General features: G+C 35.0%; 5 protein-coding genes across 7 annotated transcripts; 3 read left to right on the top strand and 2 right to left on the bottom strand.

The window, feature by feature from the left end:
- The first annotated feature begins 5,122 nt into the window (after window positions 1-5,122).
- Window positions 5,123-14,227, top strand: LOC7486675 (pentatricopeptide repeat-containing protein At1g10910, chloroplastic). 3 transcript variants are annotated; one of them, XM_002299631.4, is made up of 10 exons: window positions 5,123-5,490; window positions 6,101-6,185; window positions 7,782-8,045; window positions 8,728-9,030; window positions 9,722-9,826; window positions 10,034-10,133; window positions 10,760-11,079; window positions 11,373-11,549; window positions 11,629-11,757; window positions 13,742-14,227. In XM_002299631.4, exons 1-10 carry the CDS (start codon window positions 5,168-5,170, stop codon window positions 13,955-13,957), a joined length of 2,022 nt encoding a protein of 673 aa, XP_002299667.3. In that variant the 5' UTR covers window positions 5,123-5,167; the 3' UTR covers window positions 13,958-14,227. The 3 variants fall into 3 exon arrangements, with proteins under 3 accessions (XP_002299667.3, XP_052308079.1, XP_024450324.1); XM_052452119.1 differs by lacking the exons at window positions 5,123-5,490; window positions 6,101-6,185 and adding an exon at window positions 6,206-7,355; XM_024594556.2 differs by lacking the exons at window positions 5,123-5,490; window positions 6,101-6,185 and adding an exon at window positions 7,377-7,663.
- A 703-nt stretch (window positions 14,228-14,930) lies between these two features.
- Window positions 14,931-16,629, bottom strand: LOC7473005 (3-ketoacyl-CoA synthase 7). The gene has a single exon (XM_002298135.4). It carries the CDS (start codon window positions 16,551-16,553, stop codon window positions 15,210-15,212), a length of 1,344 nt encoding a protein of 447 aa, XP_002298171.1. The 5' UTR covers window positions 16,554-16,629; the 3' UTR covers window positions 14,931-15,209.
- Window positions 16,630-21,233: 4,604 nt separating this feature from the next.
- Window positions 21,234-22,723, top strand: LOC7486674 (probable 3-hydroxyisobutyrate dehydrogenase-like 3, mitochondrial). Its single transcript, XM_002299630.4, has one exon. The coding sequence runs from the start codon at window positions 21,471-21,473 to the stop codon at window positions 22,392-22,394; it is 924 nt and encodes a 307-aa protein (XP_002299666.1). The 5' UTR covers window positions 21,234-21,470; the 3' UTR covers window positions 22,395-22,723.
- Window positions 22,724-32,293: 9,570 nt separating this feature from the next.
- Window positions 32,294-35,834, bottom strand: LOC7486673 (uncharacterized). Its single transcript, XM_024602542.2, has 7 exons — window positions 35,615-35,834; window positions 35,424-35,523; window positions 35,220-35,340; window positions 35,006-35,127; window positions 34,790-34,911; window positions 34,527-34,686; window positions 32,294-32,503 (listed from the first exon to the last, which is right to left on the bottom strand). Exons 1-7 carry the CDS (start codon window positions 35,742-35,744, stop codon window positions 32,389-32,391), a joined length of 870 nt encoding a protein of 289 aa, XP_024458310.1. The 5' UTR covers window positions 35,745-35,834; the 3' UTR covers window positions 32,294-32,388.
- A 14,224-nt stretch (window positions 35,835-50,058) lies between these two features.
- LOC112328618 (uncharacterized) lies at window positions 50,059-58,168 on the top strand. Its single transcript, XM_052455026.1, has 7 exons — window positions 50,059-50,841; window positions 51,272-51,533; window positions 52,059-53,198; window positions 53,358-53,671; window positions 53,801-54,127; window positions 54,242-54,408; window positions 54,812-58,168. Exons 1-7 carry the CDS (start codon window positions 50,059-50,061, stop codon window positions 58,128-58,130), a joined length of 6,312 nt encoding a protein of 2,103 aa, XP_052310986.1. The 3' UTR covers window positions 58,131-58,168.
- The last annotated feature ends 5,369 nt before the right edge of the window (window positions 58,169-63,537 follow it).

Genomic DNA, 63,537 nt, shown 5'->3' on the forward strand with positions numbered 1-63,537 from the left:
GTTAAGTAAGTTAGTTTTATTTTTAATTAAACGATAAAAAATAGACAATGACATCAGAATGATCAAATAACAAAAAATGATCACAGTAACTTAGAAAAGATTTTTTTTTCCAAAAGGGACAAACAATGTAGTTCAATTCGCAACCCATTAAATACAGAAAGATGTGATTGGATAAAAAAAATTGGCTCGGGTCACCTCAAGTTATCCTTACAAACCTGTAACTCTTATAATTAGGGTTGAGCCAACCTAGGTTATACCACTAAACTCTGATCTAGGTCATGAAATCGAGATAACTTGATAAAAAACAAAGAAAGTATCAAAGCTCATTTTAAAAAATCAATGTTAAACGATGAAAGCAAAAAAGTAAAAAAAAAAACAATATCAATCTGTGTTAACTTTTTAAATTCGTGACTCGGGTCATTGGATCGAAAGCACCTTATTTGAAGAAAAAACATGAAGTCTAATTTTCAATCAATTAAATATTGAACGATGAGTTTGAAAAAAAAAAACAATTTTAATTGTATAAAAGGATTCAAAATAAAAAAAATAGCAATTAAAAAAAATAAGAATCAAAATTGAAATACAAAATAAAACTTATTTTTGATTAAAAGTTGAAATTGAAAAGAAAAATCAATTTAACAAAAAGATAAAAAAAAATCAAAATAATAAAAATAATAAGGATCAAAATTGAAATAAAAAATAAAAACAAAATTTTGATTGAAGGTTTCAATTGAAAAGAAAAATCAATTCAACAAAAAAAACAAAAAAAACCAATCAAATGAATGAGAACCAATTTGAAAAAAATAACATATCCAAAATTAGGATCGAAGGATAAAATTGAAAAAAAATAATTTTTTTATAAAATGGCAAAGAACAAAAATTAAAAAAAAAATAAGAACCTAAGTGGCACTATGAAAATTTATATGGCCAACTCAAATTTTAAGAGGAGGAGAAAGAAAAGAGAGGAAAAAAAGAAAGCTTCATGGGTGATTAACCGCGCCACCACAGACCATACACACCACCTAAAAAAAAAGGGAATTTTTGCCATCAGGATGCACCACCTAAAAGGCACAGGAGTCTCCGACATGCATCATCCATCTTTTTTATATATTTTTATTCAAATATTATTTTCCCCTCAACTAACTCTATAATAATGAAAACAACATTGTAAAAATACAAGAAAGTCCATTAACACTAGTTTTAAATTTTTGCTTTTAATAGTTATTCTTTTTCGATCAATATTTTAATAACTAATAGGCATTGTGAAAAACCCTAAATACCCCTAATATCTAATTTTAAGTTTTTTGATGGAAAAGACAAAATCATAAATTCACAGTCAACTTTCCCCTTCCTGATTTAGCTTTTACTAGCTATTTGACCTGCGCTATGCTGCGGGTCAGATATTGTTTTCTCATAAAAAATTGTATATGTAGTCTTTTTCGACACATTTTTGTAGTTAAAAAATTATAAGTGTAAATAAAAAAGTTTACGCATATATGTAAGAAAATAAATTGAGAACTATGCGTGTTAATAAATAAATAAAAAAGTCATCAATGATAACTAAAAATAAATCTGAAAAAATTGAGAGACAGATATATAAATCAAGATATTTAATCTCGCAAAACGGAACATTTATCCTATTATGTTTGCTAAATTTTATTAATTCAAATATTTTTTTATTTAATTAAATTGTAATAGAAATGGACACATATATTAAATTAATTGAATAAAATAAAATAAAACAAATTATGCAAAGCTGTATATATCAGAAATATTATTTGGAAAAAAATATCATTTTTTTAAAAAGTAAGTTCATCTATACAAAGTAGAAAAAAAATAGATAAACAAAAAAAATCTCTTTAAAAATTCAATACACACAAAATACTTTTAAGAAAATCTCTATCCAAAAAAGGATAAATAAAAAAATAAAAAAATAAAAAAATCACAGATGAACGACATCAATTGAAACATAAATTTAAAAATTATTTTACAAAAAGACATCAAAAAAGATATCAATGAAAAAAAAGATAAATAAGAAAAGAAGAATAATTGCTTGAATGTTGTGGCTTATCTTGTCAAACCCGTGATTTAAGTCATAGGCTCAATCCGGTAAAATATTTTTTTATCTTAAATTTATACCCCCCCCACACACACACACATATATTAAAAAAAACAAAAGAGGGCAAAAAAACCAGCCAAGGTATGTTGGCCCATAGACCTGAACGCATGGGTGGGCTTTTAAGCCCAGACCCGTGTGTTTAGACTTCTTTTTATTTATTTTTTGATATTTTAAAGGGACATATGACCTTATCCTAAAAAAATACACAAACAACACGTTGCCTGCCAAGACAAACAACGTGTCGTTTGTAAGCTTAGATTTCGGTTACCATTGTGGTGGCTAAAAATCAGGGCATCAACTTTTTTTCTCCAAAATTCCTAATTTCCAAGCCATTTAAATTAAAAAAACACCTCACTAACATTATTGAAACACCCACAAATCAATTTATCAACTCCAAATATCAAAAAAATAGTTCAAAAACTAACCGAGTTAGACTTATCTTCCTCGGCTATAGCCCGTGGACACCAAAAACATTTATTTTGGTGGTCGGAAATGACTTGAATGACAACTTTTTCTTTCATCATTGAAATTCAACTAATCTTCTCTCTTTTCTTTCTAACAAGAAACTAAAAAATAATAAAAATAAACTTTGAAACCAAAACTGATTTTATTTAAATTTTAAGGGACCTAAATTATATAATTTGCATTATTTTTAAAGTTTGAGAACTTAAGTGTATTTTTATATAATCTCTGGCATGACACCAATGTTTGGAGCCTTTTTAATTTTAGTTTTTATTCTTCCAATTCTACCATTGCTTGAGAAATCCAAATCAATTAATCTTCAATTATGATTAAATTGCTCAAAATAAAACTTTAAATATCAAAATAAATTATCAAAAAACACATAGTATCATCGGCAATGTTTTGTATACGTGTGAACAATGCCGACTGTACAGTACTCAGCCCACACATTTTAGATTTTTTATCTAATCAATCAATGTCAAGTAGCTCATAAAATCAACCCACCATATTTCTAAGTTCTCGGGGATATTAATATGAGAAATCTTAATCGTAAGTGGCTACTTGGTATCATTTTCAAAAGCATCAATGTAACACCCCACCTCACTAGCAAGATATTGTCCGCTTTTGGCCTCCCAGTCCACCCAAATCCAGGGCTTCCACCCAGGTCCCCCTCACGGTTTTGTTCTTGGCAGCCACGCATGACCCCAAAACGCGTCTTTTAGAGTAGCGCGACACACACACTGACCCTGTCAGATACTGTCCCCTTTGAGCCTCCCAGTCCACCCATTACCAGGGCTTCTACCCAGGTCCCCCTCAGGGTTTTAAACGCGTCTTACTAGTCAAGGTGAGCATGTACTTATAAGGCCCTGACTCTAGACGCTCGTTTCCGATATGGGATCTTACAATCAAGTTCCAGCGTCATATCCATATTTACCAAAAATAAAAATACTCAGGCCATGTTTGTTTCCTGGAAAGTAGTTTCCGGAAAATCACTTTCCAAACTTTCCTGTGTTTGTTTGCCATTAGGAAAGTTGGTCAACGAAAAACACTTTCCGGTCAAAGAAAAATTTGGTTTGGTTTCCAGGAAAGTGTTTTCCCTTTTGGCTGTGTTTGTTTTTCGGAAAGTGGTTTCCGGGAAACCACTTTTCAAACTTTCCTGTGTTTGTTTGCCATTAGAAAAGTTGGTCAACGGAAAACACTTTCCAGTCAAAGAAAAATTTGGCTTGGTTTTCAGAAAAGTGTTTTTTTGGAAAATTTGGGCGGAAAATACTTTCCGGAAGTTGTGAAAAATTTAGAAATGTCATTATTTGCTGATTATATCAAATTTGATCCTCAAACTTTTGATTGCTATATATAATTTGTTTTAAATATTTATTTTTCAATTTCATCTCTTAAAATTTAATTTTTATATTAATTTTGATCTTTATTTTTATAATTATTATTTGCTTTTTCCTTATCATTTTTTTATTGAAATTTTTTATCTATCAAATTTGGTCCTCATTCTTTTGATTGTTACTTATTTTATTTGAAATAATTTATGAAATGTTAATTATTATTATTTTAATTTCTTCATCTTTCATTTTTTTTTTAATTTTTTAGATTTGATCTCTATTATTTTGATTATTATTTATTTTATTTGAGATAATTTATGAAATTATATTTTTTTTCAATTTCATTCTCATTCAACTTTTTAATTTGTAAGATTTTTTCCTTATTATTTTAATAAACTTGAGAAAAATAATCATTAATAAGTTATTTTTCAGCTCATTTTTCATGACATAACCAAACACTGGAAAGTGTTTTCCAACTTTATTTTCCATTACACTACCAAATATCGGAAAATACTTTCTCGAAATTCACTTTTCAAAAGAAAATTACTTTCCAGCAAACAAATGAGGCCTTAATGAACATGCGTAAATCGGATGAAATATTTAATTATCACTAATATTAGTTGGATTTATGAAACCATTATAAAAATAAATAAAAAAACTTATTTTTCCTGACCTGACGAACAAGTCTAATATATATATTTTAAAACAATGTTAAGCCATGATCCAAACAGAGAAATTAATGAAATTAATATTTAATATTCGTTAAATTAATTCAAAAAATATCATGTGATGGTTAAAAAGAAAACAAACAAAGAAAATAGAATTTTCTTTTTTAAATTTAACAAATAAAATAATCTTATTATTAAAACATTGTTTTGAAGGATAAATTTTCTCACAGGAGCACTAAATTCAAAGGTCAAAATCAAGTAAAATATTTTTATGAATGTTTGGGATGCTATTAAAATTATAATTTTTTAAAAATTATTTTAATATGTTATATCAAAAATAATTTTTAAAAAATAAAAAATATTATTTTAATATATTTTTAAATAAAAAATATTTTAAACTACAATAATTACTACATTTACAAACCCCACTTAGAAAAGAAAAATCAACTAATTGAAAAGGTAAAAAGAATTTGGGTACCAACTATGCAATTTTCCCTTCCTTTTAATGTACGGATATTTTATAATTACATCGAGAAAAGAAAAATAAATAAATAAAAAATTCCTTTGCTGCCTCGGGCGAATCCAGAATGGAGTTATCAACTGTCACCACCTGCACAGGGTTTCACCATAACCTCACCCGCTCAAAAGCCTTATCTTTTCCATTAATTCCCAGCGTATCCACCACCAGCAGCTGCCAACGCACTTCTGCTGCTGCTGCAGCAGCAGCAGCAACAACATCACTTGTCAATGAACCTTGTAATGATGACTCACAACCGGCAACAACTACAAGAAGAAGACCAAAAGGTGGCGCAGTTGATGCTCAAAGGCGTCAGTCTAAGTCATACATGTCTAGAAAAGCTGCCATTCTTGAAGTTCAACAATCCCCTCATTTGGATTCTGCTCTTCAAAGGTCCTTCCTTTATCACTTCTCGTCTTCTTCAATGATACGTAGTGCAGTCCTGGACTTGAATTTGGTTTGAGTCTTTTCACTAGTGCCAAGTCTTTACTTTCTTATGCTTTTGTTTGTGTTTCCCTATGAGTTATAGGGTAGTTGAGTGAAAATGTGACCTGGGTTTTAATTTTTCTTCTTTTTAATGTCTTTACAAAGATTGGGATCCCTGGTTGTGATCAATGCCTGACCTGTTTATTACCTCATATAGCATTTTAGATTTTTTTTCCTGCAATCAGGTACATTAGTAGTCACACTCAGATAGTAATCTTGCCCTTCTGTAATATACCATGGTTCACATAGGGGACACTAATCTCATTGTTATTGATAAAGCGGTCTCTCTTTTTTGTTGGAGGTATGGTGGGGTGTGGAAATGTAAAGGGCCTTACATTAGATTAATGGGAGATTTGGGCAGCCAAAACATCAAAATGAGGACTCAAAGAAATCTGGTTGTGTTTACTCGAATGCTTTTCTGATTATTTTCATCTTAAAGTATTGTTTTTATTTCTTTGATTAGTTAATTAAGTTGTTTGATGTAAATGAAACAGTCTGTCTATTACTGATTATACAGATTAGGAGGGATGTTGAAGGTGCAAGACTTGAATATCATTTTGCGGAATTTTGGGGAGCAATGCAGATGGCAGGATCTTTCTCAGGTTCTGCTGTTTCTTTATTCTGACGCTCATGTTTCTTAAATGCATTTACATAACTAACTTCCTGATGCTTTCAGCACGTCATCTCTTTGTTTCTTGGTTTAGTATTTTTTGTGTGCTCATTATCATACAGTCTTTCACAGGTGCTGCTCCTCTCATGGTGAAATACATTTTATTTTTTCCTCTTTTTCATATTCTTAGATTTGATTCTTCCATGATGTGATTTTAATACCAAGTCAAGTCCCTGGAATACTGGTCCCAGATTAGAAGAAAATTGTCTTTTACTTTAACTGTAGATTTATTATTCTATCATTGAGACTATTTGGTACATTTATATTTTTTCCAGTGGTGTCAGCACCTATTTTAGACTTGTTACTATATTTTAGAGACACAGAAAGATGATGAAATTGCGGTGTCCAATAACAAGAAACACAATTGACACTATGCATTATCTTTATCATCATGAATTCACATCCTATTGCAACTTTTTCCCTCCTAATAAACGGGTAATTTTTCATTCAACATGATATGTGAAGAGTTGCATGTATAGGGGCAGAGTTAAGGCTTACATGGAATCAGACTAAGTGGGGCATAATAATCATCAACAATTCAATTTGCTCTAAATTTTTGTTGCAGTTTCTCATTATTTTGACTCGTAGCCAGTTGGCATACAGGGCTGAGTGCCACCACAGCTTAAACTTTCTAAAGTTTTGTCAGTCAAGAACAACTTTAAGAAAGCCGTAATGAGAGGAACTATAGTTTATCCAACTTCATATCTTTCAATTGCATATAATTTAATTGAATACTTAAAGGTAAATGACCAAAGAAGTACTTTTAAGGTAAAAACACAGTAATTAATAGGCTCACATCTCCAATTCATTAAAACTGAGTAAGGGATCTAGACAATCCAATTTTAAATGATTCACAATTTTGCTCCATAGAGTCTTCCTATTTTTATTTTTATTTATTTTTTGATATTTTGGGTGTGGGTAGAATCAGTAACTCAAGAAGAGACAGACTTTGGTTCTTGGTAAGAGTAGATCACTAATAAGTGCTTGTCATTACATCGATCAAATTTATGGTTTTGTGAAGTTATCTGTTGAGAGTTCATGGGATCATATGATTAATGTGTCCATCTTGCATTTGAATGCAGCGGAATGCTTTAGTTGTCAGGTATCAAAATGCTTTCCTTCTTTTTCATGATACCTGCATTCATGTATAGCATCAACCCTTTAAGCATCATCAGAAAAGGATATCCACATCTATGTTTTTTCTATTTTGATCAATCATTTTTATCTTCACCACAAAAGGATTTTTTGCTAGAATTATAGGTTGATTGTTTTTACAGCTCTTCTTCTCTAATTTCTACTCATTTTGTGCTGAGAACTTTCCATTCAGAATTCACTTCATCTGCCAAAAGGACTTTTGTGTTATTGTAACCCCCACTCTTCTCGGTGTGCATGCATGCCTGCCAAATTGAGGTTTTTTTTTTTTTTTTTTTTTTTTTTTTGTCTCAACATAATCTGTAACTTCAGTTGTTTTTCTTTCCCTGTAGTTGAGATTATTCTTGTTTCATCTTTACTTTTGTGACTATTGCAGCTCTTTGATTGGATGCAACGGCACAACAAAATCAGTGCTTCATCTTATAGCAGTTATATAAAGTTCATGGGGACAAGTCTTAACCCGGCAAAGGCACTAGAAATATACCACAGCATTCCTGATGAATCAAAAAAAACTAATGTCTTCATATGTAATTCACTTCTTAGATGCCTGGTCAGGAATACCAAGTTCGATAGCAGCATGAAATTCTTTCATAAGATGAAGAACAATGGTCTAACACCAGATGCTATTACATATAGTACGGTATGTAAAATTTGAAAGTGCCATTTAGTCATTTAAATTTGCAACTACAGCTAGAGAAATGAGGATGGAATTCAATCTTTGGTAGACATTATCACACTAGTCGTATTGACATTTGCTTTATTGTTGCTTCTTGTCTAACAAGTATCGTAAAAACATGCATCCATAATATGGGTCTAAGAATGGAAACAGTAGCTGATGGTGTCTGAATGCAGTGCCCTACATCATTATTGCGCATGGGTCTTTACATGGCTCCTATTTAATGTTTTAGATGTTAAGTTAGGAACATGCCTCTCCACGTCTTCAAGCTTTGATTGTTTTTTCTCTGGTGCCATACAACAAACCCATATATAGTAATGTCTTTATGCGTACATGGGAATGTGTTAAGTTATATAGAACTTTATATATGTGTGTGTATGTATGATTTAGACCAAAACTGCATCTGTTAAGATTTCATACTGATTCCATTTTATTTTGTTTTAAGTTGGTTGACCTGGCACCCAAACCTGCTGCAGAAAGAGAGAATGTGTTCATTCATAATTGATATAGTCATATATTTACTCTATATAGAATCAGCTACATGCCTGCTTTTTAATCTACTGGGGAACAGAAGATTTTCTTGCATTCTAATTTTTCTGATTTCTTTCATTCACCATCATAACTAATATTTTTTTTGGTATCTTAGCTGCTTGCTGGGTGCATGAAAATCAAAGATGGGTATTCTAAGGCATTGGATCTGGTTCAGGAACTGAATTATAATGGACTGCAGATGGACAGCATAATGTATGGGACACTTTTGGCAGTTTGTGCTTCAAATAATCGGTGTGAAGAAGCACAAAGCTACTTTAACCAGATGAAGGATGAGGGTCATTCGCCTAATATATTTCATTATAGCTCGTTACTCAATGCATACTCTTCTGATGGAAACTACAAGAAGGCTGAAGAGTTGGTGCAGGACATGAAATCTTCAGGGTTAGTACCAAATAAGGTTTGTTTCATGTTTTTCTTGCCATGGGTTTTTAGTGGTGTAAAATCTTTGTTTCCATTACAATAAATATAATAGAATTCTGTATTCATTGTCCCTATTGCTAGTGTCTATTTCTATCCTCTTATTACCAAGCTCCAAACTGACTTGGTTTCAGTGGCTCTGAATTGATGTTGGTTCAAATAATAACAATAATTGTGGGAAAAAAAAGTAAACTATAGCCCTTCCTAAATAGATCATAAAAAAAATAACCCATTTTTTAGATTTAATTCCACTGCTAGACTTCAATGGCTTATTCTTGTGGAAACAGTTAAGGTCAAACACTTTGTTCCTTATCATGATGCCTTTTGTTGTAGTTATGAGGAAATTTGACCATAAAATATGTAATTGAGGTCAATGGTATTCTTGTTGCAGAACATTACTTTATAGCTTCTTTCATTTTCTTCTTGTTGCAGATTCAATTTTTTCTTGATCTCTATTTGGTATATTGTGCTGCTTAGACCTTTTGATTTGATATATTTTCATTTATTTGTCAGATAATAGATGAACATCGAGACCTTTTCTTAGCCTTATTTGCTGCTTTTTTGTCTCTTGGACTGTTTTTCTTACACTGTTTTCTTTTATTTGTCAACAAATAAATTAATCATTAAATCCTTGGCATCAGTGTTTTTTAATTTCATTCTAATGCTTGCAGGTAATATTGACAACTCTGTTAAAGGTATATGTAAGAGGAGGCTTGTTTGAAAAATCCAGAGACCTTCTGGTAGAACTGGATACCTTGGGCTTTGCAAAAAATGAGGTAAATGAAGCTCAAACTGACATATTTATGTCTGATCAAAGCTGTATTTTCTATCTCTTATGTTTTTGGATGGAAATTGAGACTGAGGAAATTATGTCAACAAATTGGGTCCAGGTTCAATATTTTCTGGAATCTACAGCCATCCTTCTTTTTTTTCTTTCCTTTTTCTATGCTCCTGTAGCTCATTACATGTAAATCAATTTGTAGATGCCCTATTGTTTATTGATGGATGGCCTTGCTAAGAATGGGCTCTTAGATGAAGCAAGATCAGTTTTCAATGAAATGAAGGAAAAACGTGTTAAATCTGGTATGTAATCTATGACATGTTGGCATTTTACAATTCTCATCTGATACTTATCTAAAACATCTGTGACTATGGATTTGGTAACCTGCTTGTGTTAGTGTGAATAAGAAGCTTAAATGCCGTTTAGTTACCCATAGAGTTAATCTCTAAGGGTTTGTCTTAAATTAAGTGGAAGCATATTTAACTTAATATATATGATCTTCATCAAGTGTGCTATTTTCCATGTTGATCCTCTGTAATCAATTTTGGGGATTGAAATTATTTGGCAATGGATTCAGGATAAGTTTTTCTTTTTGGTTTTGGATTTGATTTTATACTATCCGCCAGTTTCTAATGTCCTGCTTTGTTCGGAGATTGGAACCATTATTACTACACGCAGTTCACTACAATATGATGTTTGATGGATGGCTTATATGAACCTGTATCACTGTTAATGTGTGAATATTGACTTTGTTTGACCATTTTGTTTGTTTATAAGCTGTCTGAACTGCATTTGTTCATGACTACATTTTGTCACATTCTCAGATTGCTAGAATATTTTGTGCATGCTTCTACAATCTATACACTGTTGTTTTCTTTCAAGAGAAAACCTACATTTTGTGAACATAAATCCCTTTTCCTGCCTTCAGGTGGCTATTCGTACAGTATCATGATTTCATCATTTTGCCGAGGTGGCCTTTTTGAAGAGGCAAAGGAGTTGGCGGAGGAGTTTGAAGCCAAGTATGATAAATATGACGTAGTTATATTGAATACAATTCTTTGTGCCTACTGTAGAACAGGTGAAAAAGAGAGTGTGATGCGAACAATGAGGAAAATGGATGAATTGGCGATCAGTCCTGACTACAATACTTTCCATATTCTTATCAAGTATTTTTGTAAGGAGAAGTTATATATGCTTGCTTACCAGACCATGGAAGACATGCATAGGAAAGGCCATCAACCTATGGAGGTATGCTCGCTTTTTATTTATACCTAACTTCTTGCTAAGAGACTTCTGAGAATGCCCCTTTGATTTATTTATCCATTCGGTTTATTTCCAATACAGTTTGAAGTCTTTTAATCTTATTGGCTATTGAATTCAGACATGATCATGCAAAAGCATGATAAAGACCCAGAAATTAAGATACTGATCCAGTACTTTCTAGTAACCTTTGAAAATGGGCTGCAATCTGTAATTTAGAATAAATAAATTAACTGAAAGATTGTGACTGTGAAGCTTTTTACATCTATTCTTTTTTCCAGGAGCTTTGTTCCTCATTGATTCTTCATCTTGGTAAAATTAAAGCCCATGCAGAAGCCTTTTCTGTTTACAGTATGTTGAAGTCTAGCAAAAGGACAATGTCTAAAGCCTTTCATGAGGATATTTTACACATTCTTATTGCTGGAAGGCTTCTCAAAGATGCTTATGTAGTAGTTAAGGTATGCTGTACTCTCTTGAAGATTATTGGATATATTATCTGTTCTTGCATTGATTGTTTTCTTTAAACATTTTTGTCAGGATAATGCAGAATTGATCTCTCCAGCTGCAATTAAGAAGTTTGCAAGCTCATTTGTGAAGCTTGGTGACATCAATTTGATAAATGATGTTATGAAGGTTATTCATGGTTCTGGATACAAGATTGATCAGGTAATGACAATGGACTTGTATGAAATTATATTTGGTGATATTTTGCTTGTTTTTGTTTGACGGAGAAACTTGCAGTTCAGTCTTTACTTCTAGTTCATATTACCATGCCAAACTCATGATGCATGTTAGGTTGTGGGGACTCTATTATAAAGATGAATGCGTGCTGGGAATTGTAAACTAGTTCATATTACCATGCCAAACTCATGATACATGTTAGGTTGTGGGGACTCTATTATAAAGATGAATGCATGCTGGGAATTGTAAACGCTAGAGGCATCAGGATTTGATGATTTCCTGTATCATATTGAAAAAAGTTCTGCAGCATTTTTTCCTTAGTCTTAGATGGCATCAGAATACCAGATGGTCTCCAGTTGAGATAAGAAGAACTAAGGGTAAAATTCATTATTCCCCTAAAGTATATAGGTTCTATCAATTACCCCCTGACATCTATCAATTTATCAATAAAGTCTTTTGTCTATCTATGTTAGCAAAACTAATGGAAATGCCCTTTTATTTTGCAAACTTCAATTTACTCTGAGAAGTATGGATAGTTTATCAATTAGCTACTTAAACAAATTTTAACATGAGTCAGTTTAAGGATAAAATTGGATTTTGAAAACAAAGCAAATTCACTTGAAAAAAAGGGCATGGAAAATATAACCTATGCAATTCAATCAATAAAGGAAAGGTACAAAACAAAGTTCATCTAAGATTTTTTTTAAAAAACTAGACCAATAAAAACATAAAATATAAAGCCACATTCACTTTAGATTTATATATATATATATAATAGTTCATTTTGAAAAAGAAAAACACAGTCAACATGATATATTTTTCAAGAAAAGTTAAGGTGGGAGTTGATATAAAAAGGGGCACTGAGTGTTGTAGCTTTGTGGAGATTTCTACTATTAGTTTTCATAAGGTTGGATGAGGTGGCTTCTCGTGTGTAATGATGTTGAGCTAGTGAAAATACATTAAGAAAGAGAAGTGGAGAAGGCAAAATAATAGATCAAAGAAAATACATGTGAAATTGATTTTGAAACTAAATTAGTTTCCACTTTTTTTCATTCTATAAAAGTTTACATATTTAGCAAGTTGAACTTGTGTCTAAATCATACACTTGAAAGTGCTTCAATTTCCCCCCCCCTCTAAACTAACTATAAGTATAAAAATCTTCTATTAATCGAATTTTAAGGGAGTTTGCCTTTGTATTTTTCACTGTCTTATACTTTTATTTTATTTTATTGATTTTTTTTTTTATAAATATTAGTGAATTTGGCTACGCATTTTCATTTTTGATCAGATTGTACATTTATCAGATTATTATTTTTTTAAACAAAATTGGGTTTTCTAAACAAAAACAAAATTCTTAAACTTTTATCAACTCCCCTAGATGATGCAGCAGGAGCAAGGAAGGCTTTCTGAAAACAGCTAAGAAATTGGGTTTTCTCGAACTTTAAAGGCAATGAAATCAGAGGATTTAATACCAACTGATGTAGAACAAGACAGATGAAATTCAAGGAAGTTTTCAATCCACTAGGCAGCCCTTAATCCCTCAAGAAGTGTTTCCTGAATCCACAAGAGAGGGGTTTTTAAATCCACAAAAAAACGAAGAAAATAATCATGAAGTTCTAAATATACCTTCCTAATCCAATGTATAAATGTGATAAATTAGGAAATAAAATCCTAATAAATAATAAAATAATCACAAGGAGGAAACTTGCAAAAGAATGAAGCCCAATAAAATTAATAAAACTACAATTATCTTGAAAATTATTCTTCTTGTACCGCATCAGTTGGGCACGCCCACACATTAGAACTTGCACTTTCCCTACACCAGCAATTTGCATCAACTCTTGAGGAATATGACTTCTGAGTAGTTGATAGATAAATGCACGGCATGCAACTTCAGAGTCCAATTTCCCTCCCTGACCCTAAAATCTAAGTCATTTTTCAGCATAATGAGCTGTCTTCTTTTTCACAGGAACTATTTCTGATGGCTGTGTCACGTTACATTGCTGAACCTGAAAAGAAGGACTTGCTTATACAATTGCTACAATGGATGCCAGGCCAAGGTTATGTTGTTGATTCCTCAACAAGAAACCTGATCCTTAAGAACTCACACTTATTTGGCCGCCAGCTCATTGCTGAGATCCTGTCCAAGCAGCACATGACGTCAAAAGCCTTGAAAGCTCAGTAGACGAAGGAAAACTAGTCTAGAACGAAAGGAGGTTTAGGGTAACCCAACTTTTGGAGTTTATCCTTTTCTAGCATTTTTAACCAAGTGGGTTCCGTTTTCCCTCTCCATCTTTTGTGTAGAACTGTTCTTACTCCATGGATATCTTATAGATCTGACTATACATGCATGTGACCAGATTTAGAAATTTTCCTGTTTTAATGTAGCGAGTAATCATCACCATCAAAAGAAAAAAAGAAGAAGGTAATTAGTGATCCTGATTCTATTTGACAACACTACTTTTTTTTTTAAGCATTGATGCTGCCTAACTTTGGGATACTTGTAAAAAAAAAAAAACTTTTAAATTGCGATTACCCGTTATAGTTTATATATCCAATGTTAATAGTAGTTTTTAAATCTGATGAATCGAACTATAACATCCACGTAGATATTAGATACAAAAAATCAAACAAGAGCACAATTTCCCTCTCTTTTCAAAAATTTGGTAATTAATTATAGATCTCAAAGAAAACAAAAGGTTGTGATGAAGCTGGAATTACAAACTATGGTGGCAGAACTGCTTGATGATTTCACAGAGGATGAAGTTAGGCCTTGAGACGAACCCCTAATTAGTTGGAGTCTATGCCTTCGAAAAAGCAAGGATTATTGCACAACAATCTTCAGTCCCAGAGATTGATTTTTGCCTAGTTAAATTTGATTAGCCAGTTAGATTTATGCATTCGGTGTGGTTCTTCTTGAGCTTTTGACGGGGCGTAGATCGGTAGACTTGAACCAGCTGGGACCAAGTGATCATAGGATAGGCCGTCGATATATTTCACAGCAAAGAACTGGGGATTTTTCCAGCTAACGCGAAATTGGGTGAAAGGGCCTGTAATCTATCAAAAGCCGAAGGGAATGTCTCGCTTCAGATGGTACAGATATGCCGTCGATAAAATGGCAGGACCGTCAAAGGTATGTTGTTTTGCTGCACTAGTCCTTTATAAAATCAAGAGTATTGTTAAATATATTCGTTTCCATTTGTTTTCAAGGACATGAAGTGCTATATTGCTATATTTCCCAGTTCACAGGAATTTGGGATGTGCCTGCTCTAGTCTTGGAATGCCAAAGGGATGAACAAGTGAAATTAGGACATGTTCACGACTAAACGGCATGTTTCTCAGATCCAGGGCTCATGACAAATGTATCTAGACTCGTGCAAGAGAACGTGTAGGAATACTTCGAAAGGTCATTGCAGCATCAACATGACAGTGAAGAGTCATGGCGCAATCGGTGTCTGTACAGGATACAAATGAATCCTATCTGACCAAGCATTTCTTTCCTCTGGATTGGGAACAGAAATGGATTTCCAAACTGCACTGTTACACTTAAAACCACTTCCAAATGCAATTTGCCAAATCCTGTCTCCCTTCTTCACCGCTCCCTTGGCTTCCAGATAGCAGAGTTCATACCAGACCGAAGAAGACGACGTGTTACCAAATCTATAAAGCATCATCCTTGAAGCTTCTCCATCTTCCTTTTGCAGCTTCAGATTACTCTCCACAGCATCAATTATGGCCCTCCCCCCAGCATGTATGCAGAAATGCTCGAAAGCCTTCTTAAAATTTGGCACGTATGTCTCTCTTTTCCCCGCTGTAACCCAAAGTTTCTGATGCACAACTCCCCACCCGTATCGAAGCTGTTCAAGATACGGCAGCACAAGGGGGCCAAGCTCTGATATATTGGTTCTTAACGCGTTGCCTGCGACATGTAAAAGTGACCTTGATAGTGACACTCCTACAAACCCATCTTCATCATCTTGTTGAATGACAGAAGTGTATGATCGGTCATCGGATCCCATGTGGGTACGGACAAGGTGCAGGAGCTTGTACTTTGCTCTCTGCTCATCGTGCTTCTTGTTTGACAGCAAAACAGCAGCTCCACCCATACGAAATATAGTGTTGGTTACAAGCATCGACTTGATTTTACCGTGATAACCATTCGAACTAATAGCTTCCATGCTCAGAACTAAAGCCAACGAATTCTTGTGAACTTTCAAAAGGTCTTTAGCCAAACTTATCGACAAGAGTCCGGCACTGCACCCCATCCCGCTTAGGCTGAAGCTCTTTATGTTGCTCCGGAACCCGAACTTGTTTGTGATCATTGCAGTAATGGATGGAGCAGGACAGAAAAGGCTACAGTTGGATATTAAAATATCAATGCTCTTAGGGCTGATGTTGTGCTTGGACAGAAGATCTTCAACGATCGGGAAGAGAACTTGTTCAACCTCTTCAAGAGATGCTTTAAATGAAGCTTCAGTAGGCAGCTCATGCAATGCAATAGGCATGCAAGCTTCATCTCCTATGCCCGATCTTTCCACAACTCTTTCTTGGAACTCACTGCAGTCTGTGTTGAAGGTACCGCCGAGGTGCACATGTTCTATGAAATTAGAGATTGTGACTCGCAAGTTATCCGCTGGAAGATAGCAAGTGAAGTCAATGAGATAGACAGAATTGGATCTGAGAGCAAAGTAGAGAAAGCAGGTTATCAAAGTGATTACAAGGAAGAAAGGGGTAAAGGAGAAAGGAGCTTCAAGGAAATGTGTTAGTATTTCGGTTCCCATTGATGAAAACTCGAAATTGCTTTCTTTTCCTTGGTTTAATCACTCCCACTTGCAATGGCCCTTAGGATATGAACATGGAGCTCTTTTATGCTGTTGCCATTGAAAGAAGTTTTAAGAAGCAACTTGTTATAGATAACCACATGAAACGAATGGGGTGGACAATCGAAGCTACCGTTTCCTAAATGCAATGGTCCTGAATAAATTGTTCATGAAAATTAGCTGAAAATATTGCTTGACATACAAGCCAAGCAAAAACTTAAAATCTCTAATTAGTGCAGCTCCTGTGCATTCAAGCAGGAAAGGCAACCTAGCTCCTTTCTGTAGTCACTGCATATGCATGCGCAAATAAATTATTATTATTATTATTACCATCCCTTTTATACTGGTTGCATTTGGGCAGATTTGGACGATCAAGATCAGATTAGGAAAGCTAAACTAAAATTAGTTGGCAATTAAGAGATCAAGCTGTGCACTGAGGCTTTCAGATTTCTGACGCAACCCCTTGGTTATTCTCAAGTGTATAGTCACTAGAAAGGAATTCCTAGGCCAGGAGAAGGAGAAGAAGCCATGCCAAACTCTCTTTTCTTCCAAATATTGGATCCCTTATTGCAACTCAGAATCCGCCATTTTAGATCACGCAAGACTATAGTACTGACATGGAAAATATATAATTATCAGACTGCGAAATTAAGGGAAAACTGTGGAAAGCAAAAGTCTCTTTGCCTTTCGTTTTGGTGTCTGTTCTTGTTGCTGTTTATTCAGAATTCAGATAGGAATATGATCCAAGGCACGAGAACTAGACTTTGTGTGAATCTCTTTGGACACAGGAAGCAATTCTTGGAGAATTTTTCTTCATTAGAAGATGCTTGAGCGTAATAATCAACCGGAGGATTTTCCCAGCACATCATTTCTGAATTATGCGTATTCAACAACACTTTACATAGCAAGCTAGTCACCTCGAATCATAGCTATGATTTACGTCAAAACTGGGTTTAAAATAAAATCTGATTTTTACTTAGATTTTAAGTTGGTGGGAGATTTTATATTGTAAAAGAGACTTCATATATAAAAACTTCAAATAATAATAGAAAGTTCAGGAGGTTGTTCTTTTGTTGGTTTTGAACAACAAGGCTTCACTTACAATGACTGAAATATATCTTTAATAGAGAGATAATAGTTATAAAACCTGATATTCGATTTGATTAGTAGTGTATTAACCAACTAACTTAATTTTTTCATAATTATAATAATATTTTTTTGAGTTTTTTAAAATGATGTTAAAAAAAAGTTGAAATAATATGTTTTAATTAAAAATAATTGATTTAGAATGAAACCAATCACGACTAGGTTTTGAGTCGACAAATTACTGAATTGATGGATAATAACTTTAAGTGTATATTTAGTAATATTGTGCATAATATTTTTATAAAAGTATATTTTAATTAAAAATATATTAAAATAATTTTTTTATATTAATATTAGCACATTAAGATAGTTAAAAAACACCTAATTTTCAAGAAAATTTAATTTAAAAAACATTTTGAAAAGCAGGGCAGAAAGTTTAAAAAATAAAAAAAAGGAAAGATAAAAGAACAAATTCATGGGCAAATCTTGATTTTTCTTCCTCGTCCTCGATTCCTTTCTCATAAATAATGAGCAACAAGCTTCACTCCCAATGGCTGAAATCGGGATTTAGCATGGATGCCGTAGTTATAATTCCTGAACTTGGACTTGAGTTGCAGATTCATGGATGAAATCAATTTGTTTTTTTTGTTATTTATTTATTATATATATATAAACTAAAACAATATTATTTTGGAAAAATTAAAATAAAAAATTGATATTACTAGATTTCAAGTTTTTTAAATTATGAAATTAACCTATATATCTGATCAAATTAACTTTTATATTATGAAGGATGTTTCATATATAATAACTTCAAATAATAGTAGAAAGTTAGGGATGTTAAAATCATTTGAATTTATTTTTTGTTTAGATTACGGGTTGATGAATTGATTTAATTTAATTTTATATAACTAAAACGATATCTTTTTGAGTTTTATTTTTGAACTATATATGTTACTTGCGTGTTACTGCGAGCTGAATAATTTTTTTTAATGTAAAAGAAATGATAAGTTAAAAACAATTTAAGCCCCAAATCATTGGTTAAATTGACAATTTAAATATTTACAAGAAAACAAAAACCAACAATAGTAAATAATAATAAAAAAAAGCAACGACAGAAAAAAAGAATCATACCGGAGCCTATTCGGATTATCAAATAACCCAATGCTAATCTAACTAGAGGAAAATCGGGGAAAAAAGAGTCAAATTTAAAAAAAATAAATAGAAAACACCAGCTTTAAAAAAGAGAAAAAAATAAGCAAGTCTAAGTGAACCTCCTAAACCTAGTCTAATCTAAAAAATTGCAACTTATTAAATCATAGACCCGAGTTCAATTAAGAAGCTTGAATGTCATCCAATTTAATTTTAAAGGATGAAATCATTAAAAAAAAACCATTAATAAAAAAACTTGTAAAAGAAAAAAAACAAAAAATAGGGTTAAAATCTGATAGAAAAAAACCCAATGAGGATAAAATAAAAAAATATTGCAAACAAAAAAAATTACAATTAAAAGAATTAGGACCAAACTTGAAAAATTAAAAAATTATTTGTAGTATGATAAATTATTTATAGATTAAAAAATGATGGGGTGAAATAGAAAAAAATATTGAGAGCTAACCCATTAGAATCAAACCGAAAAAAATAAGACAACAAAAGTTAAAAAAAGAGAATTGTATTGAAAAAAAATAACAAAACAAAAGTTAAAAAAAAGGATAAAAAATAAGACAACATCAATTTAGAAAAAGAAAAACAAAATAGGGCAAACCTTTTAAACCCGATTTAATCTCTAAAAGTTGCATCCAATAAATTTTTTTATCCATATTCAGTCAAAAAGTATAATTCTCAACCAATTTAATTTTGAAGGATGAGACCGATAGAAAGTATTAATAAAAAAACTTGCAAAAAAAAAAAAGAAGATTAAATTTGATAGGAAAAATACAAGGAGGATGCAATTTAATGAAAAAAGTAAAAAATAATCCTAAATAAAATAAATATTAATTAAAAGAATAAGGACCAAATTTTAAAGACTAACAAAAATTATAGGGGGTGAAATTGAAAATATCTGTAAAATTCAAGCAATCTATGAAACCCTAGATCCGGGTCTTATAATTTTTTTTATTACAAGCCAATTTAAAAATATAAATTAAAAAAATTTGTCAAAGCAAAAAAAAAAAAAATAACAAAAAAGCCTCGAGCGAACTCGACAACCAACCCGAGTCAATAAATCAAACACATGACTTGCAACATGAAATTGGGATGTCTTTGTAAATAGGAAAGCAAAACTAGCAAAAAAGTATTAGAAAGAATGTTTTAAAATAATACAGAAGTTGATTCAGGCTAATCTTTGAAATCTATTACATAAAGTCCTGATAATGGGTTGACACCATTAAAGATAATAATAAAAAAAAACAAAGAAACAAGATTCTTAATCAAACAAACATTGAGAGATATATTGAGAAAAAAAATCAATAAAAAAATGCAAAATAAAAAATAATAATTAAAAGAATTAGGATTTAATTCGACATAAAAATTAAATAAAACTAAATGCTCAGGGAAAAATCAAATGAAATTAAATGTTCAGAGATGAAATTGCACAAAAAAAATTCATTAAGAAAATTATTAGAAAAATAACAATTAAAATAATTAAGACTAAATTTGACATAAAAATTAAATGAAAATAAATGTCTAGAGATGAAATTGAAAAAAAAAAACAAATCAATCATGAAAATGACTCAAAACAAAATAAATAAAAATTAAAAGAATGATGATCAAATTTGAAAATAAATTAAAAAACATCAAATGATCAGGGATGAAATAAAAAATAAAATCTAATTAGAAATAATCAATGTAAATAAAACAATTGCAAATGAGAGAAGAGGGACTGAATCAAAAGAAAAAATAAATTGAAAGGCTGGTATGAATTTTTGCATGGCCAACATGCAATCTGAGGAAGAAAGAGAAGAAAAAAAAAGAAAGAAAAAAAAAACAATTTCGGGTCAAACCACGTCGAACCACCATACATGCCACCCATAGCGTAAGAGAACGTCGAGACGAATTAAATGATTCGGCAGAATCATGGTTAAATTGTCGGAGCCAGCTGCACGCATCGCTAGAAGACAGCGGAGTGATTGACGTGTGCAGCTTTTTTTTGTTTTTTTGATGAAAAACAGAAAATGGTCTTAGGACTAAATAATATTAACAAATAAATCATGGTAAAATTAGAACCAAGCTCTTGGAGTTAAGCCTAAAAAACTTAAATTATAAAGGTAATGTAGTAATTCAACTGTTTTATAAAATTTAAAAATATAAAAATGTTCTTATATAGAAGACATTATATTATTTTATTAAAGGTTTCATTAATAATTTATAAAATTTAATTATCAAAATAATCTCGTAAAACCCTGAAAAAGATATTTATTCGAACCCGGCCGCCCGTGATGGGGCTTTTATTCTTATTTACGATGCCATCGGCGCTTTTCCCTCTGCTTTCCGTTTGGTCAACTCACGTACTAACTCGATCATAACATAAGAAATAGGCCCCACATAGTTTTGATGATATGCCACAGGAATCTCCCAAAATAATAGACAAGGCCGAGGACCAATGGCACCAGCAGATAGCAAGACCTGCTCGTCAATTCATGGATAATGCGTTAGAAAGGTAGAAAGTCAAGTAATTTAACAGGAAGAAAGAACAAATTAATTGGAAAATCTTGTTTTTTCTTCCTCGTCCTCAATTCCTCTTTCATACATAAACATCTCCCAATCGCTAACGAGGTTTTGCTTGGCACAACAATGGAGACTCCATACCCAGAATCCATCTCTCCAGGCAAAACACGCATAGGCTGGATAGGCATAGGCGTGATGGGAGCTGCCATGGCTTCTCGCCTTCTCTCTGCTGGCTACTTTATCACCATCTATGCTCGCTCTCCGTCTAAAGCCCTTCCCTTACAATCCGAAGGAGCCCAGCTCGTCGATTCCCCTTACAAGGTCGCCAAATGCAGCGACGTTGTTTTCACCATGGTGGGACACCCATCAGATGTTCGATCAGTTGTCCTTGACACTAATCATGGCATTCTTGCAGGCCTTAATCCCGGTGGCGTCATAGTGGATTCCACCACCAGTTCGCCTGCTCAAGCACGTGAAATCTTCCAAGCTGCCAAAGCCAAAGGTTGCCATTCTATTGATTCTCCGGTTTCCGGTGGTGATATTGGTGCTAGAGATGGTAAGTTGGCCATATTTGCTGGTGGTGATCAAGTTGTTGTGAATTGGTTATCTCCTTTGTATGAGGTTTTGGGTAAAGTTACTTACATGGGTCAAGCAGGGTGTGGTCAAAGTTGCAAGATAGCAAACCAGATTGTAGTGGGTGCTAATTTGTTGGGTTTGAGTGAAGGGCTGGTTTTCGCAGATAAAGCTGGTTTGGATGCGAGGAAGTTTTTGGATGCAGTGAGGACTGGGGCCGCGGGGTCTATGGTGATGGAGTTGTTTGGGGGGAGAATGATTGATAGGGACTTTAAGGCTGGTGGTTTTGCTGAATATATGGTGAAAGATATGGGAATGGGCGTGGATGTTGTGGAGGAAAGTGAGGATGAGAGGGTGCCTGTCTTGCCTGGTGCTGCTTTGGGTAAGCAGTTGTTTGCTGGGATGGTAGCAAATGGAGATGGGAATCTTGGCACTCAAGCTCTTATAACTGTCATAGAGAGGCTGAATGGCAAGTAAGACTTTCTTATTTCTCATTCTGGTTTATGAGCTATCAACTATGTGCTTGAATTAATCCATTTAGCTTGAATACACCTATGAGCACTAAGATGTTCCATGAAAAAGATGTTGCACAATAACCTATCTCAAGGATCATGTACACTAAAATGCTTCCATTTGTGTTGAATATGGATTGCATTTAGATGGAAAATAACGGTTGTTAAACCAGGGATTGATTAAGGTATATGGTAAGTATCTTGATATCCCCTTTGTTTGGTTTTCACATGTAAACAACAATGTGGCTATTGCATATTAGTATTGATGGCTGGCACTATTGCTGCCTTTTCTCATCTGTAACTACGCAACTTTCTGCATTTAGTTTTACAAAAACGTCAAAATGTATTGTGCTTAGATTAACCAAGCATGGAAATCAATTTGTCCAGTTTATGTATGAAGACCAAATCAACTATGTTGGGACCCAAATAATTAGATATGAACGAGAAAAATTGATAGTTTACACTGTAGTTGGTTACTATTGAGGTTTCTTTTTCATTTTATCATTGAAGAATTTCGTGTTTTAAATAATAAAGTTTGAGAGATTATTTCAATAGGTTTTTATCCTATGTCGGAAAGATACTATCTCCTTCTTTTAAGTTAAAGTATTTAAACCAAAAGGGTCTCTTACCCTACATTGGAAAAACACAACTTTCTTCTTGTGAACATAGAATATATATACTAATGGGCTTCCAATCCTACATTGAAAAAAATAAGACCTTCTAATGTTTATATAGTGATCTTTGACATGAGATGGTAACCAATAAGAAAAGAGTAGTAGGCTCGTGCGTGTAACAGGGGTGTTCACGGTCCGATTCGGTCTGGTTTTAACCAAAAAATTCAACTGAACAGGAAAATAATATTCCTTGTTAATATAATCGGACCAAACCGAGAACCGGTTCAAATCGAACTGGTTTTGTTCGGTTCGGGTCGGTTTTTAACATTAAAAACCAGAAAAATCGAAAACTAATGAATGGCTGGAAACACTCGCACGATGGGTTGTTTGGTGTTCATGGATGGCTGCACGACGTGGAGGGATGTCCTTCTTGTCATTCAGCTGCCCGTCTAGTGTTAGGTAATCAATGCTCCACATCGATGGTCATGAACAATACAACCATTTGCAAAACATTAACTCCAGATGCTATTGAGAGCTTGGGAAAAGGCCATGTTATTATCCTAGAGGACCTAGAAGACTTGTTGTTGTAGCTTTGCCTTAATGTCTTGAAAAACTTTAAGACATCCGCCACAACATGAAGACTTGGCTGTGAGACAGGGCTGTAGGAATTTGAGTAGAGGGTCAAGATAAGACACCTCTTGGAAGTACTGGTTGGTTGCTTCCACTAATTTAAGGGCTATTTATTTCAAAATCGAGAAGGTCGATGTTGTCACTATTATTGCTGGTATTGGGTGAAGTCCTCGCATCATTTTTATACCATATGAGAGAAAATGAGAGAGAAGAGCACATAGGAGAGGGAGAGGGAGAGGGAGAGGGAGCGGGAGGGAGGGAGGGAGGGGTGGGGCGGCTGGAAAGGGGGATAGGGAAGGGGAAGGGGAAGGAGTGACTGGAAATGGGGAAAGTGATAAAATGATTTAGGGTTAGGAATGTTTTTTTTTATATCTTTTTTTAAGTTATTTAGATTTAATTAAACCGGTTCGATTTGGTTCGGTTCAATCAGTTTAAGCTTTTTTAAACCAGAACCGAATTGAATCAGGATAAAATGATTTAGGGTTAGGGGGATGGGGGACTGGAAAGGGGGAAAGGGATACAATGATTTAGGGTTAGAGATGTTTCTTTTTATACCTTTTTTAAAGTTATTTAGATTTAATTAAACCGGTTCGGTTTGGTCCGGTTCCATCTGTTTAAGCTTTTTTAAACCGGAACCGAATCGGACCGGGTGGTTTTTTTTATTTTTTAATTGGTTTATTCGGTTTTTTTATCGGTTTGGTTTTTTCGATTAATTTTTTTTCGGTTTTTTCGGTTTAATCGATTGGTTGGTTTTTTTGAACACCCTTAGCGTGTAAGGTTGGGCCGAGCAAGATGAAAACTAGTTATTACCCTCCCTGCGTGTGAGGCAACGCCTATACTTCTTGAACCTTTTGTCTTCAGTAATAGTTTGTTTTTGGCCTTTAAACTGAAACCACAATTTTTAAACACATGAAATTAATTTTCTAAAGTGGAGAGAACTTTAGAAGGTGTCAAGAGAGGATTTGGGGTGTCCTTGACATGTATGGTGTTGCTTGGGTTCTTATTGATCCCAAGACCAGTGACAATGCAGAAGCATGGACACATGAGAACATGGTTTGTAGGCACTTCATTTTAAGCACTATTCAATGAGTTATTTGATGTATATTGTAGATACAAGGAAGCGAATGAGATATGGAGCAATATGGTGACAAAGTATACTATTAAAGATGTGGGAAATAAAAAACTTGTCATTGGAAAGTTTTATCAATGAGAAATGGTGGATGATAAAGACATCAAAACTCAAACTAACGAATAACATAGGCTTTTAGAAGATGTAAAAGCTGAAAATATCAATCTTTCATAAGGATTTGTTGCTGAAATGTTGGATGATAAAGACATCAAAACTCAAATTAACGAATAACATAGGCTGCTAGAAGATATAAAAGCTGAAAATATCAACTTTTCATAAGGATTTATTGCTGGAATGTTGATAAAAAAACTTTTCAAATCATGGAGCAACTATAAGCAAGAACTAAAGCACAAACATAGACAATTGTCTTTGATTGATCTCATTACTCACATCATCATTGAAGACACAATAGAAAGGAGTTGCAAGCTACTAGAAAGAAAGAGATGACCACTAAATCAAACATAGTGGAAGGGAGTTCACATAAAAAAGGTATGAAAATAAATTTAAAAATATTAATAATAAGTCAAATGGTAACCATTCTAATATGTTCAAATCCAAATCTAATAATTTTAAGAAAAAGAGAAACTGTTTTGTATATGACAATCCTGACCACTATGTATCTCAATGCCGAAAAAGAGTGAGAAACAACAATCCTCTTAAAACTAAGATTAACATAAAGGTGAAGATATCATTGTTGCAGTTGTTTCTTAAGTCAATATGGTGACCAATGAGAAAATTAGGCGGTAGACTTTAGTGCTACTAGGCATATATATGCAAATAAAGAATTCTTTTTCATTTATACACCTTTTAAGGATGAAGAAGAAGTGGTCTACATTGAAGACTCAAGAACTCTTAGTAAAGGCAACTGAAATTGACTTTGGACAAGACACTAACTTTGAATGAGGTTTTGTGTGTCCCTAATATAAGAGAAAATTTGATCTTTGTGGCTTTGTTGAGAGAATTTAGGATCAAAGTGTCATTTGAATCTGACAAGATTGTAATGACCATGAATAATGTATATGTTGGGAAATGTTATTGTAACCATGGACTTTTTGTACTCAATGTTGCTAATGAAATGAATGAAAATGCATTCTTTTCTACTTAGATTTATGACATGCTAGATTATGACATGTTAGCTTATCTTAAGAAAACGAATTATTTTAGTTTAATTTCTTGCTTGAATTCTTTATATATGAATAAATATGAAATATGTGTTGAAGCTAAAATTACTAAGAAAACATGTGCATTTGTTAAAAGAAAAACTGAATTACTTAGCTTAATACACATAAATTTAGGAGATTTAAAACAAGCTATGATTAAAGAAGATAAAAAATATTATGTGACTCTCATATATGATTTTTCAAGATATACAAAACTTTATCTGCTTAGAAGTAAAGATGAAGCTTATAATATGTTCAGTTGAAGTAGAAAATCAACTAAAAAAAAATTAAATGAGTTAAATATGATAGAGGAGGTGAGTATGTTATAATATGTTCTGATGAATATGTGATCATTAATTTATATGTACATAATATGCTTGTTTTTGGTACTAGCAAGCACTAAATGTTTCTTAGCCTTTAAATTTGATATGAAAGATATGAGTAAAGCTAGTGTAATATTTAGTATTAAAATTATATGAAGAGACAATAGTATAATGTTAACACAAAAACAACTTGAAAAAAAAATTTTAATATGTTATTTTCCAACTTATTTTTCATGATATAGCCAAATACAAGAAAATGTTTTTCAACTTATTTTTCAGGACACTATCAAACATCAAAAAATAATTCACTTTTAGGAATTCAATTTAAAAAAAAAACTACTTTCAAGCAAACAAACGTGATGTGCTGTTGTGAATGATTCGAAAATCGGCAACAATAAATCTGACGAAAATGGATGGAATTAGAAAGGCAGAATTGATGAAGAAACTACATCAGCAGGTTCGATTACATATTGAGGAGAAAACAACAAAGTATGCTAAACAAGCTAACAAGGGGCGGAAAATGGTTAGGTTTGAACCTGGAGATCTTGTTTGGATTCATATTAGCAAGGGCAGATTTCCAAGCAAACGTAAGTCCAAGTTGATGCCAATAGTTGATGGTCCATTTCTGATTATAGAGAAGGTGAATGACAATGCATATAAGGTAGATCTTCCTGGTGATTACAACGTATCAGCTACTTTTAATGTGAAAGACTTGACTCCATACTTGGATGATATTGACGATACTGATTTGAGGACAAATCATTCTCAACCCGGGGCTGATGATGTGCATCATGGGGATTATAATCCATCTCGTAAAGCTGAACTTAATCTACAAGAAGATTCAGATGACCCAATAACAAGAGCGAGAGCGAAACAACTGCAAAGGGCCTTGACGAGTCAAATTGGAATGATTGAAGCTGCTTCGAAGTTAAAATCTAGCAATCTGTTTAGAATTGGTTCAAAGGTTCTTATTTGTCTACAATTGAAACTTAGACATGGGAAAAGCCCTTAATGGTTCTTTTGATGTTGGGCTACTTGAGTTTGGATTGATAATGCAAATAAGTGAAGAAATTGATGCTGTTTACGATCAGAATAGTAGATGAATTTGAACCCGATTTTGAAGTCATCCATTGCATGTGAAGACAAGACTAATCTACGTGGATTTCAAGTTCAAAACGTGATCTTTCTAAATTGTCCAACCATGATTGCATTCGACTTTTGTGCAAGAAGTTATAGCCGTTTTAAATTTGGTCTGTTTATGTTTCAATTAAGATCAGAAAACGTGTGCTAGTTAAATTTGTCTAGTTACTTTGTCAAAGTCTAATTTTTAGGCTTGACTTCTGTCATGTTGAATTTTCCTAACTATGAAGGGATGTTCCAATTATAAATATAATATCAGAATATGTAAAACACTTTGGCCAAGATTTGAAACTTAATTCAAAGAATTAAGAGTTGTTCTTCCAAATTGATTTTGTGAAGAATCCTACCTGACTTATCACTCTTCAATCACAAAGAGTGTGGCGTCGAAATCCTAGATTGATCTTCGTGGTGTCTAGATCGACTTATCAAAGTATCATTCTAGTCTATCCTCCATCTTATTTACCTTAAAATCACTATAATCCAGCCTAAACACCAAAAGAAAGACAACCAACCAGACCCATCCTTCATCCATTTTTGTCAGATTCATTGTTGTCGATTTTCGAATCTTTCACGGCACATCATGGGGATTATAATCCATTATTGGGCCATTAGAATCCACTTTCTAAAAAAAATTACTTTCAAGCAAATAAACGGGTCTTAAAAAATCAATTTAAAAAAGGGATCCAAATAATAATAACAAAAAAATAAAAAAAATAAGGATGAAATTAGACATGAGAATTAAATGAAATAAAATGATGTAAAAGCCTTGAGTCATTTCAAGTTAGCACGATAAACCCGTGACAAGGGTTGTAAGGCCAAACTATCCTCATAAAAAACAAAACAAAAAAATATATTAAGAAGTTGAATATTCAATAAATTTAGTGTTGAAGGATAAAAAAAACGGTGTAAAAAAATTGAATTAAGAAAAAGATATAAAAAAATATTAATCAAAAGAATGATAACCATATTTGATAGAAAAATAAAACCAATTTAAAAAAGGATCCATAGAATAACTAAATAAAAGAATAAAGACTAAATATGACACAAGTGGGAGGACAACCTTTTATTTTGGCTTGCCGACACAAATTCCTAGGTGAGAGAAGAGAAAAAAACTTCACCACCATTGACAACGCCACACACGCCATCCTATTGGATGCGCCGCCACTTAATCTTCTAAATGACACGACGGTTGGATGTTTTTGACTGCATGAGGAGGCCGCAAAGTTATAGGTGACCCCTACTCGCTGGTGTATGTCTGTCACGTACAATCAGATAGACGCCATCCATCTTTTTTTTAAAAAAATATTTATATTTCTTAAAATACTAAATGTCCCTCAAGTCAACATGATTATAATAAAAAGTCAACATGATTATAATAAAAAAAACTTTATTGAAAAGTCTAAAAAGTCTCTTGATATTAGTTTAATAATTTTGTAATTCTAAAGGTAATTAAGTAATTTTACTATGGTTAAAATAGAAAAAAAACTAAAAAACTTTTAAAGGGTAGTTTTTTTTTTGTTTTTAAGGATAAATAAGTTATTTTATTGTGCAAAAAAAATATGAAGACTATTATATCTCCAATCAATTTGATAATGATCAATGAACCATGAGGAAAAAACTGTATTATTTTTAAAGCAAGTTAATAGATTTTGTTTTAGAATGATAAAATAATAATAATTTTACTATACAAATCCACAATAAATTCTGATAGAGATAACAAATTTGTCATCCAAGATGAGTGGCCAAAAGCTTTTATCTTCGAGAGAAAATATATATTTGTGGTTTTATTGCATGGTTTTCTCCAATATTTAGTTAAAGCATTTGTAGTTATTGTTCCAATTGGATTGCCACCATAATAAACAACAGAAGCACGAAGTAAATCCCATGATTCTTTCTCTATTCTATATCGGAATAGAATAAATTTAAACCTTTGAAAGATGGATCAAAATGGTATAAATAATACTCGTAAAAACTACCTATGGAGTAGCCATTTTGCCTAGGAAGAATTATGTCTTGCTCATTGATTCCTTCAACCAAATATCCGATCATAGAAAAAACATAAAAAATAACAAATTGAACTCCCTATATCATAGAAAAATCAAGATTTAAAGAAATTGTAAGTTTAATTTATGATATCATGGAGTTAATACAAAAAAAATTCATAAATTTGAACTAAATAAATAACTGCAACATCGTTTTTTAATTTTTTAAAAATTTAGGCCCTGTTTGTTTTTATGTTTTAAAAACGCTTTTGAAAAAATTTGAAATTTTTTTATTTTTTTCTTTGCTTCAAATTAATATTTTTTGGTGTTTTTAAATCATTTTGATGTGCTAATAACAAAAATAATTTTTAAAAAATAATAAAAAAATTATTTTGATACATTTCTGAGTGAAAAGTACTTTGAAAAACAACCACAACCAAACTCTCAAAATGTTGATTGGAAAAAGAAAAGAAAAGGATAAATAAATCTAATTTGTGCAAGAAATGAAAGTGAAAAGAGAAAAGAGTACCCAATAATCCCCCTACTTGAAGATTCCTTTCTAAACTCTTTTGATCTTAGAATAATATGTTCATTAAAAACCCAGTCCTATAAATAACCAAAGAGAAGAAATATAAATTGTGTAAATAACCAAAGAGAAGAAATATAAATTGTGTTTTTAATTGAAAAGTTGAAAGATGAATGGAAAATTGTTTTTACTATTGGAAAAATACAATCTTTGGAGAACATGAAAAAGAAAATCTTAAATATGAACAAGAAAACTCTGTTTTCTATTTTTCTTTTCTTCTCTTTTGAAAAATTGGAGTGTATTTCCAATACTAAACAACCCTATGATGTTTAACATCTCAAGAAGAGAAGGTTATGGAGTTGTTTTATGCATAGTTATTAAACCTAATGATTTATAGCCTAAACTAAGTTAAGTTTTAATTTAAAAATAAAAAGATATTGACTTGGCCAAACTCAGTTGATTTATAATTTTATTAACTTGGTTAAACCTGATCCAAATCTAATTGATTACATCTAGGATTTTTTCTTTAAAAACAAAACAATATCATTTAAAAAAATAATAATTAATTCGGTTGACCCAACAACTGAATAACTTGTGCTCTTTCATGTCAAATTGACAATTATGGTTTTGCACCCAAGATTGATAATAGTTTTTGCTTATATTTGCTTGTTTGGCATGTGTTCATAAATTAGATCACTCATGGAAGATCCTTTATCTGGTTATTCAAGAGTTATATAATTAACCAGTATGAAGTATGAAAATATAGGGGATTGTTTGGAGAACAGAAATTGTTACACTAAAGCCAACATGAATGGAAAGGATGGATGGCTAATGAGTTATGGTGCTTAAACTTTTTATTTTAATTAACGTGGGTGTTCGAGCCAGCTTGCGCGTATTTTAACTAATTTTATAGGCTCTAAAATTAATGATAATCTAAGCTTCCAGTAATCATCATATTAGCAACTAATAACTTGAACCTGAAAACATACGTGAGATAATACTTAAACTTTGCCAACGTTGGTGGGAGGGAAGAAAACGAGGACATGGTCATTTAGTTGGAAGAAAAGGACCTCCATGTTTTAATTGGAAAAAAAGGACATGGTCACAGTGGAGTTTTTATTGCTGTAATTTTTGGAAGGGAAAAAAAAAAGAAATTTATTCCAAGAAAAAAATTTCAAATCTCACCATTAGTTTGGATTGCGCGAGAAAAAAATAAAATGTTAGGGAGTTAAATTATTAAAATATTTATTATATATTAAATCATTTTCATTCAATTTCATTTCATTTAATTTGGATTCTATGTTTTAGATTTACCAAACATGAAAAGATCCATAAATAATACTATTTAGAAGAAAACTTTCCATGAAATTGTTCAGAAACCAAAATATTACTTCAATTTAAAAACAATTAAAATAAAAAAAGAAAAACTTGAAAGTTCTGTTCAGGTGCAAATTTCTTCATTTAAAATAAAAACTGGAAAAATAGTTTTCAATTATTTAAATTCATACTGAATTTAAAAAACACAATATAAAAGTTTTTCAGAGGTTACATTTAAAAGATTTTCATTTTTTTTCCAAATAAGAAATATAATATGAAAATATAATATAAATATTTTCTTTCTTTAGTTAACAATTCATGATAATTTTTAATTTGAATAAAACAAAATTTATATTCTTTAATTAGATTATAAAAAAACAAAATATTAAAATAATAATCATAAATTATGGTTTTGATTTTTTTTTTAAAAATAGTTATAATCTTAAAGTATTTTTTAAATTTATTTAGTGAAAAAATTTGTAATCGTTCTAAAAAAAAATGAACATGTTTTTCTAATTTTTTATTGTAAAGGCAAAACCGAAGGAGTACAGAGGAAAACTGGAAATAGTAAAGAAAAATAGTTTTATAGGTGAACATACCCCACCCCTCCCTTTGCATTCCTTTACTTTCTGCTATGAAAAAAAAAAAAAAAAAAAAAAACAGAGAATTTTCATTATTTTTGCAATTAACTTCCCTTCCATTTTTTCTCCTCTAAAAAACAAAAAGGCTAGGTTAGGCTTTATCAACATAAATGATTACATATTATACCTCTAATCAGATATCTTATCGGTTTATGATTCTTATAGAAAATCGATATTTTTACAAAATAAATCAACAATAAAAGGAAAGACATGTATATAGATAGTTATAGTTCTATCCGCGAATGCTTAATAAAGCTTTCTTACGCGCTTCAACAAACTCTATTAAAATAAAAAAATAGATAAAAAAAAATCTCCTGTTCGGTGCGAATCCTTTTTTTTTTTCTTCCATATAATTGGTTTTTACTCAGGAGCTTCCAAAGAAATTAAATATGACCATGACAATTAGATTAAACAAAGGCTATGACATTTCAGAGGGAACTTATTGCTTTTGATCTGAATACAAATGTACATGTTTCTATCAAAAGTCATAAACGCAATTAAGGTGTTTCTACAACTGGAACACTCGTGTAAGTAGAAGAGTAGTTCTCTACCTCTGAATCATTCTTTCTGATCCTGGTCCAGGAAATCTTCCACGTCTGGAAAAGACTTATCCTACATGCAAATATTCATTTTAATAACAGTTAAGTGGCATTGAAATGCTTTGACAAAAAACGAGATTAAAAAAATATAGAAGCAACAAACAAGGGTTATTAATCATCTTTGCTAGGGAAAGAAAGGTGGAAGGGGCAGATTTAACAAACATATTTCTTTCCCTAGTTGGAGGACATTTGGAAAAGGAATGCTGTAAACGCAGATTTCGGTTAAGTGGGGCGTTTTATGATCCTATCACCCAAAATACAAATGGTATGTACGATGTTAACAATTTCTGGGATTCTTAAAAATTCACAATAATTTTCTAAGAATGCACTTGTATATAAAACATTCAGTAAATGAAATATGAAATTGATATAAACACTGGGTAGTCAAACTATGGCCAACAACAGAGGAGAAACGTTAAAAAGAAACGGTGCAGAAGAAACAATAAAAACTAGGAAAAAACAGTATTCATCAATTTTAGATCTTTGCTTCACAACCCCTGCTGACCTCCTCAACCTTCCTTCTCTCTTCATGACTGATGACTTGAAGTCAAGAGTAGAATAAATATAACTTCAAGTTAATTAGATTTTGTTGATTTCTGTCTAACATTTTATTGGCTTGAAATGTTCTTTAATATAAAACGAGATTTAGAAAGAGACGTGCAGTTCAGTCCGCTAGAAAGTGGCACTGTCAGCATTTTCTGATCAAATTAGTGGCTCACCTGAAAAGTTTCCAAACTAGTATTACAAAAATTGCATTCTGCTTTCATATTTTCAAAGTTTGATATGAAATTGGGTTTTTGGCAAATCCCGATCCATCCTAAAGATCGTTACAAAACTGCATTCACAGTCCCATTTGGTTAGTATGAATGGAACATTATGCCATTTGGTTTAAAAAATGCACCATCTGAGTTTCAAAGAATAATGAATGACATATTTAATGCATATGAAAACAAGTCGACAAGAAGAAAGACAGCAGGAAATTCACTCCCCAATAAAACAAAAACAATCATCCTGAGATAATCCAAAATGGTCCTCTCTTGACATAACATGTTCTAGTATCATTTGAAATATGGCATATTTATTCACTTGAAAAGTTTCCAAACTAGTATATGAAAACAAGTCGACAAGAAGAAAGACAGCAGGAAATTCACTCCCCAATAAAACAAAAACAATAATCCTGAAATAATCCAAAATGGTCCTCTCTTGACATAACATGTTGTAGTATCATTTGAAATATGGCATATTTATTCACTTGAAAAGTTTCCAAACTAGTATATGAAAACAAGTCGACAAGAAGAAAGACAGCAGGAAATTCACTCCCCAATAAAACAAAAACAATCATCCTGAAATAATCCAAAATGGTCCTCTCTTGACATAACATGTTCTAGTATCATTTGAAAAATGGCATATTTATTCACCTGAAAAGTTCCAAACTAGTATATGAAAACAAGTCGACAAGAAGAAAGACAGCAGGAAATTCACTCCCCAATAAAACAAAAACGAAGGGGGTAGGTTGGGTGGTGCTACTGTGTATTCCATATTTTAGCATGTGGTTTACACGCTAAATGAGTTCCACACCATCCACAAACTGATATTTTAATTGTAGATAATGAGAATCTCTGGAAATTTATCAGCACTGTAACAGATGGTATGGACAATCAAGTCCAACAACATATACTGGAATCATTATAACAGTGTGCACAATTCAATTTCCAGGCAGTATGATCACAGGAATGGTTGGGAAAATGAGACACCAAGAGAAAAACCTCTACAGGGGGCAGTAGATACAAAGGTAAACATTGGCGGAGATTATAAATTCCCCAATAAAACAAAAATTTGTATTAAGTGAAAAGTCTCTTTGATTACTAATCTCATCGGCTTTTGAAGTTACTAACCAGAGGTTACTTGCGGTATGCAACAAGGAAAAAGACAGTAGATGGAAGAATGTGAAATGGAGCACTTAACAACCTTCGACAAACTCATTCATACATCTAAGAGAAATAACTGCATAAAGGGAAAAGAAGTGAGAAGAAAACCTTTCTATTTCAATACTTCTCTTTGCCAGCATAAGTGTCAAGAAAACAGGAACCATTGCAGCACATAAATGCTTCAGAGTGTGTCCACTAACTATATGGTGAGTCCACTTGTATATGGGTTTATCTGCAGCTTCTTCCACCTTAGCTAAAAGATAAAACCCTGAAGGCATGGGCATAGATCAACATCAGCAAGCAAATACCACAGAAGAAGTTTCATTTTGGGAATATAACTGGAAAGTAGCAATGGAAAAGGAAACACAAACCTGCTGCCCAAAGCCAATACAAGGAATGAGTGTACATTGGAGGCAACAAAATAGCCATTAGCGGAATGGCAATACAAGGAACAAACTGAACTAGAGCATACGGACGGAGGTCATCAAAAAATCTGCATTGCAAATCAACAATGCCACAGAGATCATATCAAAATTAAAAAAAGAAAAGAAAAGAAGCAATACACTTTACCGTGTGTGGGCTCTTACCTCCAATAAGCAATGCTAATAACACCAGCCAAAAGCAGAGGGATAATGGAAACAGTTCCCTTTCGCTCATCAATCCTTTCAAGGATAAAAATGGCAACAATTGAAGTGAAAGCAACAGTCATCTGCAGAAAACATTACATGCCATACCATAGCATAAATGAACAGCAATTATCACAAGTAAAACATTCAAAAAGAAGGGGGTAAAGTGACTAACAGGCAAGCGATCCCAGACAAGACGATCATCATCAGGCTTAAGATGGTAATAGCCAGAGCCAAAAGCAACAGCAGCCACACCTACGAAAAAACATGTCCAGCCCCATACCTCACCTGGCAACCTTTTCATTTTTATTTTAAAAACAATTATCATAAAAAAACGCAAAATAATAAATTAGAAAAGAAAAAGGCAGGAAACCCTAACCTGAGTTGAAAATAATTGCGATAATGACAGAGAACAAGGCCAATCACACCAATTACAAGGAATGGGAAATTCGAAACCACATTAAGTGTATTCGGTATCCCTGAATTCAATTTTAATCACAAAATCATACACTTTTATTATTAATAATAAATAATAATAATTAAAATTAAAATTAAAATTATTAGAATTACCGAAGAACAAATCACGCTGATCAGCAAAGTTGTGGTATTCTTGAGATTGAGGAATGGCTGGAGTCACCACCATGAGTATTATGAAGCACAAAATCGCTACTACCCATCCGCAAACGCTGCGTTTATTCATTTCTTCTTCTCCAATCTCTCTCTCTCTCTCTCTCTCTCTCTCTCTCTATCTCTCCCTCTGTGCTCAAAGTCAGAGCCGGGCTTTACAGAGGATTTGATTTTACTACTTTTTATTAATGTGTTCAACGACGACTCTTTTCTATTTTAACCCAACGACTAGTCGTCTGTCTCTTCAATATATTTACCACTCGCATCATCACACAAACAATCAAATACGTGTACAAGTGGCCTGGTATCCAACCCACTTTGAAAAGCCAGGACTGACCCGGTGGGTGAATCACTACCTGGTCGAGCGATCCAAAAAAATAAAAATAAAAAAATATATAAATATTTTAGTTAAAAATTAAAATTAATCCAATAAAACTCGGTCACTTAATTTATTAACTTAAAAAAACATTTACAAAACGATATTATTTTAACTTTTTCGTTTTAAAAAAATTAGAAATTCACATGTGTTGACATCCCTACTGAATTAGATTTTTCAACTTAATGCATCAAATTAATTTATTTTCTGCAATGTTGGTTTTGTAATTAAATATCTTTAAAATTCATGTATTTGTACAATATCAAAATTAAATATAGGATTCTAAAATTTACTATATTTTTTGCATTGTTTTGATGATATTGAATTTTAATCTAAAATTGAAAGTTATTTCTCATAAATAATTTAAGGTAAAAGTAAGTTATATAACTTATTTGAAGTAATTCAAACCAAACATATGTAGTTAATGATTTGAAAAATTAAGAAAAAAATATTTGAAAAAAAGAAATACAATTATAAAGACCTAAAGCAATTATATTCATTGATATGTTGGGAATTTAATATGAAAGAAAAATAGTCTAGGGATTTGAACAAGAATGCCATTTTTTTTTTTAACTATGATTGAATTATTAACTATTATACTTGTATATATAACCATTTCCATCCGTAATAATAGTTACTTGTTAACATTTTTTTTCTAGGCGATAGAAAATATAGAACTATGAATTCAAAATCTAATGTAAAAGTTTAACACAAAAATTAAAGATTATAAACACACAAAAATGCTGAAAAGAGATTCTACTACAAGCCAAATACTAAGTACTGAAATTGAGAGACATGCATGAATAATGATATCTAATCCAAAGATGGGTTGGATAACTGGTTAAAACTTGGCTTGATTTTAAAAAATTTCAAGATGTCATTTTATTAATATTGAGACGATGAAATCTCGAAGCTATGTGGTTCAACTTAGATTAATTTGCCAAACCCGTTACCTGGTTTATAGATCTAATTGGATTTAATAAATTTTATAAGATTTTTTTTTATTTAATAAAAAAAAATGACTACAGGTTGTACAAAAAGAATGGTTTCAATTTTTTTTTACAAGATTTATATGATCTTATTCGAAAACATAGTAAAAATCAAACAATATCAAATAAAACAATATCTAAATATATTTCTAATTAGTTTAAGAATTTAATAAAATAAATTACAAAAAATATTTTTATTTAATTTAAAAATGACATGTGAATTTTGTAGCAAAAAGAGAAAAATTAGGTAAGACGCATTGGTCGGGTGGCCTAATGCTTCAACCTTTAAAAATAAGCCAAGAAGTACAAGCACAGTAGCTTAGGACCACACATATGAGCCTTTTTTTATTTCTAGAATAGATGGACGATGCATAGTTCACTGTTTTTTTTTTTTTTTCAAAAAGAGTATGATGATGCATTGTGTCCTATGGTAAATGACTCCTAAAAATACTTAAAAACACTATAGAGGCCTTAAAAAAAATCAATTTATGGTCTTAAACATGGAAAAAATAGATTCTAGAATGCAACCTGATTTTAAAAATCTTCTCGAAGCCCGAGGCTAAAAAACACCTCAATGAACTCCTCATATTGAAATGAATGCATTGACATAAAGAACAACTTTTTTGTAGCTGGAAAAGGGGTTAATCCATAACTTTGTCTCTCCATCATTTTTCGACAACTCTCTCTCTTGTCTCTCAAACTAATGACCAATATATGAACAAAATAAAGTATTGGACTAAAATGTTTGGTCCCAAAACTAAAAGGACCATAAAGAGATTTTGACAAAACCACAAAGCAAATTTTAGCAAAAAAACATACGGGGCAATTTATTTGATAATGGTGCTACCTTTTTTCTTCTTTTTCAATCACGGTCCCTAAACTTTCAATCCTATACAAATAATAAAATCAAATAGATTTTTGCAAAATTGATATTATGATAGTCTATAAAAAGCTAAAAGAAACAAATTACAAAGACTAATTCCTAATAAATGCGATATTTAAAGACTAAATTAAAAAAAAAACAAAAGAAATGAAGGAAAATAGAAGAAGACAAAGCCTTGTTTTAGTGCCATGGTAAAAAATGGTGGGACATTTTGCATATTTGTTATGTAGATTGCTTATATGATACGATTCATTCATACAGGGTTAAACAATCAAATTTGAATTTTAGTGTAATGCTACTTACTGTCCAGTTCTACATTATTGAACATAACTCTCAATCTGAGTGTTAGATAAAGCTAAAAGTTTACCAATAGTTTCCAGACTTATTATTCTATATTGGGTTAAAATTTCAATTCAATCTGATTTCAAGAAGGTCTTATGATATAAGTCAAAAGACATAATACAATTTTTTTATTATTATTTGTTGTCTTTTAATTTGTGAATTTCCTATTTAGAGAGAATTATTTTCCTCATAATACAAGGATATTCAACATCTTATTTTTAGGAGTTTCGTAGTTCTACAAGGAACTTTAATGGACAACAACATAATTTCTAAGTGTGACAAGGATTCTTTAATGTTTCAAAATCTTTTTCTTACAAGGATTCTTTATTTATCCTAACTTCATATGAAAAAAGAATGATGAAGTATTTAATGACAAATTACTTTTTTACTGAATTATTTCTTTGAATTAATCTAGATTATTTTTAAGGTTTTATTTGTTGTTTTGATATTTACATTCAGTTTAGGGCTTGAGTTTTAATTTGAGGTTTGTTTTGGTCTAAAATAAATGTTTTAGGATTGTTTTAGACATTAGACTTGTGTTGGCTAATAAGCTTGGGCCCATGGGTTTTCAACCTGATAAGGGCTTATTAGAGTTATTTAGAAAGATTATATATATTGTTTTATTTGCTACAAAATTCAGCAGTCATGATGTTTTGAATAAACTTGAATTTTGCGTGATGCAATACTTTTCTCTTGAGTGGGAAAAATAATGAATTTGCCTTATTGAATAACAACTGTCTTCGTGGCATATTCTTCATACTTTTTGTTCATGAATTGGAATTTTTTAGGTGGCGGTTCATTTCGATAATGTTGATGCATTGGCTCAAGCAATCACTATGTCACACTCCTATCAAACTTGATTTTTTTAGCTTTACAAGACTTGTCTTTCTTTTGTGTGGGTTACTTGATCACATGATCATAGAGTTCATATCAGTTGGTATCGAATCTTGGCTAAATTTATCAGGTTATATCCTTATGTAATTTTTGTTTTCTTGTTCCGTGTGTCGAAACTCATTATTTTCAATTTTTATCTGTTCCTCTTGAATTGTAGCAATAACTATTCTTATAAAAAAAGTTTTATTTTGTTTCATTATTGTAACTATATATATTAGTAACATGAAAAGTGTATAAAAAGGAAATTTGTCCAAACAAAGACGTTATAAATTCTACCACAGAAACTAAAACAAGGTGAAATTAGGTCAAACCACATCGGAATTACTTCAAAATCGATATTCTAGTTATTTAGGGTCTAATCACACTATGTATAAAATTTAAGGTCATTTGGACATCGTTTGGTTTAGGTTTCATATTCAAGTTTAGTTTGTATAAAATAGGTCTGATTTGCGTCAACTATTGAAACTTGCTTTGCTACTATTGAAATTGATTTGGGAAGTATACTAAAGTGTTATTTGGGTTATTTGAGTGTCAATCAAGTTATTTTGATAATATTTTCTTTTGATTTTTTTCTTATCTTGAAAAACATTCATATCTCATGCGAATTTTCTTATTACCCGTGAAATTATAATTGTAGATTTATCTTTACTTGTTTTTGTATATTTCTTGCTTCTCAAGTCAATGAAACTTATTTGGATTGTGCTCATAATATGTTCTATTTGGTTGTGTTGATTTCAGTTTCGCAGGAGCTAAAAAGAAGGTGAGAAAAGAGGTAAAAAGTGTATAGAACATATTAGAGTGAAAAGCTTATTATTTGTGCAAAAATGAGACGTAAGGATATTTTTGCTATTAACAACATTTTTGCATATTCAAAATATCTGAAGAAAAGGAAGATACACCACCTCCTAGGAAGAATAACAACTTAAAATTTCAAATTCAAGGTCTAACACATATATGTTGAAGAGGTTTAACTTGGTGGTTGGTAATGTGAAAGAGAGGTTGGATAGGTAGAGAGGTGAGATAACAATAATGATGGATGGAAGAATAGGGCTAATTGGAGTGGTAACCATGACAGGAAACCCGAATGACATGTAAACCATAATTTGGCTGATTTTGATGATGAGGAAGATGTTATAGGAGATGATGATTTTAAGCATGAGATTGTAGGTAATGGGGATGGTTTCTGGCAACCTAAAGGCTGAAGGGATTATGGTTTTATACATAGGGGCTAATTTATCCATATAAAGGATTTCCAAAATTATGGAAATCATTACCATATGGATGATGATTTAGACTTTATTAAACTAAAAATTCCTAATTTTCAAGTTAAAAACGATCTTGAGGCTTGTTTAGAGTGGAAAAAGAAGGTGGATTGAATTTTTTATTGCCATAGTTATTCTAAGCAGAAAAAGATGAAACTTGACGTGATCGAACTTATTGATTATACAATTATTTAATGGGAACATATTGTGACTTCTAGGAGGAGGAATAAGGAGAGATATATAGATACATGAGATGATATGAAAACTTTGATTTCATAATAATATTGCTTATGTATGTGAGGTATTCTCACATTCTTTGATTCTCTAAAAAACCAAATTCGACTTATTGGAGAACAATTGTCTTCATGGAGTCTTCCTTGTATTTCTCATTTGCAATTCACTAATCGTTTAGTGTGGGTTTCTTTTAATAGTATTGGTGTTTTGGTTTAGATAATCTTTGTATCACACTTCTATCAAATTGATTGTTTGACTTTTTGTGATTTGTCTTTCTTATATGTAGGTTATGTGACCATAAGGTTCGCATCACTATAGGTGTTAAAGATAATCTCAAATGCTTGAATCATGACTCCATTGATTTAGTCGTAGAACCATGGTAAAGAACATGATTAAAATTGATGTTTTTTTGATGATTTATAAAGAAATAGAAATTGGAAACTCAAAATCAGTTTAACGATTTATTCACTTCCTCTACTTATGGGTGTTTAAAAAAAATAACCAACCTTTAAACCAAAAAACCAAAAAAAAAATTAATTGAAAAAACTAAACTAAGAGAGAAAAAAAAAACCAATTTAAAAATCAAGAAAAAAACTTGGTCAAGTTCGGTTTTGGTTTCAGAAAACTGAAACCGATTGAACTGGACCAGATTGGTTCAACTTGATTTTAATAGAGCAAAAAAATAAGTATAAAAACAAACTTATGCTAACCTTGAACTTTTTTTTTCCTTCAACTGCCCCTCCTTTTACCCTCTCTCTCTTTCTCGTTCTCCACACGCTGCCTTTGTTCTCCCCTTTTTTTTCATGGTATGAATTCAATTAATCAAACTTTGGATTTTCACTTGGTGATACAGTGTAATGGAAGGATCAGATTTGAGATTAAAACAACCAAAACTTCAAAGGTAATTTTTGTTTCTTTATTTTTACACTCTATTTTTTTAAATTTTTTTCATTAATACTTGGTTTGATTTTTAGATCTAGGCTTAAGACTACCTCCCTTTAAACAACATAAAGTCTTAGTAGTAGCTTTTAATCATTCATTTAAAATTCATGTGTTCAAGAAAGAGATAAAGACGATGAGCAACATGATTTTCATCTATATCTCAATCTTATGGTGATCATTTGTTTGCAGGTTTTTCCGTTGTTGTTGAAGCTGATTGCTTGAAAAGGAGAAAAGTAAGTTTGTTCACCAACTTTACTAGTGATAAATTATTAGTGAAAAAAAGTACTAGTATAGAGGTCATTGTTGTGAATTATGGATATTTCTGGAGGTCTTAATTGCAAACATTTTATACAGTATTTACTTGTATTTCAACATCCAAGGGAAATACTAGAAATGAGTTTCTTTTAATGCGTTAACTAGATGTAACCAAGAAAGCCGATTGATTGTTATTATCTGTTTGTCCTACATATTAGAAATATTTCTGGATTTTATGGATATTGATGTTGCTGGATTTTGCACATCTATATAATATGGGTTTTTTTTGTGTTAAATTTATACTAATCTAGATTTTCCTTATTAGATTGTTTATTTGTTGAAATATGTAATCTATTATTTCTAGTGTGAGCATCTCTGCACTAAAGAGTTTAAACAAACATTTAATATGACAATGCACTAAATATGTTGAATAGATTTGCATCAAGTCATCAACTTGTTAAGCAAACACTATAAAAGATAAGTAGTTTCTTGTTGATTTGAAATTCCAATTTAGAAATGGATTTGAGTTGTTTTTGTTAAAAAGCCTAATAAAAAAAAGTGCTTGCTTAAAAAGCCTATAAAAAAACTAAACTTAACAAGAAATTGTTAAAGCCAAATTTAAAAAAATCCATTAAATAAGGATTAGGTTTTTTGGTTTTAATCCAAAAAAACCGTTCTTAATTGAACTGGTTTTTGGTTCGGCCTGGGTCATTTTCTTAAGAACAAATATCTTCCAGTTTGATTGGAATTTTGAGCCTAAACTGAACTGAACCAAATCGGATCATGAACACCCCTACCTCTACTAGACTTTAAGTAATCCTTCTCTCATGCTGCTTTCGAGTTGATTGTGTTGTGATGAATGGGCAGGACATAACAAATTTCCTCATGTTTGGTAGGCTTGTCAAAAATCTCTTTAGTGCTTTTACACAATACTTTGTTAATAATAGAAAATTCAAAGACTCATAAGTGATAGCGCTGCTCATAATAGAGAAGCTTAACAAAACCAAAATCTTTTAGCTATGCTTTAGAACTTTTAGATCATCTGTAAAACCATGCAACCTCATGATCTCTAATGTGTTTGAAGACAAATCCGATGAAATCCTTACAAGTTAAGCTTTCTAGCATCAAACTTTTGATCCTACAGGATATATCAATAACACTACATTCTCACCAACATCTCTTACACCTCTGTCAGCGAGCCCTCCTACTTCTATAAACATTATAGATTATACATAATGACTCCTAAATCTTTAATCATAAAAACATATGTAACTTCAACTAGAAAGCTGACATGCCTCGAAACTCAAACGTGGTAAAGAGTTACCTTCATAGATACACTAGTTCAGGACAAGTCAAAATATTTTCCTCTTTTATAGCATTTTTAGTCAATTCAGGTTTGCAAGGAAAACCCAAAACATTTTCGAATCTAAATGAAAGAATATTAAGCTTCTAAGAAAAAAAAGTAAATCACATTTATTATGTTTCACTAACATTTACTCAAAATGTTTCAGCATAACCCATTTCTTTTTTCCTTATTAAGCTTCCAAGAAAAAAAAGAGCAAAACATATTTATTACATTTCACTGACATTTGTTCAAAATATTCCTATATCACCTGTTTTTTTTCTTTCTTTCAAATCTATTTAGTCTTTGTCTCTGCTATTGCTAATTAATTCGACACATAAAGTGCAGACAATCTAGTAGAAAAACATGGTTCTATATCAGTTTTTAGTGAAGATCTCCATGCAGCAAACAACCTACAAACAATGTACGTCATCATTAGAAAATGAGGTAAGATTTCATTACACGACTACATTTCCATGCTTAGTGACTTTATTGACTAGATTTTTGGTTGTATTGGAAGCACCCAACTATGAAATAATATTTTCTCAGTTCTTCTTGCTGGATTTATTGCCTTCTTGAGTTTTGAACTATCTCCAAAATGAAAAAACCTATTACATGTTCAAGTGTGTATTGATGGAGAACATGTTTTTTTATGTTTTTAACAGTTGCATCCACATGAAATTGTATACTTTAAAGAACTTTATTTTCACTTTATGGCATGCTTTGTGGTTGTGTGATGAACCAAAGAGTTTATTCCTTGTAAAAAGGCTAGGGTTAAACCCCTCTCTAAAAAAAGACGGTGGGGTCGAATTCAACTTGGCAAGGACTTGACTAAGGTGCTAAGTCCAATTACCAAGAGGACCCGTCCTAGGGCAGACCCAACTTGGCATGAGCTCGGTCAAGCGTTCAACTCAAGTATCAATGGAACTTGCCCTACGAAAAACCTAATTTGGCATGGGATCGGCCAAATGTTAAGCCCAAATATTAAGGGGACCTGCCCCTAGATGGACCTAACTTGGCATGAGCTTGGTCATGTGCTTGAGCTAAGTGCTAAAAGAACTTGCCCCAAGGTGGACTTCACTTGGCATGAGCTCGGCTAAGTGCTAAGCCCAAGTGTTAATAGGACATGTCCCAGGGTGGACCCAACTTAATATAGGCTTGGTCAAGCGCTAAATCCAAGTGCCAAGGTGACCAACCCTAGGGCGGACCTAACTTGGCATAGGCTTAAGTGCCAAGAGGACTTGTCCTAGGGCAAACCCAACTTGGAATGAGCTCTGCCAAGCACTAAGCCTAAGTGCCAAGGGAGACCCTTGATAGACGCCAGCTAGCAAAGATTCATTTTCATCTTCAGATATCCTCAAAGGACGAGAAGAAATCCTGATATTCTTTTTCTTAATAGACCATCATGAAAGTTAATATTAAGGATATGTTCAGGATATTTGTCCCTTATTAATGATAATGACAGAGATATTTATACTCATTAAATGACTATGTCAGGGACGTCTAATCCTCATTAATGTTATAATGGAAATATACACCTCTACTCTTCTAAGAAAAAAAAGATTACTGGATTTGAAGGATATAAGTACTCCTCAGACCATCCAGGTAAGGAGCTCATAAATTTTATCTCAAAAGATGAATATTTCTGAGTACTAGAATATTTATTACATCAAAAGAAAAACAAACAATTTGTTCTTGAAATTTAATGCTCTTTGTTGTAACCCATTTTTGGGTCCCCACAAAATATATATATAAATATATAGTCAAAGGAGGTTAGAAAAATCACAGGAGGCAGAAGCGCTCAGAAAATGGTTGGAAAATTGGTCAAGGAGGGTAAAAATACAAAGATTGGATTTTTGACAGTATATTCTTGAAGGAGGAGAGCCCTGTTGACAAGGGAAATTTGAAATTTGAGGAGAAAAGCCCAAATTTGGATGTTTATGGACTTAATTGGATTTTTAAATGAATTTATAGGAGATTTGATTGTAAGAAAAATTGATTTTTAAGTCAATTTGGGCTTTAATTAGAAGAAATTTAAGTTCTGGGGCCAAAATATATTTTTTAGGAATTTATTAGGTCAAATCAGGGGCCTAATTGCATAAATATTGAAGTTTAAGGGCCAATTGGGGACTTAATTGAGAAAATCCGAAACCAGGGACCAAATTGGAAGAGGCGCGTAAATGGAGGGGCTGCAATTATTCGGTTTAGGGGGGCCTAATTGAAGAAATTGAAAGTTTAATGGCCAATTAGGGATGAAATTGCATAAATCCGAGACCAAGGACCATATTGCAAAAGGCGCGTAACTTTGGGGCCGAAGGTGAAGTTATGTCGGGACTAAATTGCATCAAATCAGAAGTTTTAGGGTCAATTAGGGAATAATATTGAACGAAATTGAAAGTCGGAGGACTAAATTGAAAATTGGCAAAGAAATCCCTATTTTTATCAAAACGGCACCGTTTTGCACTTAAAAAAAAAAAAAAAGAAAAAAAAAAGAGAGAAGAGGCAGGAACCAGGCGACGCGTCGCCCGGTACTGTTCACTGTCTTCCCCGCCGAGCTGCCCGAGTGGCCGACTTCCAGGCGTGTTTGCTGCCTCGTTTGGCCCCCCAATCCGACAAAGCATGCACCGACATGTCCACCTGGAACCCATTTAGCCTGGGGAGTGGTCCGGTCGGGTCAAAAAGGTTTGGAACAGCTCTGTTTTGTGGCCCAAATCGTGCACCTCGGGCAGTCTGCAAATTTGGCAGTTCGAGGTGCACACTTTGAACCAACGGTTTGAATTACTCAAGGCGAATCAAGGGCTGGGATGTTTTTCCCATTGAAGACGAGATTACCCTCTGTCCGGCCCTATAAATAGGATCAATTTTCATGCTTAAGGGGTTGGCAAAAGAGGAGCTCAAAGTTGGCACAAAATAAGCTTTTCTGCCCGGTTTTCCTGCAAACAGCCTTCCCTTTTTTTTCTTTTTTTTTCTCTCCACCGTAGTCCAGCCCCCCCACAGACCCACACACACCCGAACAGCCCTCACACACCTCTCCCCTCCCCTTGATTTTCTTCTTCCCCTCAGCAACCAGCAACAAGGGACACCCCCCCTCTCTTGCAAAGCCAAACCGGGGCAGCCCCCTTCCTTTCCTCTCATTCTCTTCCAGCAGTCACAAAGAAACACTGTCCCCTCTCCCTCCCATCAACACAACGCCAGCAACGGATCTTCACCTCAGCTGCTCCTTCACCGCAGCTTCAACAGCCCCAGCAACGCCTCCCGCGGCCTCCTCAGCAGTGACAGCCTCCACAGGAGCAAGCCTCCGCCTTCCAGCTTCTTCGCCGGCCAACAGCAGTCTTCCTTCCTCCAGCGACGCCCAGCAGCAACCGGAGTAGCAGCTCCTTCCTCAGTTACACCGACAGCTCCAGCCGAGAGCTTTCCTTCTCCTCTGCAGGAATCGGTTCCTTCTTCTTCTAGCCGGGACCAGTGCACGCCAGTGAAACCACCAGCCTCCACCGCAGCACCGCCGACATACCAGCGACGCACCGCCGCCTCCACGCCAGGTGCTCTTCTCCCCCCCTCTTTGCACATTGTTTGGTTTCGTCTCCTGCATGCAGAACGAGCAGCGTTCTGCATGCAGGAAGGGGGGAAAATAATTCCCCCCGTTTGTTTTTTTAATTAGGCTGGGCCAGATTGGTTCTGGCCCAGCAATGTGGTTTCCTCCTGTGGGCCGGACTGATCCTAGCCCAGCCCTACTGGCTGGGCTGGTTCCGGCCCATGATAAAACAGATTTTGTTTGGGGCCGAGATTGACCCAATATCCCTTGGCCCGAGATCGGCCCAGCCCGGCCCAATTATATATTAAATGTTATGTATATTATATTGTGTTTGTATTATTTATATCTGATATATATATAGAAAAATTAATTAATTTCTTCGAAAATTATTTCAAAAAATATGTGAGTTTATGGTAATTTTATTACTGTATTTTGATCAATATCGGTTTATATTTTTATACTGTAAAGATACAAATCCGGTATTAAAATACCCGGTTTTCGTCAAAACATAAAAAATACATAATTACAAAAAAAAATGTTTTGTTTTCATGCATACGGCCTAGTCTCTCCAATATATATATATAAATATTATAACATCATATTTTTCACACAACAAAGAAAATTTCAAAACAATATATGTATTAGCATGCATTTTGGCTTTAATAACCAGTTTATTCAAGCCATGAGAACTAGGCCAATATTTCAAAAATGCTAAAAAAAATCTTTTTGTTTTCTTTTTGTACATGGGATTACGAATTTATACGTAAGACGTATTCCTGATATTAAAAATATGGTTTTTCATAGACGTTAGAACGGTTAGGTTTTACCCCTTAAGATAAGGACCTCCTTATTGAGGAGGACTTTTCTTGAACCATAGACGGACCAACATATATAGACGTTAAAAGGATTAGGTTACCCGATAAGATAAGGACCTCCTTATTGAGGAGGACTTTTCTTGAACCATAGACGGACCAACAACTAGGAAACACAACGAGACCTTGAATTTTATCAGACAAATAAACAATGCAGCTTACCTTAGGTAGGGCGTATTTGGGGTGCTAATACCTTCCCTTTACGCAACCAGTCCCCGTACCCAATCTCTGAGACCAGTTAGGGTTCCTAGTGACCAAAATACTAGGTGGCGACTCCCATTCCATTTTCCTACCAACAAAAGACAATATTTTCTTGTCTCTCCATATTTGCCAGATAGATACCATACACACTTCCTAGATTTTAAAAAGTGGAATCTTCGCCGCGACGCCGCGCACTCGCGACAGAATGGCGACTCCACTGGGGACCTTGTGGACTAAGCTTTGTTTTTGTCTGAATTGTTTTTGTTTTCGTGTGTTTTTTAATATACTTTTCCTTTTGTTATCTGCTTATATGCTTTAAATATTTTTACGCATATTGTTCATGCATTTGTATAGAACTGTCTCATGCATCTTATAGAACTGTCACATGCATCACATACTTTGATTTTGAGAAGCACACACAAGCTTTAAGTTAGGTGGGGGATTAGCGATTTGCCCTATGACTATCGGTCAGGGTTCAGATGCGTGAAACACCCAACTCATATCTGAGTGCCTGCTTGGTAATGGTGGGTATACTTACCTTAACTGTTCCTTGCAACGCCCCCATACTGTCTTTACGAAGAACGTCACTGGGCAGATATGAGACCCTTTTAAAGACCAGATAGAAAACCTACCCATTCTCACCTAATAATTAGAACTTGTCCTTAGGATATCTATCTTATGTTCATTTGCATCATGATTAATAATGTTAAATTCATCAATCCAGGTTTTGAACCAAATCATGACTAAGTACCTATCTTTCCAAGAGTTTGGGCAAGAATCTGAGTTGACTCAAGTAGCTGAAGGAAAATGCCCAAGAATCGATGCTAGTAGGTTGCCTTGCATTACTAAGATAAATCACATGGTAAATGACTTGGGGAAGTTAGTGTCTATTATGGAATACATTGATGAGACTATTTTTGAAAGGCGATATGGGAGAATTGCACAACTAATGAGGTTACCCGTACAAGCAGCAGCAATCAAAGCCCTACTGAATTTTTGGGATCCTAGTTATCGGAGTTTTACCTTTGGGAACATTGATATGACACCGACTTTGGAGGAATATGAAAGGATTCTAGATTTTCCAAACAACAGCCACAGGATCTATCTAAGGCAAAGATTTGAAAACACAGCTTCGGAGGTAGTCAGTTTATTAGGCTTGGGAAAGATCAGTCAATGTAGAGTCGCCGAGGGGGGTTTCAAATGGAAGGTCATAGAAGCCCGAATGAAGAAAAATGCTGAAGAAGGCAAGTTAGGAGAGGAACGATACAGGTTGGTGGCCTTCGCCATTTTTGGGCTAGTATTGTTCCCTTCCGAAATCGGAGTCATCAGTTTGGAAGCAGCAAGTGTTTTCATAGAATACGAGCGTGACCAGATCAATCCTTCATCAGCTATTTTGGGAGAAACCATGTTATCACTCAATCACTGCAGAATGCATGGAAAAGGAGCCATGAGATGTTGCACCCCTATGTTGTATTTATGGATTATCAGTCATATCGAAACACCAAGGGACATTTTTAACAACTTTTGGTGGTTTGACCTACGACCGTTAAAGGTTACCATGGATGAGACTTGGAAGAATTGGGATGAGAAAGCATGGATAGATAAATATGCAGCATTGCCAAGGAGCAACTTCAAATGGAAAGCACCATGGATGAACAATGCCATCTGCACAATGAGCTGTGGAAATAAGATATGGGTTCCCTTGATTGGTATAACCGGGTACATCAGTTACGCGCCCGCCCTAGTAACAAGACAGTTGGGTGGAATGCAGTACGCGCCAAGAACTCTGGGTTTAGCTGATTTCATCGGTTTATTCAAGCACCAACCCTTCCTCGAAGAAATGGAGCTTATCCGACAAGATTGGGAAAGACTCCTGATGGTAAAAAGGGAAGAAGGGAGCACATTTGAAACATCATTCAGCCAGAATTATGCAGTTTGGAGGAATGAAGAGCTTTCTGAAGAAAGGGGTTTCTCCATACCAAAACATCCAGAATCCGCAATAGAGCAACCAAAAAGGAAAAGGACTGATATTGAGGAAGAGCTGAGAAAGCAGCTAGAACAATGTAGAATTGATCTTAGCAAGAGCAAAGGGCAGCTGCGACTGTTAGAAAATCAATTAGAGGAAGAAAACACGATGAGGGTTTACTTGAACCAGCAGTTGGAAAAACAGGATAAACAATTGACATCTTTAAAGGAATGGCAGAAAAGGGCCGAGGTAGCGGAAGAAATAGCAAAAGGGGTCCAGGCTGAGCTAAAGAAATGAATGACCGAATATGATGAGCTGGTTAAGAAGAATGGGCTCGCAGAAAAAGAGTTGGCAAAGGTTAAAAGATCAACAAAAGGCAAGATGAATGTTGACAAAGAGGTGATGGATTCCTTGAAGAAGGGAAAGAGCATTCTTTCAAAGAAAATAGAAGTTGAAAAGGAGAAGAATCGGCTAGCCCAGCTCGACATAGAAGAGGAAAGAAGGATTAGAGCTCAATATATGGTGCAGCTTGAGGAAGAGAGAAGTTCAAGAAAGGCTGCAGAGTCTGATATGAGAGATTACCAAAAAAGAGCCGAGTCTTCAAAAGGAAGGATGATGGCTTTACAATCGGAGATCAAGATACGAGAAGAGGAGTTAAAAGAGATAAGAAGCCATTACTTCGAGATGGAAGAGGAGCTCGGTAAGGCTAAGCAAGAGCGTCAAGAATGTCAAGACTACATGAACAGCTTTACAGTCCAAATTAACTCCAAAATAGCCGAACTGGATCTCGAAAAGGAAGAACTACAGAGGGTAAGGGATAAGTTGGCCCGGTCGGAGGATATGGTTCGAGTATTGGAAAGAAGTAATGAAGCCCTAGGAGCCAGCAACGAAGTGATAATTGCAGATAACACTGTGTTCCATGATAAGATAAGGCATATAACGCAGCAGGTCGAGCAAGTAGCCCGTTATACGGAAAGGTTGCAACGACAAGCTACCCAAGTTGGAAATGATGCTTCAAAGTATCGGGAATACATGGCAGCCATCACATGTTTTATTGGGGACTTAGCTAATAGGGGAAACGCCTTTTAAAGGGTAACAATGTATAACGCCCTGTTTTGTAATCATTGTATGAATGACTTCTATTTATAAGAAGGCCATGACCTATCTTTCTTTCTAAAATGTTTTGGTAAGCTACAATGATAAGAACTTGGCAAACCCTCCTTTACAGCAATCGGGTCAACTCAGAAATCTTGCCTAAAGGATTACGAAAGTCATGAATCAACTTTAAAATATACATCTGCACGAGCATCATATTTTCATCACGCATTTGTTTTTAATTTATCATATGCATGCCAGATCGTGAAACATAGGTCCGACATCCAAAGTCCACAACACCCGGTCTAGAGCGAGAATGGAGAACGAAGAGAGAGCTCATTTAGAGTCACATTATCAGACCGAGTTGGAGTCCGTAAAAAATGAAGTTTCTCGGTTAACTGACTTACTTGAGCAGCTTCTAAGAGCTAAGAATGGGGAGGGAACATCAGCACAACAGCCTGAAGGAGCGCCAGCAGCTCACATCCCTCAGGTATCCCAAAACCAGGGGGCAAACTCGGCCAATGAACAACATTTTGTGCCTATCACCCCTATCCAGCCAACTCACGCTCCAATCACTGTGGACTTAACAGTGGAGGGAGTCCCGGATAATAGGTCTCCCAGTGTGATGGACCAAGACAAGCTATTTGCTCTAGAAGAAAGGTTAAGGGCAGTTGAGGGTAATGACTGGTTTGACCCCATACGAGCAGCCGAAGTATGTTTGGTACCAAACATCGTGGTACCAAAAGATTTTCGAATACCAGAGTTCATTAAGTATACCGGTTTGGAATGCCCAAACACTCACCTTCGATCCTACTGCAACAAGATGGCGGAAGTAATCCGTGATGATAAATTGCTAATCTATTTCTTTCAAGATAGCCTAGCAGGATCCGCTTTGAGCTGGTACATGAGGTTAGACAGCATCAGGATCAAGAGCTGGAGAGACTTGGTGGAGGCTTTCCTCAAACAGTACAAGTTTAACATGGAAATCGCTCCTGATCGAACAAATCTAATGGCAATGGAGAAAAGGAGCCAGGAGTCAGTAAGGGCTTATGCGCAAAGATGGAGGGATGAAGCAATGCATGTCCAACCCCCTTTGATAGAAACGGAGATGGTGAGCTTGTTTGCCAATACCTTCAAGGCACCTTATTATGAGCACCTAATGGGTAGTTCCTCTCAACATTTCTATGATGCGGTACGCATAGCCGAAAGAATAGAACAAGGGATTAAAGCTGGGCGAATAGCAATGCCAGTGGAAAAGAAGGGTTTTATTGGCAGAAAGAGAGAGGGCGATGTTAACCATCTGGAAGGTGGGTATAAGGGCAAGAGAGGAGATTTCCATAATCCTCAAGTACCTACCTCTCAATTCTCACGCATAAACTTTAACCAACCTTTTTCCCCTAATCGAACAAATAACCAGTCAAACTACCAAAATCACTACCAAAGACCCCATACAAAATACACTTCAGAACAACTGCCACCGTTACCCATGCCTTTGAAGGACATGTATGCCAAATTGTTGAGCATTGGACAAATAGCTCCCATCCCTACACTACCACTACAACCACCATTCCCAATTTGGTACAAGCCCGAGTTGGCTTGCGAGTACCATAGGGGTAATCCCGGGCATGGGATTGAAACCTGTTACGCTTTCAAGAAGAGGCTATTGGAGCTTATTAAGATGGGATGGGTATCCTTTGAAGACAAGCCCAATGTTAATTCAAACCCATTGCCTAAGCATGCCCCAAATAGTAGTGGAGTAGGCATGATCGAAGTGGGAAATCAATGCAAGGTATTGAAGGTATCCATGAAGAAGTTGTATGACATGTTGGTACAATCAGGATTTCTAAAGACAAAAGGGGAGAGCCGTTTGGAGGGATATGATTACTGTGAATACCATGGAAGAGATGGACATCATATTGAGGATTGCATCGAGTTTTGCGAAAAGATTGCAAAAATGCTAAAAATAGGGGAGTTGAGGATTGAACCCATGAAGAGCAGTGGTGAGGTGAGTATGATGGAAGGTCGAGATGAGATGACAGGAGTATGTAGGATCCAACAAACAGCTAAGGGGCCACCAAGGCTAATCTTGGTCAAACCTTCCTGCACAAAAGGAAACCACAATGCCATGCATTACAATTACGGCTATACCTCCAACGTTCAAACTCCACTTCCCTTGTTCCAAACCGAGATTAGTGGTTTGACTCGGAGTGGTCGTTGCTTTACGCCCGAGGAGTTGAGAAAGGCAAAGGGCAAAGAAGTGGTAGATCTTGACAAAGCACTAGAAGTTAATAAGCCAGTAACAGAAGAGGAGTCGAATGAATTCCTGAAGTTGATCAAGCATAGTGAATATTGCATAGTAGATCAACTAAAGAAGACTCCAGCTAGGATCTCCCTTATGTCCCTGATACTCAGCTCTGAGCCGCATCGAAACGCCTTGCAGAAGGTATTGAATGAGGCATATGTACCCCAAGACATTGAACATAAAACCATGGAGCATCTAGTGGGAAGGATCCATGCAACTAATTACCTGTACTTCACGGCTGATGAGCTTGATGCTGAAGGTACCGGACATAACAAGCCCTTATACATCACGGTTAGGTGCAAGGACTGCCTCATAGGAAAAGTACTCATTGATAACGGCTCGGCCCTTAACGTGTTGCCAAAGCACATGCTGGAAGAAATGCCGATCGATGAATCCCATATAAAGCCAAGTACTATGATGGCCAGAGCGTATGATGGCTCGCCTAGGCCAATAATTGGGACTTTAGAAGTGGAGCTATATGTGGGACCACAAATGTTCTTAGTAACACTTCAGGTTATGGATATCCACCCTTCCTATAGTATGTTGTTAGGAAGACCTTGGATTCATGCAGCGGGGGCAGTAGCTTCGTCATTGCACCAATGCCTGAAGTATATCATGAATGGGATGTTGGTAACTGTCAAGGCCGAGGAGACAGTATCCATGACAAAGAATGTAGCTGTGCCTTTTATCGAAGCGGGCGATTGCAAGGGTAACAATATCCATGCCTTTGAGATTGTGAACACCGACTGGGTGCCAGAGAACACAGTGCTAAGAAGGCCCAGGATCTCAGAAGCAGCAAGGATGGCAAGTCTATGCTTCTTGAACCGCGAGATCCCATTTCAATATAACCTTATTATCGGGATACCAGAAGGGGTTAATCTGGCAAAGATGAAAAGTGCTGCTCAAAGATTTGGGCTAGGGTACCAACCTAACCAAGAGGATTATCGGTGGGCTGCTGGTCGGAGAAGGGCAAGAAGGATGGCTAGAATCAAAGGAAGAGAGCTAGAGGAAGAAAAACTAGAAATCCCTCCCCTTAGCGTGTCATTCCCAAAAGCTGCATACATAATGCAACATGATAAAGAGGCCGAAAGCCTTGATCAAGAACTGTCAAACATGAGCATAAATACCTTGGGGGAAAACAAGATGGAAGGAGATGAAATGAAGACAGTAGCAAGAAAGGGAGATGAAGCACTCCCACAACTGACAATCTACACCATAGAAGAAGTATCCGCCAAGACTTTTGTGCGCAAGTTAGCTCAAGACGAGAAGTTTCAGAACTGGGTGACCCAAGAAGCTCCATTGGTTTTCAAAATGTAAACCAATTTTGTTTGTCTTAACATGCTTTTGTCATTGCTTATGTTTGCTTTTATTTCCTCTAGTTGACAATCAAGGCTCATGATGTCAGCTAGATTTTATGTTTGTCATGAAGCCCACCTTTTCTTTAAATAAATTGTGAGATCATGCACTTTTCACAAATTGCTGTCTTTTTATGCATTTACACCAAACACTTCCCGCTTTCAGGAATCCTGAAAGCGGATCTCCCACAACATCACATACGTTTAGCATCAAGAATAAATGGCCAAACTTGAACGAGCATGTGATAGCTATGGAAGAAGAAGAGTGGGATGAAAGCAATATCAGTGAATTCACCAGGCTAGTAGAACAACAGGAACAGACTTGGAAGCCTATCGCCGAGGAACTCGAAACCATCAATGTGGGTAGTGATCAGCTCAAGAAAGAGTTGAAAATAGGTACCTTAATTACTTCTGAACAAAGGATAAAAATGATCACCCTATTACAAGAATATTCAGATGTCTTTGCTTGGTCCTATGAAGATATGCCGGGTTTGGATACAAATATTGTAGTACACAAAATACCGTTGGAAGAAGGTTGTAAGCCAGTCAAGCAGAAGCTGAGGAGGGCCCACCCCGATGTCTGGATCAAGGTCAAGGCAGAACTTGAGAAGCAATGGGATGCTGGCTTCCTAGAAGTAGTTAGATATCCACAATGGGTATCTAACGTTGTTGTGGTGCCTAAGAAGCAGGGGAAGATTAGAGTTTGTGTGGATTTTCGGAATTTGAATAGAGCTAGCCCTAAGGATGATTTTCCCCTACCACACATAGATGTTTTAATAGATAACGCTGCCCGGAGTTCCACTTATTCCTTTATGGATGGTTTTTCAGGATACAACCAGATAAAAATGGCTCCGGAGGATAAGGCGAAAACAACTTTTGTCACACCTTGGGGGACGTTCTGCTACAAGGTCATGCCATTTGGATTGAAGAATGCAGGAGCAACCTATCAAAGAGCAATGGTGACTTTGTTCCACGACATGATGCACAAGGAAATTGAGGTGTATGTAGACGACATGATTGCCAAGTCTAAAAGGGGAGAGGATCATGTTGAAGTTTTGAGGAAGTTGTTTGAGAGGTTGAGGAAGTATGAACTAAGGCTTAATCCTGCAAAATGTTCATTCGGAGTTAAATCGGGCAAGCTGTTAGGATTTGTAGTAAGTGATAGAGGTATAGAGGTGGATCCAGAGAAAGTAAGGGCCATCCAAGCTATGTCATCCCCCAAGACGGAGAAAGAAGTAAGAGGATTCTTGGGAAGGTTAAACTACATTGCTCGGTTCATAGCTCAGTTAACAACGACATGTGAACCTATATTCCGACTACTAAGGAAAAAGAATCCTGGAACCTGGAATGAGGAGTGTGAGGAGGCATTCAATAAAATCAAGCATTATTTACAAAATCCACCTTTACTGGTTCCTCCGGTAGCAGGAAAACCTCTAGTATTATATCTAACAGTAACTGAAGCAGCCATGGGATGTGTATTGGGTCAGCATGATGAAACCGGAAGGAAGGAAAGAGCTATTTATTACTTAAGTAAGAAATTCACTGAATGTGAGTCTAGATACACGGAAATAGAAAGGCTTTGTTGTGCGTTGGTGTGGGCGGCAAAGAGGTTGCGACATTATATGTTATACTATACCACTTGGTTGATTTCAAAGGTGGATCCTCTGAGGTACATTTGTAACAAACCCTTTCTCTCAAGTCGAATTGCAAGGTGGCAAGTTCTATTAGCAGAATATGACATAGTATACATGACAAGGAAAGCCGTAAAAGGAAGTGCAATCGCGGACCATCTGGCCGATAATGCTGTTGAAGATTACGAACCTTTGGATTTTGACTTTCCCGATGAAGATATATTGTCAATAGAGAAAGAAGAAGAGAAGACAGATTGGTGGACGATGTTTTTTGACGGCGCAGTGAATGTATATGGTAACGGGGCCGGTGCGGTAATAATCTCTCCTGATAAGAAACAGTATCCAGTTTCGGTTAAACTACATTTCGAGTGCACCAACAATACAGCTGAGTATGAAGCTTGTATCCTCGGTTTAGAAGCGGCATTAGAGTTGAAGATAAAGAAGTTAGATGTATATGGAGATTCAATGTTGATTATCTGTCAGGTTAAAGGGGAATGGCAGACCAAGGAGGGAAAATTGAGGCCATACCAGGAATACCTATCCACGCTAGCAAAGGAATTTGAAGAAATTAGATTCACCCATCTGGGAAGGGAGGGGAACCATTTTGCGGATGCTTTGGCCACGCTAGCGGCTATGACTACCATTGATCTCAAGTGCAAGGTACAACCGGTACACATTGACATTAGAAATGACCCAGCTCACTGTTGCTTAGTTGAAGGAGAGATAGACGGACATCCTTGGTATTATGATATCAAGAACCTTGTGCAAAATCACGAATATCCGGTGGGAGCTTCCAAAACGGATAAGAAAACTTTGAGAAGGTTGGCTATAGACTTCTATTTAGATGGAGAGATTTTGTACAAAAGATCATTTGATGGGACCCTACTAAGGTGTTTGAATGAGGCAGATGCTAGAAAGGCATTACGGGAGGTCCATGAGGGGATTTGCTCAACCCATGCTAGCGGGCATATGATAGCGAGGAAAATCCAAAGGGCTGGTTATTTTTGGATGACACTAGAGAAAGACTGCATCGATTATGTCAGGAAATGTCATAAATGTCAAGTTTACAGTGACAAGGTCAATATGCCACCAGCTCCTCTATTTAATCTAATATCCCCTTGGCCATTTACAATGTGGGGAATTGACGTGATCGGGCCTGTTAACCCAAAAGCTAGCAATGGTCATAGATTCATCCTCGTAGCTATTGACTACTTCACAAAATGGGTAGAAGCTAGTTCATATGCCCACGTAACACAGAACGTAGTGAAGAGGTTTATAGAAAAGGACTTGATTTGTCGATATGGTCCTCCTGAAAAGATAGTGACAGATAATGCACAGAATTTCAATGGCAAAATGATAGCGGAGCTGTGTACTAAATGGAAAATCAAGCATTCGAAGTCTTCACCATACCGACCAAAGATGAATGGCGCAGTAGAAGCCGCCAACAAGAACATCAAGAAGATTATTCAGAAAATGGTAGTCACATATAGAGATTGGCATGAGATGTTGTCATTCGCACTTCACGCATACCGCACTACAGTCAGGACCTCGACAAGGACTACCCCATATTCTTTGGTATACGGTATGGAGGCAGTAATGCCGTTGGAAGTGGAAATCCCATCGTTAAGAGTATTAATGGATTCCGAACTAGAAGAGGCTGAGTGGGCCAAAGTGAGATATGAGCAACTGAACTTGATCAGCGAAAAGAGGATAGCTGCAATATGTCATCACCAACTTTACCAGAAACGAATGGCCAAGGCATATGATAAGAAGGTTAGACCGCGGTTGTTTCAAGAAGGGGATCTGGTATTGAAGAAAATATTGTCGTTACCTGGAGACGATCAAAGCAAATGGGCACCGAATTACGAGGGTCCTTACGTAGTAAAGAAGGCATTCTCAGGAGGAGCGCTGAAGTTGGCTAGAATGGATGGAGAAGACCTAGCTCGACCTGTGAATTCTGACTCTGTAAAAAGATATTATGCTTGATGTAGGCTCCTAAATCAATAAAGCAAAGTTTGGCCATTGACTTCTTTCTCTTTTGCATTGATCTCACAACAATCATTTTTGCATTAATCCTAACAGTGCATGTCTTTTTGTTATCGCACCTAAAAAGTTTAGCATCGGCTGAACGAATTCCTTCTCTATACAAAAGCTTAGACTAAAATCTCACCCCTACACTGGGGGCAATAAGAGATGTTTTCATGAAAAGTTTTACGAAAGCCTATAATCTGAAAACCAAGCTAAAGCATTTGACAAAAGCATGACAAAGAGGCAATGACAAATCATGCATTTTGGGAAAAGGACTACTTAAAGAAAGTCAGAGACTTCTTCTCCAAGAATATGATAGGAGGCAACACGAGAGATGAATCCAGCATACAACGTCGAAAGCAAGCTTATGTTAAGAGGGAGTCTTAGGAACTAGAAGAAGAGGATGGGGCCTATGTTTCAAAACCAGGTACGAATGCATGCATTGCATCTAATCATAAATCATTGCATGTATGTTTTTTTTTTGGATCATTACAGGAGGAGTCCTTAATGCATTCCAACAAGATTGGAGACTAAGAGAAAATCATAGTGGATGATAGCAAAGAATCACGGTTTTGAACCATAGTGGATTCTGGAACAACGAAAAGAACAAGAAAAAGAGAGAAAATGAAAAGTTTTGAACCCTGCCATCAGAAAAAGAGAGAACGACATCAATGTCAGTTTTGGTAATAAGGAATCGCCCGATAGGATTCCAAGTTGATGAAGATCGCCAGAAGGGATCTCGTGTTTCGCCATTTGAAGGTCGCCAGATGGGACCTCGTTTTTCATATTGGTTAAAATAAAAGGAATCGCCAGATGGGATTCCAAGTTGAGGGAGATCGCCAGAAGGGATCTCGTATTTCGCTATTTGAAGGTCGCCAGATGGGACCTCATATTTCATGTGAATAAAAAGGAATCGCCAGATGGGATTCCAAGTTGATTAAAGGAGATCGCCAGAAGGGATCTCGTGTTTCGCTATTTGGAGGTCGCCAGATGGGACCTCGTTTTTCATGTTGAAAAAAAGGGGGAATCGCCAGATGGGATTCCAAGTTGATTAAAGGAGATCGCCAGAAGGGATCTCGTATTTCGATATTTATCCAAGGAGGTCGCCAGAAGGGACCTCATATTTCAACATTGGTTACAAGGAATCGCCAGATGGGATTCTAAGATTTTTTTTTTTTTTTTAAAAGAGATCGCCGGAAAGGATCTCATATTCCGATATTGGTTAAAGGAGGTCGCCAGATGGGACCTCATATTTCATGTTGGTTGAAAGGGAATCGCCAGATGGGATTCCAAAGGGAGGAGGATTGCTGTAAAAGACAAGTTTAGATCAATCAAGCTCCAACCAGATCAGTTTCAGGAGTTCCGTTTTGGGTTTATCTTTATAAAACTTACTGCGCAAAACCTCTGCTCCGTAAGCATTATAAAGAGGGGGCATCTGTTGTAACCCATTTTTGGGTCCCCACAAAATATATATATAAATATATAGTCAAAGGAGGTTAGAAAAATCACAGGAGGCAGAAGCGCTCAGAAAATGGTTGGAAAATTGGTCAAGGAGGGTAAAAATACAAAGATTGGATTTTTGACAGTATATTCTTGAAGGAGGAGAGCCCTGTTGACAAGGGAAATTTGAAATTTGAGGAGAAAAGCCCAAATTTGGATGTTTATGGACTTAATTGGATTTTTAAATGAATTTATAGGAGATTTGATTGTAAGAAAAATTGATTTTTAAGTCAATTTGGGCTTTAATTAGAAGAAATTTAAGTTCTGGGGCCAAAATATATTTTTTAGGAATTTATTAGGTCAAATCAGGGGCCTAATTGCATAAATATTGAAGTTTAAGGGCCAATTGGGGACTTAATTGAGAAAATCCGAAACCAGGGACCAAATTGGAAGAGGCGCGTAAATGGAGGGGCTGCAATTATTCGGTTTAGGGGGGCCTAATTGAAGAAATTGAAAGTTTAATGGCCAATTAGGGATGAAATTGCATAAATCCGAGACCAAGGACCATATTGCAAAAGGCGCGTAACTTTGGGGCCGAAGGTGAAGTTATGTCGGGACTAAATTGCATCAAATCAGAAGTTTTAGGGTCAATTAGGGAATAATATTGAACGAAATTGAAAGTCGGAGGACTAAATTGAAAATTGGCAAAGAAATCCCTATTTTTATCAAAACGGCACCGTTTTGCACTTAAAAAAAAAAAAAAAGAAAAAAAAAAGAGAGAAGAGGCAGGAACCAGGCGACGCGTCGCCCGGTACTGTTCACTGTCTTCCCCGCCGAGCTGCCCGAGTGGCCGACTTCCAGGCGTGTTTGCTGCCTCGTTTGGCCCCCCAATCCGACAAAGCATGCACCGACATGTCCACCTGGAACCCATTTAGCCTGGGGAGTGGTCCGGTCGGGTCAAAAAGGTTTGGAACAGCTCTGTTTTGTGGCCCAAATCGTGCACCTCGGGCAGTTTGCAAATTTGGCAGTTCGAGGTGCACACTTTGAACCAACGGTTTGAATTACTCAAGGCGAATCAAGGGCTGGGATGTTTTTCCCATTGAAGACGAGATTACCCTCTGTCCGGCCCTATAAATAGGATCAATTTTCATGCTTAAGGGGTTGGCAAAAGAGGAGCTCAAAGTTGGCACAAAATAAGCTTTTCTGCCCGGTTTTCCTGCAAACAGCCTTCCCTTTTTTTTCTTTTTTTTTCTCTCCACCGTAGTCCAGCCCCCCCACAGACCCACACACACCCGAACAGCCCTCACACACCTCTCCCCTCCCCTTGATTTTCTTCTTCCCCTCAGCAACCAGCAACAAGGGACACCCCCCCTCTCTTGCAAAGCCAAACCGGGGCAGCCCCCTTCCTTTCCTCTCATTCTCTTCCAGCAGTCACAAAGAAACACTGTCCCCTCTCCCTCCCATCAACACAACGCCAGCAACGGATCTTCACCACAGCTGCTCCTTCACCGCAGCTTCAACAGCCCCAGCAACGCCTCCCGCGGCCTCCTCAGCAGTGACAGCCTCCACAGGAGCAAGCCTCCGCCTTCCAGCTTCTTCGCCGGCCAACAGCAGTCTTCCTTCCTCCAGCGACGCCCAGCAGCAACCGGAGTAACAGCTCCTTCCTCAGTTACACCGACAGCTCCAGCCGAGAGCTTTCCTTCTCCTCTGCAGGAATCGGTTCCTTCTTCTTCTAGCCGGGACCAGTGCACGCCAGTGAAACCACCAGCCTCCACCGCAGCACCGCCGACATACCAGCGACGCACCGCCGCCTCCACGCCAGGTGCTCTTCTCCCCCCCTCTTTGCACATTGTTTGGTTTCGTCTCCTGCATGCAGAACGAGCAGCGTTCTGCATGCAGGAAGGGGGGAAAATAATTCCCCCCGTTTGTTTTTTTAATTAGGCTGGGCCAGATTGGTTCTGGCCCAGCAATGTGGTTTCCTCCTGTGGGCCGGACTGATCCTAGCCCAGCCCTACTGGCTGGGCTGGTTCCGGCCCATGATAAAACAGATTTTGTTTGGGGCCGAGATTGACCCAATATCCCTTGGCCCGAGATCGGCCCAGCCCGGCCCAATTATATATTAAATGTTATGTATATTATATTGTGTTTGTATTATTTATATCTGATATATATATATAGAAAAATTAATTAATTTCTTCGAAAATTATTTCAAAAAATATGTGAGTTTATGGTAATTTTATTACTGTATTTTGATCAATATCGGTTTGTATTTTTATACTGTAAAGATACAAATCCGGTATTAAAATACCCGGTTTTCGTCAAAACATAAAAAATACATAATTACAAAAAAAAATGTTTTGTTTTCATGCATACGGCCTAGTCTCTCCAATATATATATATAAATATTATAACATCATATTTTTCACACAACAAAGAAAATTTCAAAACAATATATGTATTAGCATGCATTTTGGCTTTAATAACCAGTTTATTCAAGCCATGAGAACTAGGCCAATATTTCAAAAATGCTAAAAAAAATCTTTTTGTTTTCTTTTTGTACATGGGATTACGAATTTATACGTAAGACGTATTCCTGATATTAAAAATATGGTTTTTCATAGACGTTAGAACGGTTAGGTTTTACCCCTTAAGATAAGGACCTTCTTATTGAGGAGGACTTTTCTTGAACCATAGACGGACCAACATATATAGACGTTAAAAGGATTAGGTTACCCGATAAGATAAGGACCTCCTTATTGAGGAGGACTTTTCTTGAACCATAGACGGACCAACAACTAGGAAACACAACGAGACCTTGAATTTTATCAGACAAATAAACAATGCAGCTTACCTTAGGTATGGCGTATTTGGGGTGCTAATACCTTCCCTTTACGCAACCAGTCCCCGTACCCAATCTCTGAGACCAGTTAGGGTTCCTAGTGACCAAAATACTAGGTGGCGACTCCCATTCCATTTTCCTACCAACAAAAGACAATATTTTCTTGTCTCTCCATATTTGCCAGATAGATACCATACACACTTCCTAGATTTTAAAAAGTGGAATCTTCGCCGCGACGCCGCGCACCCGCGACACTCTTTATCATATTTATTACTCCTTTCCTCTTAAAAATTACTAACTTTACCATCGAAGGGTCCTCAAATTTCCTAAAAAAGACTTTTTGTAGGTATCAAAAAACACTTACCATGGGATAATTTCTTATAATATAGAGAATAAGAACTTTTGAACAACCACCTTTTATTGTCCCATAATCCAACCACCAAAAAACCTTTTTCCTGAGTGTATTAGATTTTAAAGCATTATCATTTAGCGTTGTCTATGGAAAACTAATTAAGAAGTCAACATTTTCCTTTATACAATACATCTTGGACATCTCCAAACCATTATATGGATGATAATCAAAATACCCGTGGGATGGGATATGTCACGAACCTCTCTACAATTGTTGGTACCTCTACTCCTCCATCAGAGCTCTAGCAACTATTTAATCAGGTCAAACTCCTTATTGAGGCAGTGCTGGCCACTCAAGAGCAAAATCAGGCCTAACAACTTGTTCAAGTCTCGGAGCAAGAGCCAACACCCTCATTCCCAACCTCAAAATCTGAAGCCATCCCCTCAGCTAGAAGAAGATAACACTATCTAGAGGAGGCCAGGAAAAACGACACTCAGAGTTTTCAACCTGAACGATTCCCAGTCGCTCTAGAGGTTGTTCTTGTAGAAACGAAGCTCTTGAAACTAGTGGTCATTCTAGACATGATCCCTCTTGCCATCGTGGGATAGAAGATACTTATCATTCACATTGTTCCATGCCAAAATTCTCCAGTTCCTCAGAACCTAGTAAAGAGAGGTCAAGAAAGAGTTCTGCTAGTAAACATGTCATTCTACTCTAAGTCTAATAAAACTTAT

This window comes from Populus trichocarpa, chromosome 1 (assembly GCF_000002775.5).
Source record: "Populus trichocarpa isolate Nisqually-1 chromosome 1, P.trichocarpa_v4.1, whole genome shotgun sequence".
Lineage (NCBI taxonomy): Eukaryota > Viridiplantae > Streptophyta > Magnoliopsida > Malpighiales > Salicaceae > Populus > Populus trichocarpa.

Bases quoted from the DNA above. Each gene is read 5' to 3' on its own strand.
- LOC7473005 (XM_002298135.4), bottom strand. From the start codon at position 16,553: ATGGGAACCGAAATACTAACACATTTCCTTGAAGCTCCTTTCTCCTTT.
- LOC112328618 (XM_052455026.1), top strand. From the start codon at position 50,059: ATGACCGAATATGATGAGCTGGTTAAGAAGAATGGGCTCGCAGAAAAA. The intron at 53,199-53,357 runs GTGAATATTGCA...TGGAGCATCTAG, and splicing joins CCTGAAGTTGATCAAGCATA to TGGGAAGGATCCATGCAACT. The intron at 53,672-53,800 runs GTTATGGATATC...GTAACTGTCAAG, and splicing joins TGTTCTTAGTAACACTTCAG to GCCGAGGAGACAGTATCCAT.
- LOC7486673 (XM_024602542.2), bottom strand. From the start codon at position 35,744: ATGAATAAACGCAGCGTTTGCGGATGGGTAGTAGCGATTTTGTGCTTC. The intron at 35,524-35,614 runs GTAATTCTAATA...AATTGAATTCAG, and splicing joins TCAGCGTGATTTGTTCTTCG to GGATACCGAATACACTTAAT. The intron at 35,341-35,423 runs GTTAGGGTTTCC...AAAAATGAAAAG, and splicing joins CGCAATTATTTTCAACTCAG to GTTGCCAGGTGAGGTATGGG.
- LOC7486674 (XM_002299630.4), top strand. From the start codon at position 21,471: ATGGAGACTCCATACCCAGAATCCATCTCTCCAGGCAAAACACGCATA.
- LOC7486675 (XM_002299631.4), top strand. From the start codon at position 5,168: ATGGAGTTATCAACTGTCACCACCTGCACAGGGTTTCACCATAACCTC. The intron at 8,046-8,727 runs GTATGTAAAATT...TTGGTATCTTAG, and splicing joins ATGCTATTACATATAGTACG to CTGCTTGCTGGGTGCATGAA. The intron at 11,550-11,628 runs GTATGCTGTACT...CATTTTTGTCAG, and splicing joins ATGCTTATGTAGTAGTTAAG to GATAATGCAGAATTGATCTC.